This window comes from Dermochelys coriacea, chromosome 1 (assembly GCF_009764565.3).
Source record: "Dermochelys coriacea isolate rDerCor1 chromosome 1, rDerCor1.pri.v4, whole genome shotgun sequence".
In the NCBI taxonomy this organism is placed as follows: domain Eukaryota; kingdom Metazoa; phylum Chordata; order Testudines; family Dermochelyidae; genus Dermochelys; species Dermochelys coriacea.
The window spans coordinates 65,910,106-65,982,194 of NC_050068.2; the positions used below are offsets into that span (position 1 = coordinate 65,910,106).

Consider the following 72,089-nt stretch of genomic DNA (forward strand, 5'->3'; position numbering starts at 1 on the left):
AGAATTATATTTGCTTTTTTTTTTTTGCAAAGGTACTAAATTTTTGACTCATATTTACTTTTTGATCCACCATAACCACCAAATCCTTTTCAGCAATACTCCCTCCTAAGCAGTCATTTCCCATTTTGTATTTGTGCAATAGATTATTCTTTCCTAAATGGAGTACTTTGCATTTCTCCTTATCGAATTTCATCCTATTTTCTTCAGACCATATTTCCAGTTTGTCAAGATAACTTTGAATTCTGTACACCAAGTGCCTACAACCCCTCCCAGCTTGGTATTGTCCACAAACTTTATAAGTGCACTCTCTATGCCATTATCCAAATAACTGATGAAGATATTGAACCGAACCAGATCCAGGAGAGATCCCTGCATGAACCCCACTTGATATGCCCTCCTAGCTCGATTGTGAACCACTGATATCTACTCAGTTGTGCCTCCACTTTATAGTACCTTTTTCTAGGCTGTTTCTCTAGTATGTTTATTAGAAGATCATATGAGACAGTGTCAAAAGTCTTACTAATATTGAGATATATCACATCTGCTGCTTCCCTTCATCCATAAGGCTTGTTACCATGTCAACAAAGGATATTGGGTTGATTTGATATAATTTGTTTTTGACAAATCCATGTTGGCTGTTAGTTATTACCTTATTTTCTTGTAGGTACCTACAGATTGGTACTCAGAAAGGTAATGGATCAAATAATCAAAGTTAAGTTGAGTGGTCTATAATTCCCTTGGTTGTCCTTATTCCCCTTTCCATAAATAGGTACTGTATTTGCCTTTTTTCCAGTTTTTGGATATCTCTCCATCCTCCACAAATTCTCAGAGATAGTAGCTATGGCTCAAAGATCTCTTTAGTCAGTTCTTTAAGTATTCTAAGGGTATGTCTACACTAGGAAATTAGGTTGATTTTATAGAATTTGATTTTTAGAAATTGATTTTATACAGTCGATTGTGTATGTCCCCACTAAGCGCATTAAGTTGGCGGAGTGAATCCTCAATACCGTGGCTAGCATCAACTTATGGAGCGGTGCACTGTGGGCAGCTATCCCACAGTTCCCGCAGTCTCCATTGCCCTTTGGAATTCTGGGTTAAGCTCCCAATGCCTGATTGGACAAAAACATTGTCGAGCGTGGTTTGGGTACATGTCGTCAGTCAGGAATCAGTTTGGAATGGGCAAGTCTACTGTGGGGACTTCTGTGAACCAAGTAGCCAATGCAATCACTGATGTTCTGCTATGAAGGGTAGTGACTCTGGGAAATGTGCAGATCATACTGGATGGCTTTGCTGCAATGGGATTCCCTAACTGTGGTGGGGCGATAGACGGAACACACATCCCTATCTTGGCACAGGACCACCTTGCCAACCAGTATATAAACTGCAAGGGGAACTTGCAAGGGGTACTGGCAATGGTGCTGCAAGCACTGGTGGATCACAATGGATGTTTCACCGACATCAACGTGCGATGGCTGGGAAAGGTGTATGACGCTCGAATCTTTAGGAACTCAGGGGTCTTCGAGCAATTGCAAGAAGGGACTTACTTCCCAGACCAGAAAATTACTGTTGAGATGTTGAAATGCCAATAGTTATCCTTGGGAACCCAGCCTACCCCTTGCTCCCATGGCTCATGAAGCCATACCCAGGCAGCCTGGACAGTAGTAAGGAGCAGTTCAACTATATGCTAAGCAACTGCAGAATGGTGGTAGAATGTGCCTTTGGATGTTTAAAAGCTCACTGACGCTGTTTGTTGACTAGGGTAGACCTCAGTGCAATCAACATTCCCATTGTTATTGCTGCTTGCTATGTGCTCCATAATATCTGTGAGAGTAAGGGGGAGAAGATGACAGCTAGGTGCAGCTACACTTCAGAGAGGCTTTAAAAACCAGTTTCATGACTGGCCAGGCTATGGTGTGACAGCTGATGTATCTCCTTGATGCAAACCTGCTCCCTTTGTTGATTTAATTCCCTGTAAGCCAACCACCCTCCCATCCTTCGATTGCAGCTGGCAAAGGAAATAAAGTAAATATTGTTTTTAAACCATGCATTCTTTCTTTATTATTTTTTTTAAAAAAAGGGAGATAACTGACAAGGTAGCCTGGATGGGGTGGGGTGTGGGAGGAGGGAAGGACAAGGCCACATTGCTTATTTTATCCACACTACTGTGTAGGTTCCTTTCCCACTCTTTACTCTAGGGTATAGATGTGGGGACCTGTATGAAAGACCCTCTAAGCTTATTCTTACCAGCATAGGTTAAAATCCTCCCCAAGGGACAAATTTTGCCTTGTCCTTGAACAGTATGCTGCCACCACCAAGCGTTTTAAACAAAGAACAGGGAAAGAGACCACTTGGAGGCGTCTTCCCCCAAAATATCCTCCCAAGCCCTACACCCCCTTTCCTGGGGAAGGCTTGATAAAAATCCTCACCAATTGGTACAGGTGAACACAGACCCGATCCCTTGGATCTTAAGAACAATGAAAAATCAATCAGGTTCTTAAAAGAAGAATTTTAATTAAAGAAAAGGTAAAAGAATCACCTCTGTAAAATAAGGATGATAAATACCTTACATGGTAATCAGATTCAAGACATAGAGAATTCCTCTAGGCAAAACTTAAGTTACAAAAAGACACAAAAACAGGAATATACATTCCATCCAGCACAGCTTATTTTACCAGCCATTAAACAAAGAAAACCTAATGCATTTTCTTGCTATATTTACTTACTAACTTGACAGGAGTTGGAAGGCTTGCATTTCTGATCTGTTCCCGGCAAGAGCATCACACAGACAGACAGAACCCTTTGTTTCCCACCCGCCCCTCCAGATTTGAAAGTATCTTGTCCTTTCATTGGTCATTCTGGGTCAGATGCCAGCAAGGTTATGTTAGCTTCTTAACCGTTTACAGGTGAAAGAGTTTTGCCTCTGGCCAGGAGGGATTTTATAGCACTTTACAGAAAGGTGGTTACCCTTCCCTTTATGTTTATGACAACTACGAATCAAAACTGTTTGAATGACAGCCTTCTGTTGCTTGGGCCATCCTCTGGAGTGGAGTGGCTGGGTGCCCGGTGCCTCATCCACCCCCGCATTCTTGGGCGTCTGGGAGAGGAGGATATGGAACTTGGGGAGGAGGGTAGGCGGTTATACAATGGATGCAGCGAGGGTCTGTGCTCTTGTTGGCTTTCCTGCAGCTCCAACAGACATGTCGTCATGTCCGTTTGCTCCCCCATTAGCCTCAGCATCGCCTCCTGCCTCTGCTCTTCATGCTCACTTAATGCTTTCCTTGCCTCTGCCACTGAATGCCTCCATGCATTAAGCGTGTCATTGTGAGTGCGGTTTTTTCACCTTCTAATCTGCGATAACCTCAGGGACAGAGATGATAGGGGGAGCATAGAAATATTTGCACCTGGGAGGAGATAAAAAGGGAAAGTAAAATTTAAGATGATACATTTCTGAGAACAAAAGGGAGATTCTTTCACAGTGAATCAAGCAATTCACAGCAGACAGCACATGTGCTTTAGGTAGAAGGTCACATTTTGCCTTTTATATTGAGTGTCTGCTGGTATGGTGACACATGGCTGGGCATCAGAATTTGGTTTTCAGGCAGCCATGGTAAGCCTTTTGGTATGTGGGGTTGGCTTCTTCCGCCTACATAACATATGGGAGTAGTTTCAAACTGCAGCACCATCCTTTCCCATAGCAAGAAATGCCGGTTGGGTTTCACATTTAAAAGGAGGGGCTGCGGTTTTCTGGTGGATGTGCAGCACATACCTCCCCTTACCCCACCACTGGCTATTCTCTAGGATGATCCCTTCACCCCTCCCGCCACCGTGTGGCTATTCTCCGGGATTATCCCTTTTAGCCAAATGGAAAAAACCCAGCATGTATGGGGTCCTTTTACTGTTCCTTTACAAAAATTCCCCTATTTCAACCAGGCAACCATGAATGATATCACTCTCCTGAGGCTAACACAGAAAGATAAAGACTGAATGTTGCTTGAATGAGACCAAAACCCAGGCCCATTAGCTGCCATGCTCTGTGCTGCAATGATTCCAGACTATTTGCTAGGCATGGTAAGTGTCCTACAGTGGAGGACAAAATAAGGCAGCCCTCCCCAGAAACCTTCTGAAAAGGTTTTCAGAGTACCTCCAGGAGAGCTTCATGGAGCTGTCCCTGGAGGATTCCTGCTCCATCCCACACATGTTAACAGACTCTTCCAGTATCTGTACTGGCCGTGAATGCATCCCAATTCTTCAGGGCAAATCAAACATTAAACACTATTGCTTTCAAACCCTGTACTGTAGTTACAAATCTACATTCACCAGAGCTGCCTTCTCCGGCTTCAGGGTCAGGGATCCCATGTTGGGAGGGTATTGGCTCCAGGGTGATGAAAAGTTCCTGGCGGCTGGGGAGAATGGATTCACCACTTGCCTGCTGCACATTCTCCTCCTCCTCCTCTTCCTCATCCACAAAATCCTCCTCCCTGTTGCATGAGACTCCCCCCTTGCAGGTGTCCACAGACAGTGATGGGGTAGTGGTAGGATCCCCCTCCCCCAGAATGCCATGCAGCTGATAATAGAAGCAGCATGTATGGGGGTCTGACCAGGAGTGACCGTTTGCCTCCTTTGTCTTTTGGTAGGCTTGCCTGAGCTCCTTAACTTTCACGTGGCACTGCTATGTGTCCCTGTTGTAGCCTCTCTCCACCATGCCCTGTGCAATTTTGGCATATATATTAGCATTTCTTTTTGATTGGAGTTTGGCCTGCACAGATTCTTCTCCCCATATAGCAATCAGATCCAGTCTCCCTTTCAGTCCATGCTGGAGCTCGTTTGCGATTCTGGGGGGACTGCATCATCACCTGTGCTGCTGAGCTTGCCAGGCTGCCCAAACAGGAAATGAAATTCAAAATCTCCCAGGGCTTTTTCTGTGTACCTGGCTATGCATTGGAGTTCAAAGTGCTGTTCAGAGAGGTCACAGTGGAGCACTCTGGGATAGCTCCTGGAGGCCAATACTGTTGAATTGCATCTGCACTACCCCACATTTGACCCAACAAGGTCAATTTTAGCGCTACTCCCCTCACCGGGGAGGAGTACAGAAGTCGATTTTAAGAGCCCTTTATGTCGACGGAATGGGGTTGGTTAAGTAGACGCATTTTAAAATGTGTTTCATCAGGCCCTGTCAATTTGAAGACATCTATCTTGTCTAAATAACTCTTAACTTGTTCTTTTCCTATCCTAGCCTCAGATCCTACTCCACTTACACTAGTGTTCACTATGTTAGTTGTCCAACTTTTTGGGTGAAAATTGAAACAAAAAAGGCATTTAACATTTCACTGAGTAATGTGCCTAGCTTGTCCTTTGTCTTCCTTTTGTTTCTAATGTAATTGTAATTATCCTTTATGTTCCTACTAGCTTAATCTCGGTTTGTGCCTTGGCCTTTCTAATTTTGTCCCTACATGCATGTTTATATATATATTCTTCCTTTGTAATTTGACCTAGTTTCCATTTTTTGCATGATTCTTTTTTCAGTTTCAGGTTGTTGAAGAACTCTTGGTTAAGCCAAGATGGATTTATCATACTTCCTATCTTTCCTATGCAGCGGGATAATTTGCTCTTGTGGCCTTAATGTTCCTTTAATAAACTAACAACTCTCCTCAACCCTTTTTTCTCCTTAGACTTGCTTCCCACAGGATCTTTATCTACCAGTTCTCTGTGTTTGCTAAAGTCTGCCTCCTTGAAGTCCATTGTTTTTATTATACTATTTTCCCTACTACCATTTCTTAACATCATGAACGCTATCATTTCATGATCACTTTCACCCAAGCGGCCTTCTACCTTCAGATTCTCAATTAGTTCCTCCCTATTTGTCAGAATCATATCCAAAATACTCTCCCTTAGTCACTCCTGTAATAACAAGTTTTCTCCACTACATTCCAAAAACTTCTTGGATAATCTTTACCCTGCTGGATATTCCCAGAAGGTGTCTGGGCAGTTGAAGTCCCCATCACCACCAAGTCCTGTGTTTTGGATGATTTTTTTTCCTGGTTAGGTGGGCTATAGTAGACCTCTATCATGACATTACACTTGTTCTTTACCCTTTTTATCCTTACCCACAGACTTTTAACAGGTCTGTGTCCCACTATCTCAACCTCAGTGCAACTGTACACATATTTGATATACAAGGCAACACCGCCTCGCTTTTTTCATGCCTCTCCTTCCTGAATAAACTGTACCCTTTTATACCAGTATTCTAGTCACATGAGTTATCCCAGCAAAAGAGGTCCAAAGAGAACATTATCAACTTTGCCCCTGTAAAAATAATTTACTACATTATATTAGTTCTGGTTCCAATTACGTTAATAAATCTGAAGGGAAATGCACATCTAGAAATCTTAAAGCACCATAGCACAGCAGAAGGCCTTTGGCAGCATACGAGCAGTCTTGAAAGAAGCATTTCTGTGAGCACATACACTTGGGTTAAAGAAGGCAAAAATAAGATAGAGAGAAGGAATTACAAGGGGTTCAATTTTTTTTCTAATAAAATAATTCATTTGAAAATTGAGATTTAATTGGCAATTACATTTTGAAGAAAAAAGTTATTTTAATCAAATTTTCATTGATCATCAATATTTTGAAATTAAAAATTAACAAAATATCAGAGGTTTTTTTAAAATGTTGGAAAGTTTTTGTTACTAAGTTGTGAGGAAAATACCATTTTTTCTCACTCAAAACTTTTTTTAACAAAAAACCCAGAGATTTTCTTTAAGTGAGAGTGAAAGAGTTTCATCTCAGTTTGGGCTAGTTGCTCATTTATTTACACTAATGCCACTCTATGGTTCTCTGGTAGTGCAAAGTGACCTTAAAATAATAGTACAGTATGTCTATATCTATTATTTCCTCTATGTGCTTCTTGAGCAGTGTAAAGGGGCATTAGACTAATGAGAATCAGGCTTTTTTAAAAAAAAAAAAACTTTTTTTTCCTTTGTGGGGAAGAAAAAAAGGGAGAGATTAAAAAGAGTGAGATTTTTTCAACCAAAACAAAACGAAAAAATAAAAATAAAAAAAAATGCCAAAGTTTTCATTACACATACCTCTTTATTAACTAGCTGTCTGCAACATTAGTTTTGAAGTATGGGCAATACAGGGCCATATACTATGTATTCTAATCCATTCCAAGTATTATATAACAAAATTAATATAGTATATAGGCACTATAGTATCCACATAGGGTAGAAAGGGGACTATGAATAATAACATTTACTGTTAAATGTTAACAGCACTTTACATACCCAAACACTACATATTTGTCATTTAGTTTTCAACTGCTTACTTGAGTTTAAATGTTTACCAAGAATGGTGGTTCAAAGCATGAAGGGGCATACAAATGTTTCGCATATCTGGCTCATAAATACTTTGTAATACCAACTACAAACAGTGTCATGTGAATGCCTGTTCTCACTTTCATGTGACATTGTAAATAAGAAGAATTATCTCCCATAAATATAAACAAACTTGTCTGTCTTAGCTATTGGCTGAACAAGAAGTAGGACTGAGTGGACTTGTAGGCACTAAAGTTTTACATTGTTTTATTTTTGAGTGCAGTTATGTAACAAAAAAATCTACATTTGTAAGTTGCACTTTTACGATAAAGAGATTGCACTACAGTACTTGTATGAGGTGAATTGAAAAATACTATATCTTTTGTTCCTTTTTTACAGTGCAAATATTTGTAATAAAAATAATATAAAGTGAGCACTGTACATTTTGTATTCTGTGTTGTAATTGAGCTCAATAATTGAAAATGTAAAGAATATTCAAAAATATTGAAATAAATAGTATCCTATTGTTTAACAGTGTGATTAAAACTATGATTAATTGTGATCCAGCCCAACCAGGAACATTACTGGATGGATATTATATTATATATATATATATATATAATAATAATATACTATATTATAATTCTGCAAAGAAGTGAAATTCCAATCACCTATCTCTTTCTGAAAAGAGAGTTTAAATGCTCCTAATTAAAAGGCATTTATCATCTTTCTCTTCTCTCCTTTTTGTCCTTAACTACAATGCAATCATTTTAGTGATTGATGCCTTGGATTTAGTGGGTCTTAACTTAATAATGTGACTAAGGATGAATTAAGGTACTAAATGGGTAAAAACACTTCCCTGACACAGTAATATCCCTCATTAAGAATAATGAGTGCATTCAGTTGAATACTTTACTTTCCTTCCCAATGAAGGTTCAAATTCTCTGTTGATGTAAATATGTTTAGCCTTGTCAGCTATAGTTAGGACTATGATTTTATCATAGAAGTCATGGAAATCATTAATTTGGATAAAGTTCATGAAATTTTGGAAATGGCTGTAAAAACGTAATTGATTATGCCCCCAAATATGAGTGGCACTGCGGACCTGGTCAGGTCCCAGTGCAAAGAGCAGGGACCTGGGCCAAGCCCTGCTGGACAGAAGTTGCTGCTGTGTGGTGAGCTTCCTCCAATATCAGCCCCACCCCTTGTGAATGTTGATTTAGTGAAAACTACACTATTTGGTGACCCACCCGTGATTTATCTTTCCCCCGGCACATACTTCTACCATGAAATTTACTACAAATTCCCATGACAAGTTTCTAAGCTTAATTCTAGTGATATCTTGGCCATTTGCACCACCAGAGAATTTGCCCCATAATGGGCTGTTACTGCCATTTTCAGTATAATCTACAGTCAATAAAGATAAAGGCTACAGAACAGTGATTAAAACAGAGGTCCCTAAATAGTGAGGTACTCTGCCCTATGGAGATGCAGAGGACCATTCAGGGTAGTGCAGCTGGGGTCCAGAACAACTCCCATGGGAGGCAGGGATGAAGTGCCAGCTTTGCTCCTGGCCCTGGCTGCCAGCCCCCTTACCTCTGTCTGTAACACACACTCCAGATCCACATGCCTGCTCCTGGCTCCAGCGCGGGGGGGAGGGTGCAGACTGGGGGGAAGGGCGGGGCACACCCCTGAAAGTTTGGGACCATTGAATTAAAAGAAAGTGCACCTGAATTCTCCACTACATCTACAGTGGAATCCATATGGAGACAGTTGTGACTCCCTAATTCATGGACACATGGCCTTGGGCCCTAGGTCGAAATTAGAGCAGCAACTGTTTACTCTAACTTCAGTTATGTTAGTAGTGGATTAGGTGTACAGCACATTTCTCTACCACCTGTTAAGTTCCTTGATGTGCTACAAAGTGACGTTAGTAAACAAAAGATTCTGTTTCAGAGTGACTACCAATATATAAGTTCAATGGGTTGTTAATTTTGAAGAAGACAGTCCTTTGAACAGAGCACAGGAAATTTGTAAAACAGTGTGGTGGAAAGAAAAGTGTGAATGTTGAGTCTCTGAGTGGTAACTGTGTTAGTCTGTACCAGCAAAAAGAACGAGGAATACTTGTGGCAACTTAGAGACTAACAAATTTATTTGAGCATAAGCTTTTGTGGGCTAAAACAGACTTCATCAGATGCATGCAGTGGAAAATATAGTAGGAAGACATACATTCATGTTCTCTGTTTGTATAATCTATCTTCCTACTGTATTTTCCACTGCATGCATCTGACGAAGTGGGTTTTAGCCCACAAAAGCTTATACTCAAATAATGTTGAGTCTGTGATCCAAAATATATACTGAGCTTCACCATCTGTGGTGATGTGTCTATTAAACCCATTTAATAACCATAGGTTGTGGGTAGGAACTGTAACATAAAGCTTGTGGTCTTGCTGAACCTATAGTCCTGGCCAATTCTATACTCTTACTGGATGTATACATTAAAATATGGGGCTATTACCTCTACATAGTTTTCTTTTCCTATTATCCCGTTAGTGGGAACTCTTTCAATAAGAGCTGAGCACAGGAAAACAGATGCTGTTCTGATCAATTTTGTTTTTTAAAATATGTTGTTTTTCACTGTATTTTCCACCGCATGCATCTGTTGAAGTGAGCTGTAGCTCACAAAAGCTTATGCTCAAATAAATTTGTTAGTCTCTAAGGTGCCACAAGTCCTCCTTTTCTTTTTGCAGATACAGACTAACTCGACTGCTACTCTGAAACCCATCCTCTAATTGTTACCTACAGAGACTAATTATATAATGGGTCTTTGCTCGGTTGGTGTATTTCTGCACACCAGGATTCTTATGTCTGTGACTATATGCAAGCCAGTTCTCTAGCTACCCAATATTTGTACCTAGTAATAATATTGATACAATGAGAACTGGGTTCCACTTTTCCTCTGAAGTTTTTCACATTTGGTAGCAAGAAGTAATTTTTCAAATGCTTATTAAGAATATTAGGGTGGGAACAGAGTGAGGAATCCCTTATGAAATAAGAATGCATCTATTTTAATTTTCTTCATGAGGTAGCTTAGCTCTCACTATTTTATTCCTTTCCATTTATCTGTTCATGCTGAACTAAATGACAATAATGGTGCATAAAACAATGTAACAGAAATATGAAGGGTCCTATCTCAATAATTGTTTTTATAATTTTTACAAAAAGTTACATTATGTTCAGTAAATGTGGCTTCCTGAGACTGTTTTCTCTGTAGACTGTGATTACAATAAACAAGTCCACGAATAATTCATAGGAAGAACATTATACATGAAAAACAAAATCATATGCAAGCCAATATTTCAAGCATTGTTAGCTCAAGCACAGATTTAACCTATTTAATTATTTCCATCATTTTCTACAAATCAGAGGGAAAGCTATATATCAGTGTGATTACCATAGAACTAACACAAAGAAATATCTACAGTGCAAGTTTATATTTTGGAGTCTTCTGTAGGTTACAATGGCAAATCCATGGAAGAACTATTGAATTTACTGTTCCTCTTCCCCCCCTCCAACTTATCTTGTAGAAAGGCACATAGGCTCAGATCCACAAAGATATTTAGGCTCCTAAACAGTCCTCTCATATCTTATGTATATTCTCTCTGGCTCAACTGTTATGCTCTTTGTACACTATTTTGCCACTCAGACATCAAATGTACATAGCCATACACCCTTTACCCCATTCCCATAACAGTTCCTTTTTCTGAGAGAGAGCGAGCGAGCTGGGATTTCTCTAAACACAACACTCAAAGCAAAGCTCAAGAGAGACGGGGGAATGAATCACCGCAGATGGAAGCCGTGTTTGTAAAATGGCTGTATGTTTGTATCACCCTTCTTTGCAAAGGTCTTCACATAATAAAGGACGGCCCAAAAAGATGTTCTTTTACTCAGGACATTTTCTTCTGGAACAACCAATAGAAATTTTAATTTCCTGATGAAGGAGCAGAAAAAGAGCATCCATTTAATGACAACAATTATTTTTCTTTATACGGCGTGTTTGGTATCTGTATGTCATGGTAATGGGCAAGTAGGATGGTTACACAACAGCTAGAGTTTTTGCATACCTCTTGTGTGAAAATGGGAGTTTGTCATTGGTGTCTACACAACAAGGAAAAAAAATCAGGTGAAAAAATGTGAAGCTATTTGCTATGTTTTCTATTGTGATTTTTTAGACTGGATTTTATTGTCAGTTCCACAAATTATAAAGTATAATATATTTTTTAAAAGCACATTTTGCATTACAAAGTTATAACTCCAGCCTAAGCTTTTAGTGACTACATAAACCACCTCAGAGCAGCTTTTCTCTCAGAATTTATGACTACCCAGGAACCTGACCCTATATAACTTATATAATCCTATCATTGACAGTTGTCTGTTACTTATCTGATTTACTATTAAGAGATATTTAATTAGTGTTTGTAAACAGTTAATATCGAGTCCAAATTTGTTCACCTAAATCACATTAGTAGCCCCATTAAAGTCAAAATGGATTATTCCTGTAAGGCCAACAGAATTTGATCCATAATCACCAATCGTTTGTAACAACTGAAATGTCCTTATGAATAGGTTAGTAAACTAATTCATAAAATATATGTAATGGAAAGCAAACACATACCTTATTGTTATTTATCAATGGCAAAAATCTGCATCTTAAAACCTCACTTCTTTACACTCATTATTGACTACTGGCTAAATACTTAACAAAAAGTTAACTTTTAGATTAAGACCTTGTAGATCAAGTGGCAGATTCTAAACTGGTGCACATTGTTATGCCTCTAATCACTTCCAAGCCCCATTGAGACTAAAATATAGGGGATCTATCCCTACATTCTCAAAGGACCAGCATGGGAATCCCTCACTCAAACTGATGATAATTTACCCTCATCAGTAACCTGTTAATTTGGTGATTACTTTGCTCCTACAAAAATACTCACTGAGCATTTAAATTCACACTGTGCACACAAAATGAGTGAACATGTATACAGTAAGCATCCATTTTGTGCATATAATTTTGCAAAATCAAAAGTAAACATTTGAAAAAAATTTTGGTCTTTGTCAGTCCAGCATTCATTTTGCAATGCTCATACATAAATCACTGAAAATAAGGGTTTATCATGAAAACGTGGAAAGACTTTTAACTCTATAATGAAGTCTGATTTTTAACTAAATCAAACTTCCAAATATATTCAGTGGATAAAATCCATGCCCAAACTGATGATATGTTCATCTTGCCTTGTGTCCTCTTTTTATCCCCCAGTAGTCTTAGACTTACCATAGTCTGACTTTCATAATAGGTTTATAGAGGTTCAATCAAACCAAAACAGAACTAAAATACGAAGAAGTGTACATTGTTTTATATTGGCTTAAACCAATAGGCATGACAAGTAAAACATGGATGATTGATTTTCTGATCTTTAAGGCGTTTTATATGTAAATCGCATAAGTTACAGTCATGCTAGATATCTGTTAAAAGTGCTGCCAATGGAACTCGTGCTTATGACAGCAAGATCTGCTTTTCCAGTCTCTTTGCAATGACTTTTCAGGAGTTTCTCTGCCCTCTTTTTAGCTCTCTGAGGTAGCATATGGCTATCTAAAGAATAAGCGCTATTTAAACTGGTGATCCCTTTATCCTGACATGTACTATATTTGAATAGAGTCTTTATTGACCTTTGTTGTCTTATGCCTGCTTTCTGATGATAGCTTCTCAATCTGCTGCATTAGCCACCAGTGGACCTTTCTGAAAGAAAATATAATACCAAAAATCAGCATCTCAATTGTTTTGAATGCTCGCTATTGCAGCTCATGTGCAGAAGCACTTGCCTGATTTTCAACAGTGATTAGATATTTGGAGTGCTTCGATTTCTGGGGGTCCTGATTTTCAGAAATTGGTGAGCACAGACCTCTTCAAAGTGTCTTAAGTTGGTCACTCAAAAATCAAAGCACCCCAAATAAGAAGATAAGAATGGTTATATTGGGTCAGACCAATGGTCCATCTAGCCCAGTATCCTGTCTTCAGACAATGTTCGGTGCCAGGTGCTTCAGAGGGAGTGAACAGAATGTAACTATTATTGAATGATTCATCCCCTGTCATCCAGTCTCAGCTTCTAGCAGTCAAAGGTTTAGGGACATTCAGAGCATGGGGCTGTGTCACCTCCTGTCCTTTCAGAACACTTAGTTCAGCAAAACTCAAACAGAAGAAAATCAGCTACTCACCTATGTAATCTTGATTCTGTCTCACTGGAACTGGCAGTATGTCACAGCCAGGATGTGGGAGATCAGGCCTAGGCATCAGGCCAAGTCCAGTACCAGGAGGTCAGTGTGCGAGATAGGCCATTGGGCAAAGAGTCAGGTGTAGGGTCAGGTTACCAGGAGATTGGGGTCGGGCACCAGGTTACAGATGACAATTGAATAGTGAAGTTGAGGACAAGCCACGGTTGGAAGCTGGAGTCTGGGGTCTATCACAAGCAGGGTCTGGAGCAGAGACAGACTGCTGTTGTGTTGTGTTGTTGCTCAGCCAGCTTCAGTAGTGGTACTGGCCAATCAGTGGGCCATGAAAGGCTGCCACTCAAGTCCTGCTGTGTGGCACTTCCTGCCAAGACCAATCTCACAGGGTCCTCCTGTGGGAGCCCAGACTAAACCTCCCATTACAATGCGAAGTATCAGTGGCCCAGACTCTCAGGGTTCCAGACCTGAAGGTTCTTACACAATAGATACTGGCAATTTGTTACATGCACTGCAGATACATTCAGTGTGAGATTATAGCTGTACTGAATGGGTTGAATTATGGAGGCAATAGGTGGGGAAGGCTGGTAGAGTGACTTGGACTTGGACTTTCAGAAAGCCACTGAGAAGATCCCTCATCAAAGCAAACTAAGCAGTCATGGGCTAAAAGGGAAGGTCCTCTCATGGATCAGTTCCTGGTTAAAAGATAGAAAATAAATGGTCATTTTTCACAGTTGAGAGAGATAAGTAGCAGTGGGCCCCAAGGATCTGATGAGGAGATAAAAAAGGGCAGAGTTATGAGGGGTGATTTCTAAGCATAGGCAGGAAACCCATCTGTTTTGCTTGGGTTAGCCCTACAGGACTGGCACATAGAGAGAAGGGGAGAATGCAGGGCTGATAGAAACCCCTGCCCTTATTGTCCTCCAGCCACTCACCCCCATGTGTCCCCTTCCTATCCTCTGAGCTCTTCTCAACCCCTCTCCCCTCCCCTCCACCCAAACCTGTCACTCCATTCCTCCTACTGGTCTATGCTCCTCCCCTGCCAGCAAGCATTCACATATCTATTTTTTAAACAAAAATATTTGGATTATCTTCCCCAATACCTATGGATTCCAGCTGTTTATGTTCAGAGGTACCATCTTTGCCTGAACCTCTTTTACCCACCTGCAAATACTCAGAAAGCTAGTTTGCAGAGATTGTTTTTAGTACATTTCAAATACTGTAATAGATTCCAAATGTAGCCACCGGAGTATTGTCCAGTATGAAAAAAAGACATAAAATCCCATTTGCACAGTAAGTTCTTATATTCTTGATTGCCAGGAGAACGATTCTAAGATGTTTTGAATATTTTCTAAGACTTGCAGGAAGGCATATATGTATCTTTATGCACAAAATGTTGTCTCAGAGAGAGTGGTTAAAGTAGACATTAATAGGACAGAGAACCTAACAATTTCTGTGTTCATCATGATGGGTCACAAGGCATGTGCTAATGCAATCCTGCACGAGCTTGTGATGATGGAGTCCTCCATTTTCCCCATACTCCAACTACCTTTCTTTCCCCCCAGTCTTCTTGTGAAGGATCTGATTTTCTTCCTTCCCTAGAGGCTAGGGGAATTTGGGTGGGGAACTGATGTTTTCCTGAGGAGAATAAGGAACAGATGGGGATCCCTTATTTTTTGTTAGCTGTTTTTGCTGTTTCAGCTATTGGTGGAAAAGCTAGGAACCTTAAAAATTCCCTAACCAGGCACAAAAGTTGCTCTGCCTGGTGCAACTTCTTCAGTCAATAAAGAGGCAGTACTCCAAGCTAGGGTGAGGAGGTGGAGCTTTCTTTCTGCTTTTAGCAGAGGATGGTGAGACATGCCTCCCCTACATTCCTCCTTGTTTTAATACCTGTCCTAGGTGTCAAGATGTCTGGAGAGACTTATGAATGTGGGTGCCAACCTCAGGACACAAATTGATTGTCTGTTCTATAAAGAGATTTCACAAACCAAGCATTGAGCGTGAATGCCTCAAGCGCTATAAGAGCCTTAACATGGAGTAACAGGCAGTACCCTTGGCACTCTGATCTATCTTGCCACCACCTTTGTGATAGATAGATGATAGCCTTACACCAAAAATCACAACAATATTCAGATTACCTGTAGTCCCAAAGTACCAGTCATTTACCCCACATCAATTGTACCCCAGATCTCAAAACAAAGACAATGATTGTAGCCAATCCTATAATAAACTAATGATTTATTAACTAGGACAAAGAAATGAGAGTTATTTACAAGGTTAAACCAGATACACATACAAATACAAATAAGATACACCTGTTGGTTCCAAAAGATGATAGTTGCTGCTATAATATGCACTTTTTATATGTCCTTTAAGGCTAACCCAAACCAAATAGATGGGGACCCCTTGCTTATGCTTCATCCCTCAGAGTTCAAGCAAAGTTCATCTTCATCCCCCAGAGTTCAAGCAGCACAGTGATAACAATTTCTAATTAACAGTGATTTTTATTCCCTTCCCCCAGTGTTCAAGCTGTGATGGGAGGAGCACTTACACATGTGCTCCCTGCACAGGTATGGCGGAAGCAATCAACAAGTCCCCTGAGGTTCCAGAATGGCTTGTCTGGTGTCTATAAGTCTTTTTTCTTGGGGAGGAAATAATACCTCATATGGTATTAATACTAATATTAATAATAATACCTCATATGGTAACTAGTCTTTCACACTTGGTCATGTTTTTCTCATGACTGTGGGGCTTTCCAGTTTTAACAAACATTTTTATAGTTAGACCAAAACACTTAAAGGCTATCCTATAATTGATATTATAAGTGAGATTAATGCATGCAGCAACTCACAAGCATTTCATAAAGTCCAAAGGTTAAACACCTGTTTTAACGATACTAACACACAGGTGAGACAGACTAGTTACCAGCTATACATTTGTCAGTGTTCAGTAAGGCCCAATGACCTTTGTATGACCTGGCACCTGGACTGCCAGCATCACACCAGGTCTTTGCAGACTGCTCCCTGAACAACTTCTTACTCCTGAACTCTTCAAATGAGTCATCTTGCTCCCCACACCAAACTAAATCAATCATTTTTAGAGGCATGTGCATAGGGAGAGGAGATTCAGACTTCTAATTTCCTCAAAAAGACTGACAAATTATTGGAGTATTGTCATTATCTGTCCCTAACAGATACCACTCACTACTAAAATTCATTATAGTGATATTATTCCCAGAAGTACTATTTTGTGATGCGGTACTCCTTGAAATGATGTAGCTAAAGATAGTATTGGCCACTGGTTTAGATAGCATCAAAATACCCAACCTACCTGTGAGCCTCTGATCACTGCTAATCAAATGCTTGCAGTTAGATATTTTTCTGAGCCAGTTCAGGCCACGTTGAATTTGATTCTTTAGTTTGGCCAGATTTATGACTAGATTATAGGAGAAGGTCCTTTGATTTTTGCTTCCTTTAGAGGGACATCATACAAAGCACTCTACAAATTACTTTTATTGTTGTCTAGCTATATAATGTGTGATTGTTTCAAAGGTGAAAGTCAGCCGGTATGGGCCGGTACAGCGTACCAGTAAAAAGTGATCGCTGGTACCGGCCTGTACTTAGCTGACGTTAAAGTGCTGCCAGGACCATGCTTAAAGCGCTGCTGTGGCTTAAAGTGCTGCTTAAAATGCTGCTGTGGCACTTTTGTGCCCCCCATTGGCAATCCTGCCAGGTCCCTACCAGGTCCCTACCAGCAGGGCTGCCAACGGGAGGAGGGTGCACAAAAGGGGCAGTGACGTTAAAGGGCTGCCACAGCAAAAGACCCTGCTTAAAGCATTGCCGTGGCTGTGCTTTAACGTCGTTGCCCCTTTTGCTCCCCCCAGGCCACTGACGGGGGTGAGGGAGTGGAGGACAAAAAGAGCAGCTGCCCCGGGGTTGTGATTTAAAAGGGCCCAGGGCTCCGGCCACCCTGGGCCCCTTAAATCGCCGCTGGAGCCCCAGGTGGTGCGCCAGGCTGACCCCCAGCCTCACCCTTTCCGCTTGAGGTCCCGGGCCCCATACCGGTAAGTACTTAATGTTACTTTTACCCCTGGATTGTTTTAAGCAAATCTTAGTGCCATTAGCAGTAGGTGATGTTTAAAAGTGAATAAGAGAATTAATGCAAAGAAATCAGAGATAATTATTATAAAACATTATTATAAGGGGAAATATCAACCATTATCCATGCCAACTCTTCAGAAGAGTATGAAAACTTGTTCATATTCAAGACTGGATCAAGCATCATTTATCTTTGTATATGATGCTGTTTCATAAAAAGGAAGAAAACTTAGACTTGGAGAATGTAGAACAGACTTTCAAAATTGTAAACAAATTGAATAAGAGACCTTCACTGGTGGTAGCCAGGACCAACCCAGAAGCTGGAGAATTTTATTGTTCATAAACATTTCTTCAGAGTTTTAGAACATCTAATTGTTAAGTATGAGACACTCAGTTTTTATTCCAGTGATGGGTAGGTATCCACAATAGAACAAGCTTACCCTCAACAGTCTGCCTATAACCTTCTTACTGACCACATTATGATCAGAGTTCCCCAAACTAGTTGAGGCAAACTAAGAACAGACTCATATCTTTGGCCAAAACTCAGCATGAACCGGAACCAAATTCCTTTTGAAGTTAGAAGAAAGTTTGGAATTATTAAAATATATTTCATTTCATTTCATTTTCAATTTAGTTGAGAACAGAAGCTGAGGTTTAAAATGCCACAAGAAAGGTTATTTTCTCAAGATTTTTTCAGGATCATTTTGAAGATTGAAAAGACTTATCCTTAATGTTTCTTAGCCTTCAGGTTATTTATAGCACTGGAGTGATAGGCCTTGGTAGTCTTGTCATTGCAATTTCCCACCAATGGAGAATATTTTATTTACATGAGCCCTTAAATCTTATCCAAAGTGAATATGTGGACATATTAAGATTTACTCATTGTTAATTACATTCTTGACAGGAAGTTTGTGGAAACCATTCATTTTAAGGAAATTTCATAGAATAAACCATAGCTAGATAATTTTAAAATCACTTCCCAAAAGCTTTCACATGAGAAACTTGGTTCCATATGACTTAGAGAGACAATAAACTTGAGCTATCCTTCTAAGTTCAGGATATAAGTTGAGGTTGACTGAAGAAATTGTTACGTGACTATGGAGTGTGGCTAAACTGGTCATCATTGAAAGTCAACATTCACCACCTGTGAGATACCACAATTGTTTCCTATTTAATAACCACCAAAATATCTGGCACCAACACTTGTGGGTTTTTTCCCCTCTAAAAATCAGGTTTATTGTTAATAAAATACAAATAAAAACAATACTTTGAATATATTCTGTACAGAATGTTTCATCTGTTGTCCTCAGATTATTTAACAAAGATGGGTTAGATGTTATCCATTACTGAAAAGCTAACTCTGGTGTGGAGATAAGTCACTGGCTCAAGATTATACAAGTCACCAGCAGAGATAGTAATGGAACCAAGGTGTCCTGATTCCCAGACACTGGTTCTGATCACTGTCTTTCAAGAAGAACTTTGAAAAGAATATTAAGATTGTGATATTTAGAGGAGTTAGGTACCCAAATCCCATGGAATTTCATGGATTTCAAGGAAGCCTAAATCCTTTGAAAATCCTAGCCTAAAAATTAAACAGTTCACACAAAATACAGCATTTCTTACTGACAGTCAAAGTAAGTCTAAGTGTCTGGATTTAATTCTCACTCCCTGGTAAAGAGGTAAACACAACAATAAGAGTATATGCAATAGAATACTAGTTTAACACTCAGACTTAATAAAACACTATTTTAAATTTACAGAGTAATACACAAGACAGGTTCTTTAGAACACACCATTTAAATTACACTAAATTACACTAAAAATACACTAGCATTTAAATTAAACCAATTTAAACTGATTTTAGCAAAGAATCCTCTTGTAATATACATTTGAGAACAATCAGACTACCAGAAATTGTCAGAGAATTTAGCTAGTTCATTAATTGGTTGTGGTTTTTTCCCCTCCTGTTAGCAAAATCTCTCTCTCTGTGCCTATTTGGCAATAATTACTGTGATATGAGTGTACCCAAATTATAAGGATCCCTATATTTACAGTTCAGTACCTATAAAAGACAATTGTTCATTTTCAAAATTGAGATTATCTTGACCTACTTGGAATCTGAGATTGTTGAAACTGGACATGTCTGAAGTTGCCTTTTCAAGATGCAGGGTATAGTGGAAGATGAGGCTGGTTGTAGCAAGTTCTACATTAATTTGGAGTGTGGCATAACTCCAAGTACCTGAGAGGTTCATTATATTAGACAATAATGAAACACTACACACAATATAACTGTGTTACATTTTGCTCATGCTTAAACCTGCCTATTATTTATTTTGAGCTTGATTATTGCACCAAGCACAGTATGTTACAGCAGCACAGAAGATCTCTGAAAACGTTTACCCTTTATGAAGGCCAAAGTCACAACGTAGTTCCAACAACAAAACAACTTGTTTATACTACAATTTGAGCAAAAACATCCAACTCTTTGGAGTGCTAGATACTCTCTTCTTGAGAAGTTTTCTGAAACACCAAAAACCTCTACTTGGCTTTGAACTTATGCCATAGTATATGCCCAATGGTTCATAAGGGTTATGTTTATAAGAGACTATATTAAATCAAGCCCAAGTCTTCAGCTAGCGGAAATCGGTATAGTTCAACTGAAGTCAGTGGAGCTACACCAGTTTAGGATCTGGTCCAGAAAGTTCACATCACAGCTGACCACTTTTTTTGCTTCCTGTAACCTTTTTACTATCTTTGCTTCCTTATGTTTTTAAAATGTAGCTCATTCTCTTTTAGCAGTGATGAAGCAGAATGTTGACAACGTCATTGGTTTAACAGTTTGGGGGGATTTTATTTTTAATTGGTAAATGTGGATACCGAATAGCCAGCTCAAATTTGCAAGTAGCAAGCTCCATCAGATTATCTGATTATTATAGGGTTTTTTTGTTGTTGTTTTTTTGTTGAGTACCTAGGAATGGCAAATGGTTCATCATCAGTTCTTCATGACTGTCAAGGCTGAATTCCCACTCTGTCACTTCGAGTACAGAGCCCGAAAGGATTCTAAAAATGAATACTTGCCACTCCAGGCTTGTATTAAAATCCCAAGGTTACCGCTTTTCTCTGACCATGGCTTGGTAAATGCTGCCATTACCCAAATGCAAAAAAAAACCCCAACCCTTTTACCCAAGAAGGAGCACTTGGGAAGTCCTCCCTCTGGGGTATCCTCAACCCTTTCACGCTCCCTTCGGGAGAGAGCTGAGAAGAAAACAAAGGAAATTATCTGATGCCACCAGCTAATTAAACAGCATAGGCACAAACCTCTTAGGACACAACAATCCAAATCCTATTCTTAAAAAAGGTAAATTTTATTAAAAACAAAAAGAAAGAAATACATCTGGAACTTAGGCTTTTGCTAGATTTTAAAAGAGCAATTCCAAAAATTAAGCTTTCTTGGGGGTTCAGCTTAAAGGTTACAAGCAAACAAAAGCATCTGGGGTTAGCACAGAGGAGATCCACAAGCCAAAATAAAGAAATAAACCTGATTGCATTTATCTAAACATTCCCTATCCAAATGATTCCTTCCAGGTATGGAAGGTAATTTTTCATACCTGGTTTAAACCTTACACAGAATTCCTTCTTACAGCATTGCTGCTCCTTGTCCCTGCAACCCAGAGAGAACAACAGACAAAGGGAAAGTTTCTTTTCCAATATTAAAAAGTTCTAGCCTTCCCATTGGCTCTTTGGTCAGCTGCCCACTTTTTTTTTCTTTACATGGGGGACTTTTTAACCCTTTACAGGTAAAGCAAGTAGAGAACAGCTACCCAGAGGGATTTTACAGCTAACTGGCTGGCTGAGTGTCCATCAAAGGAAGCTACTCCCCTACCCCCCTTTATTTATCACGACTGACATCAGGAGTCATCTGGCCAGATTCTTCCCTCAGCTACACCCATGCAACCATTAATTTGACTGGGGGATAGATAACTTTAACTCAGGGCACAATTTGCAATAGATTTTTTTTAATTCTCTTACACCTCGTCTACACTACATTGTTAGCTTGTCACTTAAATTTGGCTCCCATTGACATAAATGCTCCACTACGCTGACTTAATAACACCCCCTTCCTGAGTGGTGTTGAGTCACGTTTGATGTAGTTAGGGTGATAGTGTAGACATTGTGTTACTTATGTTGACTATTACTGGCCTCCAAGAGCTGTCCCTCAATGCCCCACACTGACCATTCTGGTCACCATTGTGAACTTAGCTGTCCAGGGGTCAGGAAGACAGGTTCATACTCACCATTGTTTGATTGGTTCCATGCTCTATCAATCTGAAATAGAAGTGAGAATGTAGTGCTTACAATTTTTGGGAAACAAAGGGAGTGAATTCAGTATCTTAAGTTTTGATTTCAGTTGTGAATACACTGACAATGGTATCTCTTTAAGTAGGGTGACCATGCATCCTGTTTTGGCTGGGACAGGTCCTATTTTAAGCCTTGTCTCAGAGGTCCCAAAATTTTTGGCAAAACTGGGCATTTGTCCCATTTCCTCATGCTAACTGATCATCAGTTGGCAAGCGCAAACAGAACAAATGCCCAGTTTTGCCAAAAAAAGGAGGGGTGAGCTCCCCTAGGGGTATGTGGAGGAATGTTCAGGGAATCGAGTGGTACAGAGAGGTACCAGTGGCGTGGGGCTCAGGCAGGTGGCACTGGGCAGCATGGAGCTCAGGCAGGTGGCCCCAGACGGTGTCACATTTTTATTTTGGGAAATATGGTCACCCTATCTTTGTGTTGTATCTGCAGCTGCTGTCACTGTGGCCCTAAGGGTCTCCCCTTCACAGCCATGGAACATCTGAGCCAGATAAGGAGGAGAAAGAAGAGGAATTGGGAAGACATGTTCCAGGAGATCCTGTTAGCCAGCGCTGCATCCCAGAATGAGCACAGGGCCTGGAGGATCACCCTTGCAGACAGCATGGAGAAGAATAAAGTGGAGAGGGGAGAGGCTCAGGAAAAGGAGAGGGACATACAGCAGGAAATGTTTGCTCTTCTCAGACTGGAAAGACAGATGCTGCAGACTCTGGTAGACCTGCAAGTTCAACAGTCCCATGCTCGCCTCCTTCTTCAGCCCTTTGATAACTCAATATCGGGAGCTCCCTACCCCCTCCTCCCCTCAACATTCCACATGGTGTCAGGGACTGGTGTACTATCCTTACCACTCCACCCAGGGGGACATTAAAGACAATCACAGCTTCACGAACACTGACTTGTGAAAGACATAGTTGATGTATGTGTACCTGAAATGGAAATGTGTGTTCTTTCCCCTTCATAAGTTTTGATCCTTAATTTATTAAGTTTTAAATTCTTTTAATTGCCTGGGTCGTTATACAGAATAAAATTCTAATTTCTGGAACAAATTTTTTATTAGTTCACAATATTTACTGTCTGGTGTTGAGCAAGTCTGTTACCCTCCAATTTCATGTTACTTCCCTTTTTCACAGAACCCATAACATCATTCACAGACAATATTAATAGGTACATTGACAATGTTATATTCATACTGGGCTGCAAAGGAGCAAGGCCAGGTATAGCACACTACAGGAACACACACTACTCTGGGTCACTAATAAAATGCTCTTTCGAAGCCTCCCTCAGCTGTATAGATCCACATTGAGGTCTTCTAATAGCATGTGTAACTGGCTGCTCAAATTCAGCAGACAGCTGTTCCACCTCCACCATCCATACCTGCAGAAAATGTTCCTCCTTTGCTTCACAAATATTACGCAGTACACAGCAGGCAGCTATAACCATTGGGATATTTTTTCTCACTGAGCTCCAACAACCCTTCAAATGAGCAAAGACGCATTAAATTGTGATTCTGCATCTGCAGAGCCTATAGTTGAGCCCATAGTTGGCACTGTCAAGGTGGGCAGTGTACTGCTTCATGAGCCATGGAAGGAAGGGGTAGGCTGGGTCTCCCAGGATCAGTCATGGTATTTCAACAGTCGCAGTGGTAATCAGCAGGTTAGGAAATAAAGCCCCTGCTCGCAGCTTTCTGAACAGTCCTGTGCTCTTAAAGTTACATGGTGCTTTATACACCTTCCTTCACCAGCTCACACTGATGTCAGTAGTGTCCCCTGTGATCCACCAGCACATGCATTACCATAGAAAAGTAGTCCTTTCTGCTGATGTACTCTGTGGCAAGGTGATCTGGTACTAAAATAGGGATACTAGTGCCATCTATTGCCCCAGCACAGTTCGGGAACCCCATTGCTGCAAAACCATCCAGTAGGTTCTGCATATTATCCAGGTCACAGTCCTGTGACAGTCATAGCAGAAAGCCATTAGTGGCCCTGTATGCTTGCATGACAACGGCCCCTATGGTAGATTTACACACTCCAAATTGATTCCTGACTGACTGGAAGCAATCCAGTGTTGCAGGTTTCCAGAGTGCAATAGCTATTCGCTTCTCAACTGTCAGTGCAGCTCTCATTTTGGTGTCCCTGTGCTGAAAGGCTGGAGTGAGTTCAGTGCACAGATCCAGAAATGAGACCTTGCACAACTGAAAATTCTGCAGCCACTGTTCATTATCCCAAAGCTGCATGGCAATCTGATCCCACCAGTCAGTACTTGTTTCTTTGGCCCAGAACTGGTGCTCCACCATCTCCAGCTGCTCTGTGAATGCCACCAACAACCTTGTTTCTTTCTATGTCCCAGAGCAATCTAACCTCCAAGGAATTGTCATATTCCACACGGCTCCTCTTGTGGCTCTGCAAATACTACAGTAACATGAGGCCTCTGCCTACAATGCTCATGACAATAGTGCAGAAGTGTGTAGGCTCCATGCTTCTGTCAGAGATGGCAGACAGCAAGGAGGGATGCACAGGTTTGTGGGGATTTTGAAAAGAAGGCACAAAGTATTATGGGATGAAGATGAGATTATGAGATGGAGAATACTACATTATGGGAAGTTGACCCTGTGCTCCTAATCACCTCTGCACGGCTCATTTCCACACCATCAGGAACTGCAAAAACCTCCCAAAATATCTTGTGCTGCATGTGATGAATTGCACAATGGTTTCCTCAACAACATGCAGATGAAAGCATACATCCAACATGTCCACAATCAGATCTTGCATCTGACTACTAAAACTCTCATTCCAAGACTTCATCTCCCACTCTGATATCTATAAACTCATCTTCCCTGCCTTCTCTGACACCATCACTCCAGTCCAGTGTTACTCAGCATTTTAAGGTTGATGACTCTGCATTCAAAGCCAAAAAACGTTCACAACACCCTAATATTTATTAAATAAGAATAAAAAATGTCTATATAAAGCCTCTATCATTTATTTGTGTATGTGTGTGTTTCAAGAGGTTGACATAGAATACTTGACCTTCAAGGGTAAGTGTGTAAGGAGAGTGGAGGAAGTGATACGTTCTTTGCTCCCGATTGCAATAAAACATTCAATGCCTTACAATGCTGCCTGTTGTCCCTGGATGAGAAATCACAATCTGCTGGATGAGAAACACTGCCCTAGTCAATACAAAGTGCAGTCTCTAAGATTATCTTCCTTGCTCATTGTTTCCTTTGTTTCATGGCTCCACTTGCCACTGCTCCATCCTACTATCCAGCCTTGTGCACTACTATAATTATACATCTTACATCCTACCAAAGGCCAAATATGGGGTATAATGAGTGACAAATCCCCCAAATGAGGGATACACAAATATTCTTGTAGGAAACTAGAAGTGTTTTGCCATCAATTCTTTTAGTATAATAAACGCTTTCTAAAACCTCAGCTTCATGATTTTTTATTTCTTGTGTAAATAACTGTCAACAATAAGAGTAGAGGACAGCAAGTTTGAATGGAACACAGATAACTTTGGGACTTAAATGAGTAATAAGAGACCTCACATCAAATGAGGGACATTTGAGATGAAGATGATAGTGATTCCGATTAAAAGAATTCTAGAGTAAATTGTCAGAGACATTGAACTGACTCCTGTTTTTCATTAACATAACAGAACAGATAACCCATGGATTATCAAAATATCCTGAGCTTGTCTACAACAATCTCTGTGGTAATTCCTATAAGATATGTAATATTTCCACCCATTGTGTTTGTTATCAAAATGGACCTTGTGATATTTTCTTTAATTCAGACAGAGATATTAATCACATATTTTACTAACTGCCCAGGAGCATCTTTACATGAAAGAGCATTCTGAAAGAAAAATATACATCCCTATTTCATAGGCAAAGATTAATCTTACAAAGAGCATAAAATACCAAGAGGCCAGTGCACTAGAGACAGATGCGTGTGTCTGCTGGTGATCTCTGTGAGGGGTGGAGGAAGAACTAGGGAGAAAGCAATCCTTCTTTCCATGCATTTTAACAGACATGGAGCTGCTCTGTGGCCAATTCTGTAGTCTTGAGGCTGAATTAGACTTCAGGCTATCTGGGCCCCTTCTCAACTGGATCTAACACACTCTTCCTGTCTGCCCCACTATATCCCCAAAATCTCTAGTCCTTTAAATAGTGCTGCTCTCTCTAGAAACCCACTCCTTCCCAAAGGACTTTGCAATTTTCTACTCCCTCCCTAAGAGCCAACTTCAAGTTTCTCCAAAGACATCCCCCAGCTCCCTTCCCAGAGCTAACAACCTCTTGCTTACAGTCTCCCTTCCTCATTCTCACTTAGGGCATCCCCCAGTTACCACCAGGCTCTAGCTCATGGCTTCTCCCTTACAGAAGCCTGCTCTGCTGCTGCCTGTGGATTACCTGTAGTCACAGGCCTTCCTTAGAGAGTAAACCCTCCTCCTTTTTCTCACCTGAGGTCTCCCTTTTTATCTGGGTAGCTTCCTACTTATACTGTTCAGGCAGGCTCCTTACAGAGTTCAGCTGCTTCATTATCAATTAGCTAACAAGCTACCACCTGGAGCACCTACCTGCTCCCAAGTGAAGTTCACAGGGTTGTCAGAGCCAGTTAAGCCCTGATTTTCCCTGAATAGCCACCACTTCCATGACACACCCCAAACCAGTGACATAGTCTATAGATATTGTAATGCAGTATATGCACCAGCAAGGTTTGGGGGCTTACTTAACATTGATTCACAGAGCTGTAGTGACCTCATTGCCTGGTACACCGTGTATAGTCTTTCTGTCTACATGAAAAAACACTGAAGATGTTCTCTGTGAAAATAATGGGTGGAAAATAACTTGTATGAAATGAAAGGTAGGAAGCACCCAGCTTCAACTTTCTAAGAATTAAGAATTTTCCCTACAGGTCCTTCAACATAATTGTACTGATATATCGTTAAACAGGCCAAAATCTAACATCTAATTAACTTCTGCTGGCTTCAGTGGCACTTGCGGGTGCTCAGCAGCTGTCAGGATTTGGAACATATCACTAACTTAAGTTTGCCCACTTAGTTTATTTATTTAAACTTTTCCTATTTAGCAATAAAAGAGTAGCCATCCAACACTCTGGGTGCCCTTGGCAATCTTTTACAAATACACATGTAAATAAAGAGACGCCCCTCAGTTTCCACATGATCAAATCAAATAACCCTGTAGCAACGTAAGTATAACAAACATTAATTGACCTCCCCACACAATCCCCACCAGAATTCTACAGTACTGCTACACATTATTCATCTCATTGCAGACAAAAGAGAAAACACAGGGCTTGCAACATGCCCTGAAGACCTACAGACTCAGGCTGTTATAGATCAAGTTGGGGAATACTGTCTTGTATCATATTTTGTGCTAATGGAAGAGGAAAGAGAGCACTGCTGTAGTTTACTACACTGGACCTGGTGCAGTCAATGTTTTCTTATTTTTCCACTTGTCTCTTTTTAAATCACTAGGGCTACAACCTGCTCTCAGTTACATGACTCCATAGAATTCAATGGGGCTGCATAGTATAACTGTAAATAATAGGTTTCAGAGTAGCAGCCGTGTTAGTCTGTATTCGCAAAAAGAAAAGGAGTACTTGTGGCACCTTAGAGACTAACAAATTTATTAGAGCATAAGCTTTCGTGAGCTACAGCTCACTTCATCGGATGCATTTGGTGGAAAAAACAGAGGAGAGATTTATATACACACACACAGAGAACATGAAACAATGGGTTTATCATACACACTGTAAGGAGAGTGATCACTTAAGATAAGCCATCACCAACAGCAGGGGGGGGAAGGAGGAAAACCTTTCATGGTGACAAGCAGGTAGGCTAATTCCAGCAGTTAACAAGAATATCAGAGGAACAGTGGAGGGTGGGGTGGGAGGGAGAAATACCATGGGGAAATAGTTTTACTTTGTGTAATGACTCATCCATTCCCAGTCTCTATTCAAGCCTAAGTTAATTGTATCCAGTTTGCAAATTAATTCCAATTCAGCAGTCTCTCGTTGGAGTCTGTTTTTGAAGCTTTTTTGTTGAAGGATAGCCACTCTTAGGTCTGTGATCGAGTGACCAGAGAGATTGAAGTGTTCTCTAACTGGTTTTTGAATGTTATAATTCTTGATGTCTGATTTGTGTCCATTCATTCTTTTACGTAGAGACTGTCCAGTTTGGCCAATGTACATGGCAGAGGGGCATTGCTGGCACATGATGGCATATATCACATTGGTAGATGCGCAGGTGAACGAGCCTCTGATAGTGTGGCTGATGTGATTAGGCCCTATGATGGTATCCCCTGAATAGATATGTGGACAGAGTTGGCAACGGGCTTTGTTGCAAGGATAGGTTCCTGGGTTAGTGGTTCTGTTGTGTGGTGTGTGGTTGCTGGTGAGTATTTGCTTCAGATTGGGGGGCTGTCTGTAAGCAAGGACTGGTCTGTCTCCCAAGATCTGAGAGAGCGATGGGTCGTCCTTCAGGATAGGTTGTAGATCCTTGATGATGCGTTGGAGAGGTTTTAGTTGGGGGCTGAAGGTGATGGCTAGTGGCGTTCTGTTGTTTTCTTTGTTGGGCCTGTCCTGTAGTAGGTGACTTCTGGGTACTCTTCTGGCTCTGTCAATCTGTTTCTTCACTTCAGCAGGTGGGTATTGTAGTTGTAGGAATGCATGATAGAGATCTTGTAGGTGTTTGTCTCTGTCTGAGGGGTTGGAGCAAATGCGGTTATATCGTAGCGCTTGGCTGTAGACAATGGATCAAATGGTATGATCTGGATGAAAGCTAGAGGCATGTAGGTAGGAATAGCGGTCAGTAGGTTTCCGATATAGGGTGGTGTTTATGTGACCATCGCTTATTAGCACCGTAGTGTCCAGGAAGTGGATCTCTTGTGTGGACTGGTCCAGGCTGAGGTTGATGGTGGGATGGAAATTGTTGAAATCATGGTGGAATTCCTCAAGAGCTTCTTTTCCATGGGTCCAGATGATGAAGATGTCATCAATGTAGCGCAAGTAGAGTAGGGGCATTAGGGGACGAGAGCTGAGGAAGCGTTGTTCTAAGTCAGCCATAAAAATGTTGGCATACTGTGGGGCCATGCGGGTACCCATCGCAGTGCCGCTGATTTGAAGGTATACATTGTCACCAAATGTGAAAATAGGACAACTAAAAAAAGCCCTATTTTGTATACATCTATTTATAAGGAATTAAGGTTGCAAAGAGATTAGAAATATGCTTTTGAGAATACAGTCTTCTGACAACCTTTGTCAATAGAATTTGTCAATTTTTTTTTCAGACATGGTCAAGAATATAGCAAACAGATCTGCCATCAGATATACCTGGTGAGTTCCCAATGACTTCAGTGGCAGTTCGACTGCACTCATACATCAGGGAAAAACTGGATCCATGATCTTTCCTTTCAGATATTCCTCCAGCTTTGTACAGTTTATAAACCAGTATATGGTTTTGCATGCAAGTAGAATATAGAGTTCCAATGAGCTGGAAGAAACTTTTCCTTGCGCTGATCGTTTGGCAAGCTTTAGTCTTTCAAGTGGATCAGGATTTTCCACATTCAGATAATTGAAAACACAGCTGAATACATTTTTCTGAATCTTTCCAAAAAATGACTTCTCGGCTTTAATCAAACATAATGAGTTACAGCCCCAAGGACCTACTTGATGATGCTATGATGTACAATAAAAATACTCACAGGTTTCAGAGTAGCAGCCGTGTTAGTCTGTATTCGCAAAAAGAAAAGGAGTACTTGTGGCACCTTAAAGACTAACAAATTTATTAGAGCATAAGCTTTCGTGAGCTACAGCTCACTTCATCGGATGCATTTGGTGGAAAAAACAGAGGAGAGATTTATATACACACACACAGAGAACATTCCGATGAAGTGAGCTGTAGCTCATGAAAGCTTATGCTCAAATAAATTTGTTAGTCTCTAAGGTGCCACAAGTACTCCTTTTCTTTTTTGCGAATACAGACTAACACGGCTGCTACTCTGAAACAAACCAGCCAGGCTGCTCTATGTTTGGAGTCCCTGTACATATTGATAGTGTACATGGTGGAGGAGAACCATATAAGAAACTGTGCAACCACCTACATTTTACCTACTGTAGGTATGGAGCTCTTGGTTCCAGTTCCTCAATGCAGGGCTTCCATGACATTTCAATATACAGGTTCCTTCTTGACTTGCTGACAGTTGAGAAGGGATTGAAAGGACTGAGTGACCTATGACATCTCCTGGCTGCCAGATCCATTCTGTTAGCCAGGAAGATGATAGTAGTGGAGCAGAATTAAGAATCGCTTTACTCAGCACTGGTCTTAAATCAATGAATTAAAGGAATCAGGGAATAACAGATATCACCCCCAAGATCTGTCACATGCCCTATACCCAGGATCACCTTTTCGTTCAGTTTTATTTTTTAATTCCTTTTCATAAGCACCGTACACATTTCATCTTGCCCCTACTCCTGCCCCACAGTAGCTTCTCAGTCAGAGTTCAGATGGAACTAGGTGTACCTAAGGAGAAAGTGATGGCAAGGATTTGTGGATGGTCATTCCAGGAAGCCTGGGCCCAGTTTGTATGAGTCCTACCCTTGACAAGTGACTCCTCACTTAACTCCTGTGGATTTGCAGTCCTCCCATCTATGCTTTTGCACCATGCCCAACTACCCTGTGTAATTATATGTAATTTTCCTTATAATTACATATAAGCCTGATGATTTGGCCTTATAATGGATCTGATCCAAAGCCTATTGATATTAATGGCAGTTTTCCCACCGACTTCAGTGAGCTTTGGATCAGGCTCAATATGGAATACTGCCATGCGCTTTATGATAACTTTATATGAAAGAGGCTAGGTATGTTTATTGTAAAATATATATTTTAGAAGTAATACAAAATGTATTTACAATTTGATAACAAATAGGATAGTCATGTAGTTATTAGAATTTCTCCTGGGAAACATATCAGTTTATGATCTCATCTAAAAATTCAATCTTATATCTCCATTGAAATGGACAGTAACTAAACTCTCAGTATTGTCTGTGTTTTAACCTGCACAGAATATATTTCATTATACAAGTTTCAGGAAGACAGAATACTATTAAAAAATCATTAGCATTCTCTGTTGTGACAAATCATGTGACCACTAACCTATTTCAATAATCAATGAATTATGTTTAGTTGACTCACTAAGATGATATCAACAAAAGACCACAGCTTTATTGTTAGCTTCGAATTAGTTTTCATTACTTCAGTTCTTCACTTAAGAAGAAAATAACATTGTACTGCTATCTGTTCTCATTAGAATCTTGTCATGTGAATCAGATATCATGATTTCTACTTTTGTATAATATGTAAATTAAAGTAGTGTGTGGTCCATGACTATAAACTGACTTTATTAGCATTCTGAATTTTCATTAGTTTATAGTCTTGGTAACCCGTTGGGAAGTAAAATTGGTTAACCAATTAAATTTCAAAATAGGTCAAAGCAGCACAACGTATGAACATAAACGTCATTTCACAGAATGGACTATGCATTTAAAATCCCAATACCTCATTTTAGTGACAAAACATTTAATGAGAACAGAAAATGCCACAACATAAATCAGTATGACAAATTCTAAACAAAAAAGTTTTGGGAGGAATAGTAAAAACTCAACTCACTCTAATTAGTCTGAAGATTGGAAACATGTGATTTTATTAAGATGCTGTATTACAAAAGAGAGAGACCCCTACCAATTTATCAAATAGTCCAAGTTATAAAGTAATGTACAGTATAGCAGAGAAGGATACAGAGATTATTTAAGGTACTTAATACTTAAAAAGAGAGCACAATTCAGGTGCTGGATAAACCATTTCTTCTTCTTAGTTGATAAAGGACAGTACAGAATTATTATGCTTAATTATGGGTAAAGCATCTTTCTACCATAGGCACCTAAAAGAATGGGTCACAACTGGTCTTTCCCATTGGATTCCACTCAAATGAGTGGATTGACCCCACAAAGGCATTTGGTGCAGAATATTTATTAGAGTATGCTAAAATTCTCTAACTCTAGTTGTTTGGAAGATGTGTTGTTTGGAAAATTGTGTTCATTATTGACTAGATCTTTAGTGGGTATGAATCAGTGGAGTCAAATAAGAGCTGTCAATTGATACAAACTGACAATTTGATCCTATGTGTTGTTTGACAAAGTGATGTAATGTGAATTACTTGCATCAACATAGACTAAGTCACAGCTGAGGGTAATCCTAAATAAAATTTGTTAATATCTTAATGGAATATGATATTAAAATGGATAGCAGTTCTTTATCAGTAGTAACTGATGGTTTTCATGAACAGATTATGTTACAGAGTCTCAAAACTTGTCTTTATTCTGAAGTTACTGATATTATCTGTGGAGTTGTAACACTACCTCTAGTCCAGGTTGCCTGAAACTCCAATCGCAAGATCTTGTTTCCTGTTGCTCATGACTTTGGCAAATTTTAGTATATGAGCTGAAATTTTTCATGCTAGGTGTCTGGCTTTGTTTGTTTGTTTTGGAAGATAAGGTTGTCAGCTAAAAGGTTCCGCCATTTCTGAATGTGATGTTAGGAGAAAGAATTTGTACAATCATGTCGTTGAGAAGCTCTAGTACCACTACGCTTTGGTGTAAGGACTTGACACAGTCCCAAAGTACTACTTTGAATGTGCACTAGGGAACTTTTAGTGTGTGCTAGCAGGGTCCACAAAGGGCAGTTAGTGCACACCATGCTGGTGCAATCTAAAATTTACACCCCACTGTTGCAGGCTAACACACTATATGCCTTTGGAAAATCACAGTTTACACATGCTCAGCTGAGACAAAGGATTCGTCTACACTGCTGCTGGGCGCATGCTTCCCAATTCAGGTTGATATGCATTAGCTTTCTCGAGCTAGTGTGCTAAAATAGCAGTTTAGCTAGGGATAGCATTGGTGGCAGCTCAGGCTGGTTGCCTGAGCACAAGTTCTCTCAACTCCCCAGGTCTGTACTTGGGCAGCTAGCTTGAGCAGGCACCTGTGCATCCCCTGGCTACACTGCTACTTTTAGCGTGCTAGCTTGAGAAGGCCTAGTGTGCGTCTGTTTACCCATGCTGGGAAGCACCATCCCAGCTGCTGTGTAGGCATACCCATAAAGTCTGGCCGCTAAATTTCTCAAAAGGCCACAGGGCTGCAGGGGCTGAACAGGACTTTCCCTGCAGTTGCTGCTCTTGCCTGTTACAGGCTGCTGTAGCAGGAGGCACTGGACCCGAGAGCAGAGAGATGCTCAGTGCTCACTCAGTTAGCAACCAGGCAGTGAAAAAGAAGCACCTAATTTGAATGTAGAGGAGTGAGAAATGGCCTGGGGGGTTGTGGTTGTAGGAGCCAAAGTACAGGAGGATGTATTTGAAACCTTAATATTCTTTTAACGTAGTTTATGTGTATATAACAGAACAAGACCAGAATAATCCTGTGAATGATTGGATTATTCTGTTTCTTCATTAAATGGGATTTTGAAGCATGTCCATTACTTAATTAACCCTAATGGATAGGCATATTTTCCTATTTTTAAAAATGTTAATGTTTATTAAAAAAACCAAGATTACAGTAATTGTATATTCAATTACTTATTAGTATTACCATAGGAACTGCCTGGAACAAATTAAAGCAACCACTAAATATGGAAACCATAATTTTAACATATTCAATTAAACATTATCTTAAAAAGCCTTAATCACCTGAGTAATTCAGTTGATTACCACGGGATGACTCAGATGTGTAAGGGTTTGCAAACTCAGGCTCCAAATCTCTTCACTCACCAGTTTGATTCTGCAACTGGAATGTGCCCTAAACAAAGAAAGCATTGTTATCTCATTTATTCTCGCCTGTCAATTTCTTCCTTAGGTCCCTCAATTCTTTCTAATCACTTGGCCATTGTTAGGTTTTGGCCTTACCCGTGGTTTTCAAATGCAGTCTATTCTGAGCCTACAATATATCCTGTGGATTGGAGTGGCGCAAGCACTGAGGCTGGCTGACTCTTACTAAAGCTGATTGATGATATGAAGTGAGTAGAAGTTACCAGGATCACTATGCTAAATGGGTGATTCATGTGCTCGACATGCAGTTAGAAAGGAGGGGACTTATCATTTGATCCTGGGGGTGGTGAGCTACTGAAATGAGAAGAATCTCCTTGATCAAGATTAGATGATTAGCTACTTTTTGTTGGCTATGGATATCAGCAGAAGCCGACTTTAGCTGTTGTTTTGTTTACTGCCCCTTTTGATACTGTTGCTGCTGCTGTCACCAAGACTCAAGCAGCCCCTCAGAGACTACATCATTTTAACCTTGTCTTGACTAACAAAGTTTGTTATCACTGGGAGTACAGCCAAGGATTTTCTCCTACCTGTGCCTGCCACTATTTTTTTTTTCCGACGCTTTAGTTTGTTGCTAGAATCACATTCAAAGTGCCTATGGCCCTCATTCTTCTTTGGTTCTCTCTCTAAAAAGTATAATGAAACTTGAAACAAATTTGCAACTCATTAATTTTCCTTCCAACTCCAAAACCAAGAAAGAAAATGAGCATCTTAATCATAGATGCTTATTTCAAGCGCATTTTTTAAAGAAATGGCTATTATCTGAAAACTTAAGAAAGAACAAATTTAAGATAACAAATATAAATCAATGCCACACACACAGTCAAACAAGAAGCAGATAGCTGTTTAAAGTAGGCATATGTCTCTCATTAGTAGACTTATGCCTCTGAGGAACAAGTATTGAATATTCAGGGCATGGCTACATTGGAAACTTCAAAGTGCTCCCGCAGCAGCGCTTTGAAGTGAGAGTGTGGTCGTGTGGGATCACTGGGAGAGAGCTCTCCCAGCGCTCCTGGTAATCCACCTCCATGAGGGGATTAGCGGGGGGCGTGGCTCCCAGCGCTCGGAGCCTGTTTACACTGGCGCTTTAAAGCGATCTGACTTGCTGCGCTCAGGGGGGTGATTTTTCACCCCTCTGAGCCAGCGAGTTAGAGCGCTATAAAATGTAAATGTAGCCAAGCCCTCAGTGAAAATACAGCATGTTACATTTTAGAAAGTAATTATTTCTGCTCATTGAGTTTAGCCTCATAAATAAATAAAAAGCTAATAAATCAACCCAAAATTCATGTGTATATTTGGCTATATATTACCTGTATGGATAGCATTGATAACTTGGCGACCAAAATCAGATGCAAGGATGTCATTTTCAAAGGAACATAGTATAGCCTTCTATTCTCAACAATCTAGAATTTCAAGGCTGTCTGTTTACCTATTCAAAATACCTAATAATATATATGACATACCAGCTCTGTGGCATCCTTGGATTGTAAGCACTTACTGAGAACTGATCAGCAAATATGTAAGAACATTTTGAAAATTCTTAATTCCTATACCTGTAGTACTACTGGTCTGATTCAAAGCTCATTGAAGTAATAGGAGTCTTTACACTGACTTTCAAGGGCTTTGCATCAAGGCCAGAAATAGCAATTTAAAAGATATTTTTAAAAATTGCTGAAAACATATATAATATTTTCTGATGATCTTTCTGGGAAAAGTCTGTTGTTCTGGAAAAGCTACTTTTTCAGCATTATTTGAGACCAAGGCCATCTTCCACAACAAAGTAATCTGACAAGGAGAATTGCTTTTCCAATTATCTCAAATTGTTTTCCTCTGCCAGGGAAAAACAAACCAAACAAAACAAAACAACAATGCAGTAACTTCTTTAATGTGTATGAGACAACTAAGAAAATATGACCTGAGCAAATAAGTCCATAGTGGGATTAATAAGAATAATATAATATGTTTGCAAAATTCCTGCCAAAAATGTATAACACCAACCAATTCACCATTACATAACTAGCATTTAGTTGCACACAGATCTGTCCGGAATAAAAAGTTGTCTAGCAAACTTATACAAGGGAATTGAGTACTCTATTGATGTAAACAATAACTATTTAATTATTGGAATTTCTGGGTCAATTATCTGGTACTGTGGGATATTGTAGTGATAATGTACTACATACTAGATACTAATCAGATGCTTGGTGCATCACTGAAACTGAGTAGCTGGGTGAGGTGCAAAAGGGAACAAAAACCCAAGGTCTGAAGTAACATTCTGCAGCCCTACAGGTTTCCTTCTCCCTTCTCACCCTTGTATGATCCTGTTCAGAAACTCCTCACACAGCAAGGTGTGCCCTGCACAGTGTGTGCCACCATTCACATTCGCTGAGATTTTTGTAAGTGACTAGTTATTTGGGGAACCTCCATTTTTGTGTGCCCAAATTGATCAACCTTAAAGAGACCTGATTTTTCGGAAAGTTCTGAATGCCTGCCCTCTCATAATCAGCCCCCTCTGCAGACTCTCAGATTGGGCACCCAAAAATTAAAGGCAGTCAAAATTGCTAGCCACCATTGTAAACTCTGTTAATTACCTATAAATCCTGCCTTCTTGTGCTGTGCAACTGTACCAATTTCACTGCCAAGGAACCACCCATAGCTACCCCTTACACTATATGAGCCACTATCTAGTGGCTGACACAAAACTTGCTTCTTAATGACAGCTTCTGGAATTACTCAGATTAAGTGGTGAGGGCTTGTGTCTATAGTGCCAAAGGTCTTGCATTTGATCCCTAGTGACAACTGTGATGTACCTCTGCATAATACCTCTTATAATAACACAACAGGAAGGGTGATAGAAACCCCATAGAGAAGGTACTCCCATTACTCTCACCTATGTTTTCTTCAGTGTAATATTCCTTTATGTTTTGGATAAAATAATTGTTTTAGAATAAAGCATGTGTCTCAGATACGATTCCTCTGAATGATCGATATATTATTTTTAACCAGCTAGCAGTCATATTTGTACTGGGTGTCCTTTGTTCATAAGGTAATTGATAAGTATGTTAACCATGAGATCCCAGATTATACTGAAATCTTTTCCTTTGTTTAAATCAGTAAAGATATATGGATAATTTCAGGACTTGAACTAATGTTTCTATTTTACAGTTAGTCCCTAATATTTCTTCTCAGGAGATACATATCCCAGCTGCCTTTCCACTTTTTCCCTTTTATGAATCTGAAAACTCTTGATCATATGGACATATTCAGTCCTAGAAAAATGTGAAAATACATCCATTTCATGGTACTTCAGCACCTACATACATTGCAAAAGGGTTTTTTGCATGGTCAGTTGTTTTCAATTTGTAATAATGGCAAAGCAGTTTTGCTAGCAAGGAAAACTTTCACCTTTCTTTTAAAGTGAAATCAATGGACTCATTTGTGCCGGTTTAAGGGCAGACCATTGATTCAGAAAGTCACAATTCCTTGTTCTCTATTTGCTCCCATAGGAAAATAATCTGCTATTGGCCCTTAGCAGTAGCATGTTACTTCCTCCCCCTTTCCCATTCCAGCTCTGCTTCATTGGCAAGTGTCTTGGAAGCTGGAGACAATGCTCTACTCATTCCATATACCTGTCCATCCACTCCCAACTCACTGGCTGGGGAAAGGCAGGCAGCCTGTGATCTCCCATCCTCCCCATCCTATGCCTGTTGTGGATATGTGGGGAGGCTGAGCAGAGGCGTATGTGTGGAAGTCTTACTCTCCATAGCACTTAACTATGTAGGGACAAGATCACAATCTGGTCCTATATTTTACACAATCATTTGTGCATTCTATCTGAACTCACACAAATAGTGTTATCTTCAGTTTTATACAATGTATATTATTTGCAACATCATCTGCTAAACCTTACAAATATTTCCTTTTTTTTTTCTACACATCAGTCCTTGGTCTTCTGATTCCGATATCTCTAAAGAATCAAAATTCAAAGTGACTTCATTTTGTTTACCTCTTCGTTCATTCACCAATATCATTAGTGATGTTGAGGTGAACATGACTATCTCAGTGAAAAGTATGCTTTTAAGTTATCTGCTAGCAGAAAGAGCACACATCCAAATATTGTGTTTTCCATAGGTTCAATAAAAATGGTGAATTAACATTTATTACCTGTATGTGAGTGATTTCTCTATAGCAGAATTGACACAACCAGGTAAATACCTTGAAAAACTGTTTTATCTCAAATTTTTTCTGGGAAAATGGGATATATTAAAATATTATTGTTATTGTTAGTGCAAAAGTGTCTGAGAGGGAAAATTTGGACTAATGTGTGGAACTATTTGGAAACTTTCTGAAGAAACTTTTTTTTTCCAGGGGAAAATGACAATTTGTAGAAATGTTCCATGGAAATGTAATGATTTGACAAAATGCCAACAGAAAACAGCCGGCCAGCTCACAGGTGGGCTCCTTGGCAGAACACCTGGCAGGCAGAGAGGGCAAGCCAGGAACCTGGAAGTCCCAACTCCCAAGGTCCCAGCTCTTCAGCCAGCCAAGCTCCCCTCTCAGGGCAGTTAGCCTGGCAGTCTGCCATGGAGTCTAGATTCCCAGAGCTTCCAGGTTCCCAGCTTCAAGGCAGCCTGCCAGGCTGCCTTGGAGTCAGGACTCCCAGTATCTCTTAGCCGCATGATTCCTCAGCTGGTGGGTGCCAGGGCTTGAAGAAGCTGAGGGATCCTCAGAAATATTTAGACAAGACCAACCTGAAATGTTATTGTGATTTTTTCTAAACAACATTTTGGAATTTGGGTTCTGCAGAAAATTTCAAAAATTCATTTTGCATTCTGTTTCAAAACAGTTTTTATTTTTTTCCCCACAGAACGTGGGAATTACAGTGTCCCAGCCAGCTTTACAGCTGGCAAGTACAGATGCGGTGGAAGGACTGACAGCATATAACAAGTATAGTAGGGCTAAGCTGTAAAGAGCCTTAAATGGAAAGATAATTACTTTATTGATGTGGAAAAGAAGCGGGAGCCAGTTGAAGGACAGAAAGGGTATGTCTACATTGCAAATAAAAAGCCATGGCTGCCCCAGGTAAGCTGCTTGGGCTCCTGGGGCTTGGGCTATAGGGCTGTTTCATTGCAGTGTAGATTTTCTGGCTCAGGCTGCAGCTCCCAACTCACAAGGCCCTCAAGCCAGGGCTCCAGCCTGAGCCTGGAAGTTTACGCTGCAATTAAACAGCTCTGCAGCCCAAGCCCTGAGAGTCCAAGTCAGCTGGCACAGCCTAGCTCTGGGTCCCTTAATAAGATTAAGATTAAGATTTTATTAAGATAATGTTGAAGTAAAAAGAAAACGGTAAAGAGTTTAGGCATAGGACTTTCTGGTTATCAGAGAATAAGGTACAGATTATCAAGGGGTGCAAAATTCGGTTTAGGAGTGGGTGGCGTAAGGAATACATAATCTGCAATCTCCCCGATTGGGGGTAAAAGTTGAATGGGTCAAAATATAGACATTGAGATATGGGGGTATGTTGTCCATATAATGGCTATGTTCAGGTGTGGAGTATAATGAGCGGATACCATGATGGGGATGGATCTACCCTCATTCGGTGGGATTTAATGTTCAGTGAGTTTATGGTTCCAGTTCACATGGTCCAATGGAAAAAGTCTCGCAGTCCCTTTCCCATAGTTGATACATGATGTTGTACCAGCTCACACCTCCTGGTATTGTCTGTGGCCGGTGATGTGTTCGACGTAGATGTCCCTGGGCCATCGGATTGCGTCCGAGACGATGAGGCACCGCATGAGCCATGCATAGCGTCGACCGATCCCACAGGTCTGCAGCACACGCTCATTGCAGGGGTCCCAAGCGCCCAGGACTCTGACGATCAGGGCATCCATCTGCACCTCCTAGCCCTTCGCTCTCAGGGTGTCGGCCGAGGGGGGTCGTATTTTTCCAGCTTATGAGCTCGGGCTTCGCAAAAGGCCGGAGTCCTGTTCTCGAAGGAGACCATGATGTCGACAAGGATGATCTTTTTCTGGGCCTCGGCAGTGATTATCATGTCAGGTCGCAACTGGCTGTTCGTCCCAGGGATGGCAGAGTTCATGGCAACCTCCCCCAGTGTGGTGTGATTGCTTTCACTAGGCAGTTCTGGATGGCATTGTGGCGCAGCTGCCAGGCTCTGGAGTGGGGCTTGCAGCTGCACAGGACGTGGGGCAGGGTCTCGTTGTAGTAGCTGCACTTCCTGCAACGCTTGTCTTGGTTCCCGTGGCGGATGGCCCCATTGAGCGTGACGCAGTTGAGCCAGGCACAGTGGATGAACTGCCAGTCAGCGAAAAGGGTGAAGCTGCCCCTGGCGAGGAAGTGTTTGCTGGAGTCCCACTTGCTGGTCAGTTCGAAGACTTTACCCTGGTCCGGTTTACGTCCATGTTCAGCAAGTGGATGGCCGCCTTCAGGGTCCTCTCCAGCATGCCCCAGGCGCTCGGGATGACAATTGTGTTATCGTCAGACCTGATCTGTGGCACCAGGACTCCCAGCTCCTGGCGCACCTCGCACCACTCCCAGCGGCAGCCGATGCGCTTCCACAGGTGACATATGGCATTGCGAGCGCGGGACCACAGTGAAGCAATGTCGCCACTGTCCCATCCGAATTCGCCATCCAGAGAACCGCTCAGGAAGCTGGCGGTGTCTTGGTTGGAGGGGGCTCTGCCGATCTGCTTCTTTGTTGTGTCATGGAGGGCGTTTGCTGTGATGTTCCTTACCATGGCGTCGGGACACGTCAGCAGGCGGAAGGCGTGGGTGATCACCGCAATGTCACATATGTCACCCATGCGGGGAACATTGGCACCGCCATGCCTGTGGGTGATATAGACCAGCTCGTTGCTAGCTCTCTGGGGAAGGAATAGCCACTTCTTCACCAGCTGCCGGACAATCTTGTCTACCTTGTTGAGGGGTACCTTCACCATGGCGGATCCCCTTAGGACGAATGAGATGCGGGGGATCAGGAAGGTGTTCAGGACGTTTATCTATAGACATAGCCAAAGAGGCTGACATGGTCAGGGGGATGAGCCAGGAAGATAATCTTTACAGAGGCAAAACAATGCCTTGACATTGTTAACTATTTTGTAAGCATCATGGGAGAGGTGAGCATACAAGATACCCGTGAGGAAAGATAATCTTCTTCTGTTTTGGGTTTTTTTTTTAATCTTCAACTTGGAAAATAAATGAAGAAAAATTACCTGTCTGGATTGGAAAAAAATTAACCTGGGGCCAGCAGAGAGTCATCCAGTTAGGTTCTTCCCCATTCTGCCTTTAAAAACCTGTTGTTAACTGAAATCTCATTTGGTTGTTGTTTTTGTTCATGAGGCATAAGAATAAATTCTTCCTCGGCTCTGATGTCTGCTGGATGGAATAAATTATTAAAATTGGCTCCCTGCTATGGAAAGCCTAAACAAGAGCTAATGTTGCTTTTACATTTGTGCTTCTGCAACTTTAACCTAGACTGGTGTATGCCAACGATCTCCCCACTGCATTTTCCACTGAATGAATCTGATGAATTGAGCTGTAGCTCATGAAAGCTTATGCTCAAATAAATTTGTTAGTCTCTAAGGTGCCACAAGTCCTCCTTTTCTTTTTGCGGATACAGACTAACACGGCTGCTACTCTGAAACCTGTATGTATAAGAGCTCCCTTTCCAAGCATCTGGCTACCCTACATGCAGCTCCTAGTTCTGACTCTGCACTCCTGTGCTCTGGGGATGTCTTTTTCCCAGCTCAGTGCTGTTATCCTCCTCTGCTCTTTCTTTTGTTCTTTCCTCGAACTTCCTAGGCTTGATGCCCATCCTGCCTGCCCCCCCCCCCACACAGCTGCTCATTGCTCAAAACCTCCAGGTGGTACATAGTGAATGCTGTGCCCTTATTTTGGAGTGGCACTTCCCCTCAGCTAATCAGCTCAGTGCAGAGTAGCAGGGATGGGGAAAGTGGGGAGAAAGGAAGGGGAAGTAGTTCTACCTAGTCCCTTACCTGTATTCATGTAACAGCTACATATCATGGCTTGGACACCCTCAGTACTACTGTATGACTTGAGTGGGGGGGACCCCCATTTGGCCTTTGAGAAGGCTGGGGTGTTCCTGCCTTGTTCCTCTGTCGCCCCACCCTACCCCAGGTCAGGCTTGGGTGCTCCTCCCCCCCCGTGGTGCCAGATTCAGGTGCCTCCTCTCTGGGCCCCCTGACCACCTCACTCTCTTCTTCCTCTGCCTCTGGCCCAGGACCAGGTTGGTTGCTTCCAGTGGGGATCCTTCACCATGTAAGCCAACGCATTAGTGGGATCCCAGTAACTCCTTTTGGTCCTGCCTCCTGGATGCTAGGACTAGGATCTCCTTCCCTCACCCTGTTTGGTGGCTTGTTATCAAAGTGACAAGGCCTCAGCATGTTTCGGTGGAACACCTTCTCTGGTCTATCCACAAACTCTGCCATAATCCTTGAACACCTTGGTGGGTTAGCCATAGGTCTGGACAAAGTAGCTGCAGCAGGCTTCTGTGGTTGCCCTGGCTGTGATCTTCCTGAGGAGGTATGATGACCAGGAATGTGGTGTAATGATCCAGAAAGTAGAATGCACCCCTCAGGTTTAGGTCCACCTTCAAGTGGTCCACAGCTACCAACTCCAAAGATCCATTGGCCTCTATTGGCTGCAGGGGTGCCCTGTCCCCTCCCCTGGAGTTCCTTCTGCTGATGCAGACTAGGCAGTTGTCATACCATTCTTGCATTCTTGTTGTCATACCATCCCAACTGAGTAGAACCTCCTGTGGAGATACATCTCAGTGTTTGGGGGGCAAGGTGGCCCAATGCATCATAGTAGGCTTGTAGACCATCACAACTGTTGACTGGGGAAGCACCATCTGAATAATTTTTTCATGCATCCTGGGGACTCGGCTCTTGCATCACAGTCTGCCTTCTTCCTCACACACAGGATCTTTCTGACAATCATCCTGCCAGTTTCTGTTCCAGGTCCTAGGCAACGGAGGTTCTCATCTTTCTGATGGAGTGAAGGATCACTTTAAGGCTATTGGCAAAGTCCCTGAGTGTTTCAGTAGGTTTTTGATCTGTTTGATCTGTTTGTCGGGGATGGAGGGGAGGGGAATCAGTGACCCATAAATCCGATCCAGTTAGTTAAAACTATTTGCAGTGGTATTCTTCTGGTCAGATGTTCAGGCTTCCACGTCCACTAGAGTGGCTCCCCCAAACTGGCCCAAAGGGTTCCCTTCTGGTACTCAGGGAGGCTGTACTTGTTAAACATGGATTCCAGCTCTGCCAGGAAAGCTGGGAAGAATAACCACAGGGCACCCAAGTGGTATGTCAAAATCATCTTGGCTTGGTAGGCTGCCAGGAGGGTGACTGGGTTGGAGGGGGTTGTGGAAGAGTCTGTATGATTCAAAGATTTCAGTGCCCTCCAGTTATCTGTGTCTCATACACTGTCCCCAAGGGTCTCTGTCTCAACTTCCCAAATCCTTGTCCCCTAAAGTAAAGGGGGAACTAGGAAGGGACCTTTGATTCTGAGTCACAATGTACTCACTTGACTGCTTCTGGGGCCGATAGTTATTCTCTGCCTATGTATGTGTTACTGCTTGGGAATCATGATACAAAATATATTCTAACTATCCATAATTCCTGAGGGTTGTATATCTATATACACAAACTCTCTCTCTCTCTCTCTCTAGATATAGATATATACATATATGATGTATTCTACCAGCCATGGTTTCCTGAGGCACATTAGATTCCCAGATTCATGCTTGTTTGCAAAGCAGAAAAAATAGAGCAGGTGCATATCTAAGATGCTAAATGGAACTATTTTCAGTCCCTTTCAATCGTTAATTTTGAGCCTGCTCAAAGATAAAAGATATTTGAAAGTGTGTATCTTGTTCAAGTGATATATATAACATCGATTCTGGTCTTTTCTTTAGCATAGTATCATCTAATAACAGTGTATAGCTATGCCCTGCTTTGCAGTACTACAAATGCAACTTTGTCATGTCATAATTATTTATGAATATTAATCTAAAATTAACATATATTTATGATAGACATATATTTTATTATAGCTGGTGCTTTGTCTTATTTAATTGCAGTCCAAATACATAGCTAACAGACCAGAAATCAGTTTTTCCAGTATTATGATACATTGCCTAGTGTTCTGGGACCCTCTGATGGAGAATTTATCTGAATTTACTTCTATAATCTAATATTGCATTACAATGTATGTATGAAATATTAATATCCCTCCATGCACTTAGCTCATATTTGTAAAATAAATAGTTTCCCTGTGGTCTGTCAAATTTCCCAGTGCTGTGAGTCCCTGTAATAGAAAACCACAGTATTTATTAGTTATAATGGGTGCACAGAAAGCAACAGAATTAAAGATGCTATAGTTTATGAAACTTTTACTTATCGGGTATGGAGAGGTTCAGCTCTTGACTGATGATGCATTTGCAAAGTCGGATACCTCAGTTAAAAGTGGAAATTCAGGGCCAAATACAGACCCCAACATCGACACCAAGTAGGCTCTGTTCTGAGAGGACAGCACATTAACCAGTTAGAAATCCTTCTGGTGTGTTAGAAGATTGTTCCATGTGGGGAAATGGATGCATATTGGTTTATGATTTTAAATGCTTAGTAGTGTGTGACTTACATAAAATGTCCATAGAACTAAATGAGTGCCAATTTATAGACTTGCTGCACATATTTTTAAAGTATGCAGAGGGTCTACACCATCTACCTTACAGATTTAAGGCAAAATGTAGTGTTTAGACAGTTAGGATCCTTTCAGCAGGATATATCCAGGAATTTCTGAACCAACAGCTCCTGATAGGTCACAGAATCCATGAGAAATTCTGCTATCAGTTATGCTGTTGCAAAAATAGAGTCAATCAATTTAAACCAAGTTACTATTAATTTACTCCAGCATAAATGACAGCGGAATTTGGTCTCAGGTTTCCATGATAGAAGAATTATTTGGAAGCAAGGCTGATCTGCCAAGGAAGGTAATACAATACAAATTAAAACTCCACAATGATTCTTGCTGTGTTGAAACCACATCCATGTGGCACACAGAAGATGATCTGGATCTAGAATGGAGTGACTCTCCAAATTGGTAGCAGCTTATCTTTGATTCTTCAGCAGTGACTTTTTCTTGTTTTTCAAAACAGCAGCAAAACAAATAAAACTTCAAAAATCTGAAAACCACCTGCAAAACCCTAGAATAGGGAAGGAGAACATCATCAATAGGGGGAGATAGAGGATGATGCTTGTCATAAATGAAACTAGTCAGCTAGGAAAAAGAACAATTTTGGGCCATTGACACTTTAAAAATCCCAGCTACTATTCATTCTATCAGTGAAAACATCAGTCCAACAGCCTTATGTTCAAACATGCAGGATCACCTTTGATGTGATAAGTAAAGTACTTGATGGGCTTTTGAGAAAGGCTAATTGCCATATACGGGAATGGGGCCAGAATAAGTCACTGTGCAGAGGTAGCCATGCAGAATGCCTAACGAAGCAATCTTCGACCATTGATGTAGGATTCTCCTCTTAGAACAGCAACTAGTCCCTGTGATAGCAGAACACAGGATGCCCACAGAACTTTTAGGTGCCAGCAGCCAAGGATGTTAAGATTACCCAACTGAGTCTTCCCTGTGTATATCTGTATAGGTTTATATTTCAGAGTGGTAGCCGTGTTAGTTTGTATCAGCAAAAACAATGAGGAGTCCTTGTGGCACTTTAGAGACTAATGAAAGCTTATGCCCAAATAAATTTGTTAGTCTCTAAGGTGCCACAAGGACTCCTTGTTGTTTTGATATAGGTATAATATCTTTGCAGTCTATGTTTCCCCCTGGTGATATTATATTAATATCAGTTTTCACTCTTTACAGCTGTTACTTATGGGATAATGGGACACCGGATCTGCATATTTTGAACATGGACCTTGGTTTATTAAAAGCGACTCATAATTGGGAGTCCAAAGTAGCATGTAATAATAAGAAGTAAAACGTAATAATTATTTTCTAGTATAAGAACACTTCAGAAAAAATGTTTCAAAAGTTTAGTTGACAGAGTATAATTAAATCTTTAATTTCATCTTAATTTTACATTGCTGTTATTATAATGGAAGCTGCTCATGTTCAAAACTGGTAAATCAACCTCCCTACCCCTTGCAATGACAAATCCAAAGTAACCTTATCATTATGCTGTAGGTGATGTATGTGAATTTATTCTTTTCTACTTAAAAGAATTATAGGCCATATCCTCAGCTGCTACAACTCAGCATAGCTCCACTTAATTCAAATGGAAGTCCATTTACACCAGCTAGGAATATGGCCAAATGTATTTGTAAGTTCTGGGGAGCAGTTACTAGAAAAATAGAACATTTAGTTAAAAATGGAGGTGATGGGGTGTCCACCCCACAAAGCACTGACCAGGGTTAAAGTGGCCAGGAAGTTCAATTAACTGCCCACGCTGCACCTGGAGGAGAAGCCAGGGAGCAGAGAATGAAGTGATTGCAAGCAACCCTTCTGTGCAGAAACAGGTGGGGCCTATAAAGCCAGGTAGAGAGCTGCACAATAGAGCTGTGGAGCAAGGCTGCAGGAAGGCATACAGTACTCCCTCCCTAGGAAGAGGGTTCATGAAGCTGGTACACCTAGACAGAGAAGGGGAACCAGGGTGGTAGGAAGCAGTTCCGGGAAAGAGCCAAGGGCAGAGAAAAGAAAGCCCAGAACTGCTGAACTGAAGGTCCCTAGACAAGAACCTGGAGAAGAGGAAAAAAGAAAAGGAGTACTTGTGGCACCTTAGAGACTAACAAATTTATTAGAGCATAAGCTTTCGTGAGCTACAGCTCACTTCATCGGATGCATTTGGTGGAAAAAACAGAGGAGAGATTTATATACACACACACAGAGAACATGAAACAATGGGTTTATCATACACACTGTAAGGAGAGTGATCACTTAAGATAAGCCATCACCAACAGCAGGGGGGGAAAGGAGGAAAACCTTTCATGGTGACAAGCAGGTAGGCTAATTCCAGCAGTTAACAAGAATATCAGAGGAACAGTGGGGGGTGGGGTGGGAGGGAGAAATACCATGGGGAAATAGTTTTACTTTGTGTAATGACTCATCCATTCCCAGTCTCTATTCAAGCCTAAGTTAATTGTATCCAGTTTGCAAATTAATTCCAATTCAGCAGTCTCTCATTGGAGTCTGTTTTTGAAGCTTTTTTGTTGAAGTATAGCCACTCTTAGGTCTGTGATCGAGTGACCAGAGAGATTGAAGTGTTCTCCAACTGGTTTTTGAATGTTATAATTCTTGACGTCTGATTTGTGTCCATTCATTCTTTTACGTAGAGACTGTCCAGTTTGGCCAATGTACATGGCAGAGGGCATTGCTGGCACATGATGGCATATATCACATTGGTAGATGCGCAGGTGAACGAGCCTCTGATAGTGTGGCTGATGTGATTAGGCCCTATGATGGTATCCCCTGAATAGATATGTGGACAGAGTTGACAACGGGCTTTGTTGCAAGGATAGGTTCCTGGGTTAGTGGTTCTGTGAGCCATCGCTCTCTCAGATCTTGGGAGACAGACCAGTCCTTGCTTACAGACAGCCCCCCAATCTGAAGCAAATACTCACCAGCAACCACACACCACACAACAGAACCACTAACCCAGGAACCTATCCTTGCAACAAAGCCCGTTGTCAACTCTGTCCACATATCTATTCAGGGGATACCATCATAGGGCCTAATCACATCAGCCACACTATCAGAGGCTCGTTCACCTGCGCATCTACCAATGTGATATATGCCATCATGTGCCAGCAATGCCCCTCTGCCATGTACATTGGCCAAACTGGACAGTCTCTACGTAAAAGAATGAATGGACACAAATCAGACGTCAAGAATTATAACATTCAAAAACCAGTTGGAGAACACTTCAATCTCTCTGGTCACTCGATCACAGACCTAAGAGTGGCTATACTTCAACAAAAAAGCTTCAAAAACAGACTCCAATGAGAGACTGCTGAATTGGAATTAATTTGCAAACTGGATACAATTAACTTAGGCTTGAATAGAGACTGGGAATGGATGAGTCATTACACAAAGTAAAACTATTTCCCCATGGTATTTCTCCCTCCCACCCCACCCCCCACTGTTCCTCTGATATTCTTGTTAACTGCTGGAATTAGCCTACCTGCTTGTCACCATGAAAGGTTTTCCTCCTTTCCCCCCCCGCTGTTGGTGATGGCTTATCTTAAGTGATCACTCTCCTTACAGTGTGTATGATAAACCCATTGTTTCATGTTCTCTGTGTGTGTGTATATAAATCTCTCCTCTGTTTTTTCCACCAAATGCATCCGATGAAGTGAGCTGTAGCTCACGAAAGCTTATGCTCTAATAAATTTGTTAGTCTCTAAGGTGCCACAAGTACTCCTTTTCTTTTTGCGAATACAGACTAACACGGCTGCTACTCTGAAACCTGGAGAAGAGGGAGACTCTGGGTTCCCGCACCATATGAGGTCATAGCACCAGGGCAGTGAATAGGAAGACTGCCTAGGACTGACGACGGACTGCACCCTGGAAGGGGGAACACTCAGTGACCTAGCCAGAGGGCTAAGTCATCAGGAGGACATTGTGGGTCCTGGAGCAAGAAGAGCTGTAGACCAGAGTCAGAGTGATGGTGTGCAAAACGCAGATGGGCCTCGAGACCTAATCCCCAAAGTGACCAGGAGGAGGCGGTGAGTGGAGCATCCCATCACAGTAGGAAAAACACTCTAAATATGCAAAATTATTTCTCTGTTTCATAAAAATCAGGAGCAATTTATAATAGGTCTCAGTTTTGCACTGCAAAAAGGATTTGAAAATTTGTGACATTCTGTAAAACATTTTAATTACTCGGAAGTTTGTCTTAGAGTAGGGAATTCTCATTATATTAAAGCTTTATGTGAAGAAACAGAAGGTTATCTTCCACAGAGTTATAAAATTGTAAGTCATGGGTTTTGCCTCTTTGCTAATCCACTATTAACCTTTTTCAGTGTTAGTATTCCTTTTTAGTTATTTTCTGTTCATCTGAATTATACTCTTACCATTCTACAATCTAAAACTGATACAGACATCTTTAATCTGTTTGGATAGCTAGAGTCAATTAAATTTGGAGCAAATCTGTACTATTGGGATTCTCTACTGCAAACCTTATGTTGGGTTTCACAATTCAACAATCATTCTCCTTAGTACTAAAGATCAAGTACTTAAAATCACAAGACTGGCCATAAAAGGTACTGTCAATAAACCTGTTTGCCCATCTATTACATCAGTCAGTGCTCAGACTAAGTGAAATTTTAGGTGACTAGCCAATATTCATTTAACTCTTTTTTTTTATTCAGCCCTTCAATCATAATGCAGGCAAATCTCTTATTGATGTCAATGGAAGTTTTGCCCATCCAAAAGTGCAGGATCAGACCCTCAGAGTATAGAACAAATCTCCATACCACAAGCCTAATTTTCAAGAAGCATAGAACTGGACGGGACCTCGAGAGGTCATCTAGGCCAGTCCCTTGCACTCGTGGCATGACTAATTATCTAGACCATTCCTGACTGGTGTTTGTCTAACCTGGTCTTAAAAATCTCCAATGATGGAGATTCCACAACCTCCTTAGGCGATTTATTCCAGTGCTTAACCACTCTGACAGTTAGGAAGTTTTTCCTAATGTCCAACCTAAACCTCACTTGCTGCAATTTTAGCCCATTGCTTCTTGTTCTGTCCTCAGAGTTTAAAAAAGACAATTCTTCTTCCTCCTCTTTGTAACAACCTTTTACATACTTGAAAACTGTCATCATGTCCCCTCTCAGTCTTCTCTTCTCAAGACTAAACAATCCCAGTTTTTTCAATCTTCCCTCATAGGTCATGTTTTCTAGACCTTTAATCATTTTTGTTGCTCTTCTCTGGACTCTCTCCAATTTGTCCACATCCTTCCTGAAATGTGGTGCCCAGAACTGGACACAATACTCCAGTTGAAGCCTAATCAGAGCGGAGTAGAGCAGAAGATTTACTTCTCTTGTCTTGCTTACAACACTCCTGCTAATACATCTCAGAGTTATGTTCACTTTTTTTGCAACAGCGTTACATTGTTGACTCATATTTAGCTCGTGGTCCACTATGACCCCCAGATCCCTTTCTGCAGTACTCCTTCCTAGCCAGTCATTTGCCATTTTGTATGTGTGCAACTGATTGTCCCTCCCATTTCTCCAGTTCATCCAGATCATTTTGAATTTTAATCCTATCCTCCAAAGCACTTGAAACCCTTCCCAGCTTGGTATTATCCACAAACTTTATAAGTGTAGTCTGTACTCATCAGCAAGAGGGTCCCTTTATAACACTATAGCAGCGCAGATGGGTTTTAAAGAGGGTGCAAATAAAGTTAAAGTAAAAATAATTTATTCCCACTAACAACCCCTTTGCCCAGGCTTAGTATATATGACTGCAGTTCGTATAGATCAGAATCTGGCCCAGTATGTATAGTACACAGAGTCCTTCACCTTCTGAGGAGTAATACACATCTTATGTATTGATTCAGAATGACCATTCATGTGAACAACAGGAAAGTGAAGCCAAGAAGAGGTTCTCTTTTGTATATCCTAGCCAGTGACCTGTGTATTTTGCAGTGGTTAATCTGGGGCTGCATTCTTCCTGTGATGACTCCACCCAGCATGTACATTCTGGCTATTGATTTTTAGACTCTTTTCAAGGTTGTCTCTCTCTGGCAATAGGACACTGGCCCCCTGCTCTGCAGGCCTATTAGTAGAAACCAGTTGCCCTCCCCTCTTTCTCCAGTGCTCCATACATTTCATATTAAACCACTGCCAGTCTATATTTTCATGTTCCTAACACATTTCTAATTGTGTTTACATGACTGATTTTTCATCATTAATTAATTAATTTTCAGATTTAAGTTAAAGAACAACATATATATTTGTATGGGAAGATCTGGCACGTTATTTTGTAGCATTTATATTAGCTCTTGTGAAGAGAGCTTGTCCATTTTAGTGTTTGACTCAGCAACTGTCTAAAAAGGTTTCATGGTCTGGGAAATAATTTTCTCAAACAAATGTAGATCACTAAGTTCTTTTGGAAGTGGATCAGCTAACATGCTATTCAGGACAAACCTGGAGGGCAATTTGCTTGACTCAAGTTTTGTGAAACCGAAATGACACAATGTTAATTTGCTTTTAAACTGCATGCCATGTCTAAGAATTAAATAAGCAACTGAATGAGACCAAACTGAATTCATTTAGATATCAGAAATGCAGTCCACTCATTTTACCTGATTGTAATAAAAAAGAGTTTTATATGAGCAGTGAACATACTCACATTTCTCATGCTCAGCCGTTTCAAAATACACAGGGCCAAATACTTTGCTGCTTTACACTGTACAATCCTATTTGAAGAAAATGGGATGGTATCACACAGAATTTGGCTCATTGTTTCTTGCTCTTCTAAGACTTGATGATGATGATGATTATTGATGTTGTTGTTGTTTATACTATTATAACTCCTAAAGGCCTCAGTCTGGTTTGGGGCCCTATTCTGCTAGGTTTAACACTACATAGAAACCCATGGTCCTATCTTAAGGAGCTTATGAGTTTACAGTCCAATGCCCTGATTCTGAAAACACTTGAGCTATGCATTTATGCAAAGTTACTCCTATGCATAACTTAACTCCATGGGTCAATTCATGAATATAAGTGTTTTTAGGATCATGGTCACATTTTATATTAGCTATATAGTAACAGCCAATCATTCATCAGATTTGTTTCCCTTCCCATCTGAAGTCTATGACAGTCTATACTCTTCTAACCAATTTTTGTGAAAAGGGAGAAGGAAGACCCTTTTACTAATGATAGAATTTGAGACTTTATATAATTAAGTCTTTATATGTTTCAGATAACCCATTTAGGCAACGGATTACCAATATGCATAAATTAATCTTAGCTGAGAAAGTCCAGGCAGATGTTCATGTTATCTCATAAAAGTTCAGACATTCAGCATCTTTTTATGTGAACGCAACTTAGCACAAAAATGCTCACACACAAACTCATTGGTATCAGAAAATGACTTTAAACTAGGCCTCAATTCAACTAAGCAATTAAGCATGTGAAGTCAATGGGACTAAAACATATGCAAAATGTTTTGCTAAATCATGGTCCCAGTGCTCCAAGGTATACATAATGAGTCCAATATAAACACATCTTGATTGTCATTTTTTTTTTTACTCTTCTCAGTAGTAAATGAAACTTTAGGTCCCACTTGTGTGAGTACTTATGCATGTACTTTATTTTATTCATGTCAGCAGTAATATTGAAATCAATGGAGCTACTCATATGAGTTAAGGTATATACAGGTATAAGTGTTTGCAGAATAAAGGGCTTAAACAATCAAAATGAAGAAAGAGTCCGGGATAGCAGAAGACACCCAAATAGTCTACCAAAATAAAAGCAAAAACTACCAGTGGTGGGATTTTCAAAAGCTCTCAGCTCTGGCCCAACTCCGCTCTTATTGAAGTCAATGATAAAACATTTATGTCATTGGGAGAACAATTAAGCCAACATCAAGTGCCCTTGAAAATACCACCCCAAATATACTACAAATATACTTAAATAGTACTTACTCCAGACATGCCTCCCCATTTGTCCATTTTTTTCATATCTTGTATCTTGTCATAATCCTAGACTGTGATCTTCTGAGTCATGTAGTGTCATTTTTTGGAGAGTTTGTACAATACCAAGCACATTGGGGTCCTGATCCTTGATGGAGACCCTTAGACAATGTTGTAATCTGAAAATAATAATAATAATAATTAATCATTAATAATTAATAAACAATTATGCCCCAAGCCCCTGGTGTGAGCTCTCAAGGTACATGTGAATATGATAAGGCAAAAGGAAAAGCATGAAAGCCAAATTTTCAGCACCTCTGAAATATTAAAAAAATAACAAGAAATGGAAATTTGGAGTGAAAACAATATTTAGTTTTTGCTCTTACAGGTCCAAAGAACGTGCTCTGAAGGGGTTAATGGAAGTCGGATGGGCCAGTTAACCTATTAAGCAGCAAACAAGGGGGATGCCGGCTGTGAAGAGAGTCTTGATTAGAAAGCAGCTTACCTGAACAGAGGTGAGCTGGCTAATACAAACCTAGGAAGCTGGCAGCAGCAAAGGTGGCTGGAAGGAAGTTTTTGGTCACCCTCTGCATAGTAGAGGGAGAAGGAGGGAACCCAGGGAAAGAGTTGGACCGTGGGGGCCAGGCCTGGCCCAGCGGGAGGGCATATCCTGAAGAGAACAGGGTGGAGAAGAAAACATGTGGGGTAGGAAGCAGTCTGGGACAAACAGAAAGGTTGCACACTGAACAGACCTTGGCTGTATGTTGTAGGGTTCCTGGGTTGGAACCCAGAACAAAGGGTGGGCCAGGATTCCCCTACCTGCCACTGGGGAAGTTTCACTGGTGGGACGGTGACCTGGAAGACTGCCTAGGTCACTGTGAGACTGACAGAGACTGTATCCTGGAAGAGGGAACTGCTGAGTCACCTGGCTGGAGATCCGTTGAGGTTGCTTGAGCAAGAGAGGGGCCACAGACTGACAGGGAGATGGTATGCAACTTCAGGAAGGGACATCAGCCTTGTGGTGTTAATCCCCAGAATGGCCAGGAGGAGGCGCCATACCTGCAGTGGGTGGAGCTCTGGGTCATATATCTGTGTGACTCCTAACTTGATGAATAACTGGGCTGTGTGAAATGTTAATCTAGAACCCTGACTCCCCAAACCAGCATGCATTTGGGTTCTTTGCCTAGGTATGAGCATCAGCCTAGGTGCAGAATATGGTCGTAGGCTGATGCTGTATGTTCAGGACTAACCCCTGAATCCCCACACATATTTCCCAAATCTCTCTGGTCTTCTGGGGAGCAAGTTACCTGACCCTCCTCCCATCCCTGTTATAATTTGATTGTAGGCAGGGACTGTCTTTTTGTTTCATGTTCATACAGTGCTTAGCCCCGTGACTGGGGCTCTTAGGTGCTTTGGTAATACAAATAATAATAAACGACAGTGCTCTTCAGGGATGACTCGACCTGCTGTCTTCTATCTTCAGGGTCATACACTAGGTAGGACAACTGCCCTCTAATATATCAGGGCCTGAGGGAAAGGCAGGATGGGGCAAATTCATTTGCAAACTAAACAATAGTAATTGAATTTTAAAATATCTCCTGGGGCTCCTTGATCACCAGGAAGGAATTAGCTGCAGCAAGTCATTATTGCCAGGAAACAGTTATGATTATTTTATTCTATTATAAACATTTCCAAATGCTTTGCAACAAGGTCAGTTACCAAGTACATACATACATACCAAGGTGATAGGCATCCCAGAAATATATAAAATAGATCGACATAAGGTTGTTATTACTGTAAGCTGAAAGACAGGAAAAATCTTGAGTGTATGCATTTTTGTAATGCATAATACAATTTCATTAATATGTACAGGGCGCTTCTTTAGAATTAATGTACTGTATGTTAACCAACCAGCTTCCTCGAACCATCTCTCAACATTCTACTCACCTTACAATTAATATTTAAATATCTTTTTCCCCCTCTGTATTTTTGTATTGCTTCAGAATGACAAATATTTTTACACCTTGAATAAATGTTAGCCATGATCCTTAAATTAATGTTTGTGTATATTTTATGTTTTGTCTGTGTACTGAATGTCTGACTATCTGTTTCCAACTTTCATTGCATGCTAAGTACTTTGTATTTTTCATGCTTGCATTTTTCTATCTTGAATTTATGTGCTCTCCAAAAGCATTATTTATGGCACTATTCTATGATTGATGTTGTTCCTTACAGTTTAATTGCAAAAGGTACCACCATAAGGTGTCAGAGGTGCCATGTTGAGTTCAAGGGAGACCTTCCAGACTCCCAACCTATTCAGGGTAAAAATTGCTTGATGTAACCTTTGCCAGGGCCTGATCCAAAGCCATTAAAGTTAATAGAAAGATTCACATTGCCTTTAATAAATGGTACATCAGGCCCTAAATGCATTGTCTAGAGATGTGTGGAGGACACACATCTTGTTTTGCAAAGGATTTCAAGATTTTTAAAATTGATTTTCATTACAAGTTGAATCAAAATCCTAACATTTAGAAATTTTCAGGAAATAAAATAAAAAAGTAATTTCAGAGTGAAATGTTCCGTTTCAACAGACTCACCATGTTTAATTTTTGCCGTTAAGTTCTATAGAGTTTTCACACTGTCTGAATTTTTTTTCCCCCCTAAACAAAATTTCAGCAAAATCATCATTTTGCAAAGCACTACGGTTTAGATGGAAGAGAGCGTTCAGATGAAAAATAACAACACCAAAAACCATATTGCAACTGCATAGTACGCATAAATTGGTGTCTTGGGGTTTTGCAAATGGTAAGGTAATTATTATGTCCTGTTATGGAATTGCAAACAATTATTTATATATGTGTGTGTGTGCCATTTCAGCTAACCTAGGACGAAACACATGGGAGCCAGAGATAAGCCTTCTTAATTTGGTCCACAGATGACACCACTTGACTATCAGAAAAGACTGACTGTCATCATTAGGATATAGACCTAATGGTCAGAACAGGAGGTGGGAGTCAGGCCAGGTCAGATACGAGGAGGTCAGAGTCTGAGATAGGCATTAGGAGGCAGGCAGGGTCAGCCTCAAGCAGTAGGAACCGGTATTGTGAGGGAGGCAGTCCCCAAGCAGGGAGAACCCAGCTTCATGGACAACTTCTTGTTCCAGTACTTGGTTTAAATAAGAGCTGGGAAACTCTCAGGGGACCCCTCATGATCAACAAGTCAGATCGCAGGACTGGAGTCCTCTGACAAAGTTCAGATTCTATTCTGGCAGCTTTTAGCAAGTTACTGGTGACAGGTTCCAACTGCCTACCTCCTAAACACTTTGTGGAACAGCATTCAAGAGCCTGAATCCTTGACACTGACCTCAAAACTTACTGATTTTAGAGAATGTTCAGCTTGCTTAAGCTATCCCATCATAACTGATAGGTTAAAGCAACTAATTAAACAAAGATGCAATAAACTCCAAACCTGCAGGACAGCCTTCTAGAAGCTAGGAAGAACAAATAGCAAAATTTCTATGAAATCCATTAGGGACATTGACATGCGGATCTATTTTACTGGTTTAGGTGCTCAGATAGTATGAAAGTGGGGGCATAGAAAAACCTAACAGTGTAACAACAATATGCCCATGAGAAGGAGGCACAGAGCACAGGGAAGCATACAAGAAGAAGGGCTCCATACAGGAACATGATGAAATGCTACCAGGTTTTTCAGGTGTTACCTCCACACACATGTACCAAGCAGAGATGAGCTTGAGCAATTAAGTTCTAGTTCCAGACTGAAACCTCATGAAAGTATAGGATGTTCAGATCAGGGTTTCAGTCTGGAATTTCTGGAATGGACAATATCTCATTTGTTCTGCAGCAATGAACATTTTGTTTAACAAATATTTCATGAAATTTTTTTTGTCCCAGTCTTGACCTCCTTCCTTCAAGGGAGTTTTTCTTGAGTAAGGGACTCGGGTAAGGGGCCAGCACATAGCTGTGGCCTGTGCCACTTCCCCCAGCTTCCAACGGGCCAGGAATGGTGAACCACAGCCACTGGGAACTGTGGGAGGGGGCTGTGCTTGCAGATGGTCAACATAAACAAAATGTCTCACAGCCCGCCAGCAGATTACCCTGATGGGCCGCATGCTGAAGGTTGCTGGTCTCTGACATAAAGCAAAAGAGGCAACACAGCCCTCAGTTGTGAATCAGACAAAGTATACACATCATCCAGAGGCAGGGGGCAAACCACCCTCTGATTTAAAGTCAAACAAAACTGTTTCCTGTTGAACACTGTTAACATGGCATCTATAAAGCAGAAGCTTTAAGTTGGTTGGTTGCTTTTTGGCATTATTTTAACAAAAGAAGCTGATTCTTTGGTGCTGTGCTTTGTAGGGCCATGTCTACACTACATACTTTGGTTGACACAAGTTATGTCAGCATAAAAAATGCTACAGTTAGCATTTTGCATGTGCATATATGGCTCCTTGTATCCATACTGTGTCTACTCACCAGGAGTGTTTGTATGCCTGCACAGTGTGCTATATCTTGGGCAGGTATCCCACTTGCAACCGCCCCAACCACCGCCCCCAGTGCCTGACTTTTGGAAGTTTTGGCAATGCATGGTAGGACAGAAAGGAGTTGCACAAGGGTGACTGGGAGCAAGGACTCGACTTCCTATTATGCTACTGTTTCCATCCCATAATGTCATCTATAGCCCATCCTTATTGTATTTTTTTTTCAAAACCCACAAACCCATGTGGTTCTTCTCACTGTCTACCATCTCTGACAGAAGCATGGTGCCTGCCCAACTCTGCACTATTGTAATGAGCATTGCAAGCACAGGACACACAATCTTCTGCTATTTGCAGAACCACAAGGAGAACTGATTAAGTGGGGAACATGATGATTTCTTGGAGGCTAGATCACTGTGGGACACAGTGATAACAAATTCAAAGTTATTAGTGGTATTCATGGAGCAGTTGCTGATGGTGGTGTGCTGCTTCTGGGCCTGAGAAACAGGCACTGACTGGAGGGATCACATTGGAATGCAGTTTTGGGATGATGAGCAGTGGCTGCAGAGCTTTTGGAAGTTCAAGGCTACGTTCCTGGATCTATGTGCTGAGCTCGGCCCCATCCTCCAGTGCAGGGACACCAAAATGAGAGCTTCACTGACAGAAGCAAGTGGTGATCAAACTGTGGAAACCTGCAATGCCAGATTGCTGCTGGTCAGTTGGAAATCATTTTGGAGTTGGAAAATCAAGTGCAGGGGCAATTGTCATGCATGTGTGCAGGGCCATTAATGGCCTCCTGCTACACAGGACTGTTACTTTCAGCAATGTGCAGGGCACAGTGGATTGATTTGCAGCAAAGAGGTTCCCAAATTTTAGTGGAGCAATAGATGGCACACGTATCCCTATTTTGGCACCAGATCACCTTGCCACAGAGTACACCAACAGAAAGAGCTACTTTTCAATAGTTATGCAAACACTGGTGGGCCACTGGGGATGCTTCATTGACATCAATGGGGCTGAGGGAAGGTGCATGATGCTCACAACTTTAAGAACACAGGAATATTCAAAAAGCTACACGCAGGCACTTTTTTTCCTGACTGACAGATTACCATGGGGACTGTTGAAATGCCAATAGTGATCCCGGGGGAACCCTGCCTATCCCGTGCTCCCCTGGCTTATAAAGCCATATACTGGCCACCTTGACAGCCCCAAGGAGAAATTCAACTACTGGCTAAGTAGGTGCAGAATGACAATTGAATGTGCTTTTGGTAGATTGAAGGGATTATGGTGTTGTTTACTCACAAGGTTGGATCTCAGTGAGACGAATACTGCCATGGTTATAGCTGCCTGCTGTGTCCTGCATAATATCTGTGAAACAAGGTGTGGGGAGTTTCTGCTGGGGTGGAGGGAGGAGATGGAGTGGCTGTCTGCAGGATATGAATAGCCAGTTTGAACACCAGACATATTAAAAGAGCTCAAGACAGAGCTATATGGCTTAGGGATTCTTTGAAAAAGCACTTTAACAGTGGACCACAGTAATGCACTGTGGGGTACTGTGTTCAGCTCACCCTGCTCTTTTGGAGCCTGTTAGGAACTGTGTAGTGCTTAGTGTACATGTATAAATATCACACCGTCAATGTACCTATTAATTTTGTGTGTTACGGATACTACGAGTTGTATCACATTGTATAGTAACAAGTAATTGGTTGCTTTCAGAACCACTAGACACTCTGCAGTATACGTTGGAAACTAAGAAAGATTAATCATGTTCTAAATAATAGGATTATTATTACAAAATCAGTGAAAAGAAAAATCTGTGCAATTTTAAAGAAAATATGTCAAAATTTAATAAATTAATAGAACTTAACTTATGAAGGAGAAAGAACATTCATGTCCATTTCAGCTAAACATACACCAACTGTGGCTTTCACAGGTCACGTGAAGCTGTGGTGGTCTTTAATGTCTCTCTGGGTGGAGTGGTAGGAGTAATGCAGCGGCCCATGATGCCACGTGGAATGTTGATGGGGAAGGTATAGGGAGGTGCTGCAATGGAGTTCTCCCAGGACTGTGGAGGGCGATAAGCCCAGGAATGTTAAACTTGCAGGTCCACAAGAGTCTGTGCTGCCAGAGAAGCCCCATTATGTCCTTGTGCATCTCACTCTCCCTTTTCTGCTGGGACATCTGAGCCTTTCTCCTCTCCAATCTTTTCTTCCCCAGGCTGTCTGTAGTTTTCACTGTCCAGACCCTGTGCTCACAGTCTGATACGGCATTGGCTTATAGGATCTCACTGAACATGTTATACTGAGTCCTTTTCTTTCTCCTTCTTATCTGACTCAGATTTACAGAAGTTGTGGAGAGGGGACATCTCAAGGCCACAATGGTAGCAGCTGCAGATAAACATGTGTCAATATAGTCACCACATAAAGCAAAACTGAGGCTAGGGACACCATCCCTACCCATCCCTTCAATCTACCAAAAGCACATTCAATTGTATGGAACAGCTTCTATATGAGGAGAGATTAATAAGACTGGGAATTTTCAGCTTGGAAAAGAGACGACTAAGGGGGGATAAGATAGAGGTCTATAATATCATTACTGCTGTGGAGAAAGTAAATAATGAAATGTTATTTACTCCTTCTCATAACACAAGAACTAGGGGTCATCAAATGAAATTAATAGGTGGGATGTTTAAAACAAACAAAAGGAAGTATTTTTTCCACACAACCCAGAGTCAACCTGTGATATTCCTTGCCAGAGGATGTTGTGAAGGCCAAGACTATGATAGGGTTCAAAAAAAGAACTACATAAATTCATGGAGGATAGGACCATCAATGGCTATTAGCCAGGATGGTCAGGGATGGTGTCCCTAGTGTCTGTTTGCCAGAAGTTGGGAATGGGTGTTGGGATGGATCACTTGATGATTATCTTTTCTGTTCATTCCCTCTGGGGAACCTGGCATTAGCCACTGTCAGAAGACAGGATAGGTGGACAGGATAGGTCTGATCCAGTATGACTGTTCCTACGTCCTTATGTCTTTATGTTCCCCTAAACTTAAAACAGTACAATACACACTCATTGATACTTCTGCTTGGGCTTCCTTGTTCACAGCACCAGCCAAAGTGAATAAGGCCCAACAGGGATGAGGGAATTGCTCAGTTGCATGAAACTATGAGTATAGGGCACTGGCACTGTATACTGGCATCATTTTCCACAGGCAGTGGTGATGTTAGCTGATATTTCACTCTTGATGGTTGCAAACAAAGGCAGAGAGAATCCAGTGGCTGCTGGCATCCGGATGCCACTCAGGCACATGTGCTGCTAGCCTTTGCATTGCAATGGTGCATGCCAAGTTATGGCTGAGTTGCATGGGAAAATGTTCTACCACAGAGGAAGAAATAAGGCTGCCATCCCAGAAACTTTTGGGAGAGTATCACAAAGTATCTCATCAAGATCTCTCAGGAAAATCCAGGGACACCCCTGTGTAGATTTTTTTAAAAAACCCTGCTCTCCCCCCCCCCACCCACTTAACTTGTCAGAGCAATGAAAAGCAGATAACTCTACCTCTCTATGTTGTACCACTACCTCTTCTAGTATAAGTAAATTAAGGAAAAGTTGACAGCTGTGTCCTGTTAAGCTGGGGGTGCCATCACTGTAATGGGAAATAAATGTACACACTTACCTAAGGATCCTTCACCTGCATTAGGCTCATCCATGCTTGTCTGCTGGGAATCACTGGATTGTGGTAGAATGTCAAGCAGGTCCTGGCTTGCGGCATAGCTGGACCAGTCAAATGTCCCCCATACTTCTTTTCTTCCTTCACCCTCCTTCTTGTCCTTGCTGTTCAAGCCAGGTGCCTGTGGCTCAGGCTCCTCAATGGTATGAACAGCGGTCTGTGGAGTGGTGGTGGTATATCCATCAAGTATGGCAAGCAGCTCTTTGCAAAAGTGGTAGGTTTGCACCTCGGCACCAGCTTCACTGTTGGCATCCCTGGACTTCTGGTATGCCTCCTGCAGTTTCTTCACTTTCACACAATACTGTTGCTGGTCCCTGTCAAACCCCTTCTCCTGCATCCCCCAAGAAATCTGTTCATAGGTGTTAAGGCTTCTATGGCTGGTCCATAGCTGTGCTTGCACAGCCTCTTCTCCTCACAGGCCCAAGAGAGCCAATATCTTGTGTCTATTCCAAGCTGGAGCACGTCTGGAGAGTGTAGCTGGCATGGTCAGCTGGGCAGTTGCACACAATCATGGAGAGCTGCTCTGTGTGCTTGTCAAGTTGGGCAATCAAATAAAGACATTTCAAAAATCTTCCTGCCTTTAAAAGGTAGGGGACTTTCCAATTTATGTGACCCCTGGGCTGTGGAGTTCACATTTGTGACCAGAACACTCAGTGTTGGGCATTGTGGCATAGGCGCCAACTTCCCCTCTTTCCCATGGGTGCTCAACCCCCGCCCCCACTCCACCCCTTCCATGAGGTCTGCCTCATCCCACCTCTTCCCACCCCTGCCCCACCCCCATTCCAACCCCTTCCCCGAAGTCACTGCCCCAACTCCGCCCCTCCCTGCCCCTGTTCCAACTTCTTCCCCAAATCCCTTCCCTGGCCCCGCTTCTTCCCCTCCTCCTCTCCTGAGTGTGCCATGTTCCCGCTCCTCCCCCTCCGTCCCTCCCTCCTAGAGTGTGCGAATGCTGCCCAACTGCTCTTTGGCGGCGGCCCAGCAGGAAGTGCTGGGAGGTAGGTGGAGGAGTGGGGACGCAAAGAGCTTGGGGGGGAGAACGAGGATGAGGTGGGTGGGGAGGGGAGCTTGGCTCAAACACCGGAGCACCCATGGTGTCGGCGCCTATGCATTGTGGGACAGCTAATGGAGCACTGTTAGGGTTAACATCACTAACAAAGTGTGTACACTCACACTGTGTCAACTTCAGTACCTTGACCATGGCTCAATGCTGCTTGCGGAGGTGGTGTTACTATGTCTGTGTAATGAGGTTTTTATATTGATGGGAGACAAATGTAAGTATAAACACATGCTCAACTAGGTCACCTGTGCTGGCTGCTGCCTCTCGAATCCCCCTTATGGGGCTTCTACAGCACAGAGAAAAGCCATAGAAAAACGAATGCAGCCTCCTCTGATTACAATAACTTTTATGGAGATTTCTTGCTGTTTGGCAAAGTAGCGTGGAAGGAGGCCTGAGTGGGAGTGAGGGAACATGCATCCTCTTGATATCATCCTCATCTCTACATAGAAGGAGGCATGATTCAAAATTCAGAGGATAGAGAGGGAAAGATGGTGCATGGCCATGGAATAAACTAAGACAGGGAACTTTATGTGGAAAGTGATAGGGGTGGATCACCCCACCATAATAAGCATTGCCTCTGTTCATTGCAATTATTTGTAAATACTCACAAATTTCAACGATGTTCAAACAAGTTTTCTGTTTGAAATATTTTCTGTTTGGCCCATGATCCCTTTGATGAACTTGAACAAATTCTGAAGATCTTGTTAAACCCTTGGGTAAAACTAGCACTGATGTCTTTGTGGTCAATACTAGTTATACCTCAATATGAACTACAGTATCTGGCTTTTTTTACTGACTAGATTGTAAAAGCTCTTTCTGAACCAATATAGTGTATTCTACCAATAATTTTCATCCTGAGGTTTTAATAGACCTGTGTGGCATTTATGATCTTTTACATCAATTGTTTGATACATAGTGTTTGTTCTGTGCGTTGCGGTCTCCGTAGTAGTGCAAAATGATAGCTTCAATAAACATGTCCTAGAACTGTTGCAGTTTACTCTTGTAATGTATGATAGAGGATGGGATATATAACCTGTGGATTCTTGACTTTCTAATATGGGAATTCTTGACACAACAGATTGGCAGTGGTCTTTTCCAGTAGTTTATTGAAGCTGTGTTGTTATTGCTATATGTCACAATGAATACAATATAATCTGTGGATTTTTGATTCTTTAGTATGGGAAATAATGATCTTCTAAACCACGAGTTGTTAAGACAATACACAGATAGGAAATTTTGAGTATTGATGTATTTCAAAATGAATATTGACACAATAGTTCATAATGTTCAGTGTTGGAAATGCAAATACCTGTATGTAGCAAATTCATATAAAATGACTTGATGTGACATTTTAAAGATTAAAGATACTCAGTTCACGTCCAGTATCTCCTTTAATATGACATACCTTATTAATGTTAAATTTTTTTCCAAAACCCCACTAAAACCAATTACAGTAATAGTCATTCTTATGGAATACTTACCTGTCAAATTTCCTTTGAAAAACTAAGTTATTTTTAATTAAAACAACCATAAAATAGTATTTAGAATCCCAACTTTTAGTTTTGTGTTTCTAATTAATTTAAAGCTTCTAAACATATTTTTATCATTTATTTTAAGCACATGGATATACTGTATTGGCTTCCAAAATTAAATTCTTTGTGGCAAATTTCAGAACTCAAGCCTCTCTGAATATATTGGCTTGTAATTCCCAGCACTTCTGATATCCTCTACAAATCTCCCCTTCTGCTGACCACAATAACAGAACTTTGCCATAAATCAGGAAGGTGGAATGCACAATCATTAACCCAAACATTCTATTATTGTACTGTCACACCATGAGAGAGCTAACAGGGGATATAGTACAACTGAAACCTCCCTGACCCCTCTGCTGATCCAAATACAAAGTGCATCACATCTACAACCTACCTACAGTTCAGGGAGTAGGAATGTTACAGATGCACCATATGGTAGTATAATAAGATGCAAGTGCACTGAGAGGTTTTGCAATTGTCTCTATTCTTTTGATATATCTCAACCTGCTAATTTATTTCTATGTAATTTAATGTTGTTTGATGCCTTTCTCCACCCCGACACTCTAAGAAAAAAACCCCATCAAAGCAGAGTTGTGGTGATTCATGATTGTGGAATTTTGCCTCCCACATTAGTTGCTGATTCAGAGACTGCATTTAACCAGCTGGGAGGGTATAAAAATGGAGCTGCAGCAACACCTAGGAAAACGTGGAGACATGCGATTTGCCTCTTGGAACAGCAGCAATAATTTGTTGTCTGGAGCTAACTTTATGGAAGAAGCCTGCAGTGTTTCATTGCATCCAGTAGATTGTGTTTGATCCCTGCAGGCTGTTTTGTGTTGGTCAGATTTCTGGCCATGTCCCCTATCCTTGTTAATCAAAGTGTCCCTGCCACTATTCTATTTATTTCCCGAAGTGTTACCTGATGTCCTAATAAAATAATAATAAACATTTTAATTGTATTTTAACTGCACAGCAAGATGCAAATGTTAACAATGGATTCAACCAATACTACAGCTAGTCCAGAATTCTATTTTTGAGAGTAGCCTATACCAAAGGCTTTGAAAAAAAGTATGAGAAAATCCATAATGGACAATTATAAAATAAACAGCTGAAGTTTCATCTTAACTCATATAAATTAGTGGATGGATTATATCCTGAAGTATATGTTAAAAAATAAAGCTGCTTTAGCCTGTCTAATGTAACTGTGGGTGTTTTCATTATCCACATGAATGTCAAATTCAGTTTTGATTCCTACTAAATTATTGGCCTTGGAGATATCTTGTGGCAATGGGTTCTGCAGGTTAATTATGTTTTGGGTTAAAAACAAAACCTATACCTAAAATTCATCTAAACATTTTAAACCATTTTTCCCATCATGCATTTTAGCTGACATAAAAGTATGTGATCCGATAAAAAAAAATCAGAGGCAAACCTATGCCTGTCTTAACTTGAAATCCTATTTGCACAGGCAGATTCCCTGCCAGGTTGCCTGCTAAAGTATATTTTTCGCTATTAGTTAAGTTATAGCAGCAGAGGAAAGGAGAATAAATAAGCAAAAATATTTTATTGGTTATAGTTACTATTTTATACTTTGTAGATATAAGAGCTCATTTGAACTGAACTGTTCTGAAGTCCAAATACTACTTTAGCTCAAATAGTTTCTGAATGTCTTGGAATTTTTATGTCTGTACATTAGTGTTAACTATATTGGAAGTGAAAGAAGGTTTTTTACTTATACAGGCTATATAAATAAGTTTTGCAAAATCACCTAACCTAAATCATCTGTGGCACAACTGCTAATTGATTTCACTGCCTGACTTGCAATAGTGTGCAGTATCTTTCTTCTTGGATAGAAGCCATAGTCCATCATCACAGCATTGTTTTGATATAGGCCATTTCTGATAATCTGAAGATGATGCAATATCAAATTAATAATGTGAGTTCTGAAACATGGACCAGCAGCCAATAAAAACCTGAATTCAAGCCATCATATGTATTCTCCTTAATATCTTATCTAGGTTTGACTTTTAAATTGCGACAAATTAAAAGTATTGTATAATCTACTCAAACACATACAGGGCTTAATGGTAAAAATTCTTTTGCATTTCTCAATAAGGTGTACGAGACTATTGTGCGACAGCTTGCGCTACTTTGATGATATCTTCATCATTTGGACTCATGGGAAGGAGGCCCTTGAGGAATTCCACCAGGACTTCAACAATTTCCACCCCACTATCAACCTCAGCCTGGACTAGTCCACACAAGAGATCCACTTCCTGGACACTACAGTGCAAAGTGATGGTCACATAAACACCTATACAGCAAACCTACTGACTGCTATACTTACCTACATGCCTCCAGCTTTCATCCAGACCACATCACATGATCCATTGTCTACAGTCAAGCTCTAAAATACAACCACATTTGCTTCAGTCCCTCAGACAGAGACAAACCCCTACAGGCTCTCTATCAAGAATTCTTAAAACTACAATACCACCTGGTGAAGTGAAGAAACAGATTGACAGAGCCAGAAGGGTACCCAGAAATCACCTACTATAGGACAGGCCCAACAAAGAAAATAACAGAACGCCACTTGCCATCACCTGCAGCCCCCAACTAAAACCTCTCCAATGCATCATCAAGGATCTATAATCTATCATGAACCCTCACAGACCTTGGGAGACATGCCAGTCCTCGCTTACAGACAGCTCCCCAACCTGAAGCAAATACTCACCAGCAACTACACAGAAAAACACTAACCCAGGAATCAATCCCTGCAACAAACCCTGTTGCCAACCTTGTCCGCATATCTATTCAAGGGACACCACCATACGACCTAACCACAACAGCCACACCATCAGGGGCTCATTCATCTGCACATTTACCAATGTGATATATGCCATCATGTGCCAGCAATGCCCTTCTGCCATGTACATTGGCCAGACCAGACAGTTTCTATTCAAAAGAATAAATGGACACAAATCAGACATCAAGAATTGTAACTTTCAAAAACCAGTAGGAGAACACTTCAGTCTCCCCGGAAACTCAATAACAGACTTAAAAGTGGCAATTCTTCAACAAAAAAATCTACAAAACCAGACTCCAACTAGAAACTGCAGAACTGGAATTAATTTGCAAACTGGACACCATCAAATTAGGCCTCAATAAAGACTGGGAGTAGATGGGTCACTACAAAAAATAATTTTCCCTCTGCTGATACTCAAACTTTCTTGTCAACTGTTGGAAATGGGCCGCCCTGATTGCATTGGCCTCGTTAGCACTCCACAAGTAATTTTCCGTCCCTTGGTATTCACCCCTTCTTGTCAAGTGTTGAGAATAGGCCACTTCCACCTTAATTGAATTGGCTCGTTAGCATTGACCCCCCCCCAACCTGGTAAGGCAAGTCCCATCTTTTCATGTGCTAAGACATATATTCTGCTTACTGTATTTTTCACTCCGTGCATCTCACGAAGTGAGTTTTAGCCCATGAAAGCTTATGCCCAAATAAATTTGTTAGTCTCTAAGGTGCCACAAGGACTCTTCATTGTTTTATTTTGTTTGTTTAGTAAGTCTTAAGTCACCTGCAACATCACTCACAGGAACACTGATGGACCTTATGCAAAAGCAATCTGAGCACCTATCTAAGTGCTACGCTCTGAGGGCCTGGTTCATCTCTATTAAAGTCAATGGAACACACCTGTTAATTTCCATGGCAGCTGGATTGGACCTTAGAGTTCTTCTGGAAGAAATTAGTTGTTCATTGTACAGAAGTGCTCTCTTTGATAAAAGTACCGCCTTCTCATCTTTTATTTCAGAGATGGTTTAAAAAAGAAAAACAAATCACTGTTTTACTTTTTAAAGCTTTGCAAAATGCACCCAGCTCCATCAGTTGAGCAAACAAAAATAAAAAATATTAGTTCAGTAATATATTTAAAAAAAAATTGCAAAGTTCATCTAATACATTACTCAGCAATGATTCCTAAATCACCTTGTCATAACACACACTATACACCACACTTGAACTATGTAGCCCACACCAATATTGTAAAGTGGAGTCCTCCCTTTATACAGAATGTGCCTACAGGATCCCTCACATTAGCTAATACAATGCCCATTAACTTATTTAGCCTATTCTTTTTCTTTCTGTCTGCATTGGTAAGGAATGATTTCACTCAGACCATGATCTCTCTCAGTAAGTCATTAGGTGACCTGTATCATTTATGTCATGAAAGCTAAGACCATTAAATTAGTTTCACTAAAATCTATGCACTGACAGATATAATTCCTGGCCCTAAATTGTGCAAGGGTTCAATTGGACATTCCGGCCCCAGAAATGGTTATGTTAACAGTTACTTTAGCTATGGGTATGAGTTGTTTACGTTACTTAAAAATACTGATACCAATAAATTAAAAAGACACAAATGCATTTGTCAGCACTTACTAAAAACATGTGTGTTTAAACATTGATTTTAATATACATTGTTTAAAAAGGGAGACATGCTCAGCTTTCTTTTTCCAAAATACAGACAACTTTATCAGATCATTGGAAATGGCATTTTTCTCATCTTGAATTTGTTCCTCATTAATGTATTAGAATCACAGACTAACAGAACTTTCATGGCTCATAAATGATTCAGTGCTCAGTCCAATCATATCTGTACATTTTACCAGAGACATCTGCTAGATCATAACTGTGTGTTCATTTGAAGGCAGTCTGTCCCAAAATACAAATCCAGGATGACTTGCTGAGGTAGCCATATGATCTTATGAAACGTAGCATTAGGAAATGTAGCATTGGAACGTAGCATTAGGAAATGTCATAAATGGCCTCACTAAAACATGAACTCTATATATTAATAATGAGGTGAGCAGGCAGTGTTCAGATCCAAATGGGTTTAGGCTAGCATTTGGAGTTCATTGAATGCCAAAATGCTTTGATCTCTCTCAGTAAAATATCTTAGCCACCTAGAGATAACAGATACGCTTGTGCACTCGATTGTGATTTCAAGTAACTGGGTGTGCTTCACAAAGCAGCTAGCCTAGGGTGACCCATTTTTATAGGGACAGTCCCGATATTTGGGGTTTTGTCTTACATAGGCACCTATTATCACCCTGCCAGCCCAATTTTTCACACTTGCTACATGATCACTCTAAGGCAGCCAGGGTTTGACAGGTACCGGGAAGCTACAAACTGATTCCCGTTCTGTCTTGTGGGTGAGGAGCTAGTGTTGAGATGCATTATGGAGGAGAACTATTGTAGTATTCTTACTGAGGTTCAGGGTACAGAGATGCCCCTCTGACATGAGCTACAGCAGGTCAATTGGGTAGAGATGTCAAGAAAGAACTAGTCATGGCCTTCCTTTTTCTACTCCTCACCCTCTAACATTCCCACATTGCCTCCAACATGACTTTTTTAACTGACTGACCCAAAATCCCTTCTTCCATCCTTGCTTGTGCCCCCACAACCGTTTTTACTTCTTCATTCTTCACATAGACCAGCTTACTTCACCATGGCGAGTCCTCCACTATGGCCCCAAAACAAGGCCAATTTGATAAGTTTTCTGATCCAGAAAGAATTTAGCAGACCAGACCCATCTCTGCTCAAGGATTTCAAGAAGATATGCAGGACTTAGAATCATAGAACTGGAAGGGACCTCGAGAGATCATCTAGTCCAGTCCCCTGCTCTCAAGGTAAGACTAATTATTATCTAGATCATCCCTGACAGGTGTTTGTACAACCTGCACTTAAAAATCTCCAATGATGGAGATTCCACCACCTCCCTAGGCAATTTATTCCAGTGCTTAACCACTCTGACAGTTAGGAAACTTTTCCTAATGTCCAATCTAAAGCGCCGTTGCTGCAGTTTAAGCCCATTGCTTCTTGTCCTATCCTCAGAGGCTAAGAAGCACAATTTTTATCCCTCCTTCTTGTAACAACCTTTTATTTACTTGAAAGCTGTTATCATGCCCCCTAAGTCTTCTCTTCTCAAGACTAAACAAACCCAATTATTTCAATCTTCCCTCATAGGTCATGTTTTCTAGACCTTTAATCATTTTTGTTGCTCTTTTCTCGACTCTCTCCAATTTGTCCACATCCTTCCTGAAATGTGGTGCCCAGAACTGGACACAATACTCCAGTTGAGACCTAATCAACGCGGAGTAGAACAGAATTACTTCTCGTGTCTTGTTTACAATACTCCTGCTAATACATCCCAGAATAATTTTAGCTTTTTTTTTTGCAACATCGTTACACTGTTGACTCATATTAAGCTTGTGATCCACTATGACCCTAGATCCGTTTCCGCAGTACTCCTTCATGGGCAGTCATTTCCCATTTTGAATGTGTACAACTGACTGTCCCTCCCAAAGTGGAGTACCTTGCATTTGTCCTTATTGAATTTCATCCTATTTACTTCAGACCATTTCTCCAAACTCTAAGGTTTGGAGAAAGCAGCACGGGCCATGGGGATGTGCTGACTGCCACTTCCTGCATCTCCCATTGGCTGGGAATGGCAAACCGCAGCCACTGGGAGCTCTGGGCAGCTGTGAAAATGTAAACAAACTGTCTGGTGGCCCACTAGAGGATTACCCTGGTAGGCCGCACGTGGGCCATAGGTTGCCCACCACTGGACTAGTCCTTTTTCTGCAAAGTGTAATTAAACCTACGGTGTTAAATACATGATGAATACAATTTACAATAAAAATTTCACAGACAGGCATAACTGGCAAATTTTAATAGGAAGTAACTAGGTTATACTACTGTAAATTATTATTAAAAGATGGAGAAGTATGAGAATTTGTGTCATGTTTACTAAAGTATAATAATTGGTACGCCAGCATATATTTTAGAGGAAACATATTATAAATATAGATATCTTATTTCAGTGGTCACCAACTAGTAGATCGCAATCAACTGGTCAATCCTGGAGCCTCTGCCAGTTAATCGTGATCTCTGGCAGCTAAAAGTCTAACGCTGCAGTGGAGCTAAGGCAGGCTCCCTCTTTTTCCTGGCCCTACACCATTGCTGGAAGTGGCCAGTGTGCTCCTGAGGCCCTGGGAGAGAAGGGGGTGCAGGGGTCTGCACGCACAGCTCGCATTGGCTGGGAACAGGGAAAATTGGCCAATGGGAACTGCAGGGGCAATGCCTGCAGAGAGGGGAAGCACGCAGAGCCACATGCCACCCCCCCACCCAGGGGTTACAGGGGCATGAGGGCTGCTTCTGGGAATGGCCAGGGGCTGGAGCAGGCCAGGAGCCTGCCTTAGCCCCGCTGCACCACCGACTTGGAGCCACGCGAGGTAAGTGCCGCCCTATCGGATCCCGCAATCCTCCTCCACCCCAACACCCAGCCCTTAGCCTCCTCCTGGAGTCAGCACCCTATATCTGCTCCTGCACCCCAAATCCCCTGGCCCATCCCTGAGCCCCTCCTGTAGCCAGCACCTCGTACCCCCTCCTTCATCCTGAACCCCCTCCTACACCTAACCCCCCTGCCCCAGCCCTGTGCCCCCTCACAGAGTCAACACCCCATACCCTATCCTGCACCCCAACATTCTGTCCCAGGCCGGAGCCCCCTCCTGCACCCAAACTTCCTCCCAGAGCTTTCACCCTTCACCCCCTCCCACACCTCAATCCCCTGCATCAACCCAGTGAAAGTGAGTAAGGGTGGGGGAGAGCGAGTGATGGAGGGAGGGGGGGATGGAGTGAGAGAGGTGGGGCCTTGAGGAAGGGGTGGGACCTTGGGGAAGGGGCGAGGTAGATCCTGGGTTGCACTTAAATTCAAAAGTTATCTTGTGTGTAAAAAGGTTGGAGACCACTGTCCTACATTATAATAAGATATAACCACCCACTACAAAATTCAGTTTGACCTGTGGGAGACACAGGGTTGATTTAAGTGGTGGACAAACCCTGCCATCACAAAATTTTTAGGAACTCTGCTGGGAAGATTGTATAATCATAGAAGTGTAGGACTGGAAAGGACCTCAATAGGCCATCTAGGCCAGTATCCGGCACTTAAGGCAGGACTAAGCAATAGCGAGACCATTCCTGATGTGTTTGTCTTACCTATTCTTAAAAAGCTCCAGTGATGGAGATTACATAACCTCCCTAGGCAATCTCAACAATCACACAGAGTGAATCTCTATAAAAAATCTTGGTGTTACCAGAGTGGACAACTTAAATTAGATCACAGAATCCATATCTTCTATATGTAACAATGGGAGACAAATATTTAAACAGGGTCCTACATAGAAGTGTTTGAATGTTATGCAGAATGGAATATTAATCTAGTACAAAAAGCCTCTGCTTGATCCACTGTGCAATGAAGGATTTGCACAGTATTGAGTATTAAAGGACAGGATATTTTTTATTTAGGAACATAGGGCCTAGCAAGAACTTTAACCTTAAATATGCTGAATACCTCCTGAAAGTCATTGAGTAACATCAACTCCCACAGACTTAAATGACAGCTGTAGGGTGGTCAGCACTTTTGCAAAAGCAAATCCTTAAAGTCACATTTAGGCTCCTAAACTTGGAACCTATTTTTGAAAATCTTGGCCAACATAATCACTGATGATATACCTTGTTACCACATTGTACTAACTTTTCTACAAGCAAGTTCTTCCAGTAAAGA

General features: G+C 41.2%; 1 long non-coding RNA gene across 1 annotated transcript; it reads right to left on the bottom strand.

Moving 5' to 3' along the window:
• Positions 1 to 10,531: 10,531 nt before the first annotated feature.
• On the bottom strand, positions 10,532 to 22,019 carry LOC122457604. The gene is made up of 3 exons (XR_006277234.1): positions 21,988 to 22,019; positions 13,587 to 14,290; positions 10,532 to 13,110 (listed from the first exon to the last, which is right to left on the bottom strand). It is a non-coding gene; the product is annotated as an uncharacterized LOC122457604 (long non-coding RNA).
• Between the last annotated feature and the right edge of the window lie 50,070 nt (positions 22,020 to 72,089).